A 52,731-nucleotide genomic window follows, 5' to 3' on the forward strand; every position below is an offset into this window, starting at 1 on the left:
GTTTTCATCTAATTTTCGAGTCTTCTTCATAGCTGCAATTTAAGCGCTTTCCTATGCGTTCACCTATTCCAAAGGCAGTCTCCCAGTTTTCTGCGGCTTTTGTTTCTGACATTGACACGTGTTTGGCGTGTGCTATGTCGTTTCGAAAATTCGAATTCGTTCGATATCATCTCCAATCGTTTTGTTTTCTTTATCCGGCATATTCCCCCAACCTTTTGTCGGTTCTTTTAAATTTTTTTAAAAATTTCTAGACACGTATATAAAACAGGTATGTCAAAATCTGTATATCCATTTGTAGCCGCTTTTTTATCTTATTTAAACTGCTGAAAAAATCTAAAACAGACGTTTTTGATGGAACGGAGTACCATTTGAAACTACCAAATATCTTTTGGTTTGATTTTTTTTTTTTTTTTTTTTTTTTTTTTTTTATTAAACTTGAAACTTTTACACATATTACAAACATTCAAACTTCTGTATGGAAATTTACAATAAAAATCAAACAGGACTAATTAGGGTTTGGGAAACATACAAAATTAGTGTAAAAGTTTATGAAGAGAGAGAGAGAAAAAAGAGAGAGAGGGGGGGAGAGGCAGCTAAGCATTACATATTATGCCCTAAAACATAATCATTTTTCTTTAAGTTACCATAAAATAAAAAAAAAAAAAAAGAAAAAAAGAAGAGAGAAAAAGGGGAAGCTAAAGAAAGACTAGTGCAGTGCAGTTTTGAGGGATTTTTCTAAAAAATTGAAAAAAGAACTGATGATAATAATTACAGAGAAGGTAAATTAATTAAAGTATAACAACCCATTTCTGCCAGAAAGTATTAAAATCTGTCATTTTTATCCTCTATTATGGTGTGTTTTAAAGTTTTAAAATATGAATTAAATAAATTTAAAAGACCTTGGATAGATGGACAGGTATTCTGACAACGAACTTTATAAATATAATGCTTCATTAATATCAACATAGTGTTGAAGTATTCTGAATTTTCATTTTTGTCATTTTCACCAAAAATAAATGATTTTGCATTAAGATTCAATTCAATGTCTTTGGCTTGACATAAACTATAATTTTTTTAAGAATTGCTGAACAACATTACATTCCCAGATTAAATGATAAATTGTTTCCTCTTCATCTTCACAAAAAGTATACAATACTTAGTGTCGGCTTTACCCATTTTATACATCAGACTATTTGTAGTTAGAATATGATGTTTAAAGTTGTTTTAAACCATTGTAATTTACAATCCCTTTTACAAATGGAAAATTTTTTGTTTTCCATTGTATATCAGTTATTTCAAAATATCTAGCCCACTTATTTTTACCAGAAGGTTTGATAACTGGTTTTTTAAAATATCATACATAGGTTTTGATCCTTTCCTGGTATTGAAAAATATTTTGATATTAAAAAATATTGGTCTTTGCATTAATCCATTTCTATAAAAATTGTATTTCTTTAAGTCTTAGTATTGTCTGTCTAATACCATTATATGTCACATAATTTATTTTAATTTTAAATTTATTTTGTAGATCCTCTAATGATAGAAAATTGTTATGTTCATCTAGGAGTTAACACTGGTAATCCATTTTCATACCACAATTTATAAAAGACAGATTGTTTTCCAATTTTGAAATTTTTATTCAACCATAAAGGTTGGTTAACATATTCATTCCAGTCTGTAATTTCAGAATTATCTTGGATTTCCCGAAAAGCATTGAATGTATCCTTCCAAAACTGATTGTGTAAACACTTATTAAAGTTTGATAGACATACTGATCCTGTATTTATTAGTTTGTTAGTATCAATTATATTTTCAAGCAAAATTTTCCATTTGGAGTTTTTGTCATTAATAATTCTCCTTATCCATGTTGATTTCAAAGCTTTTATATAAGAGCCAATATCAATCATTTTTAAACCACCATGTTTATATTGCTGTGTAACAACATTTCTTTTAATTTTATCAACATTTGATTTCCATAGAAAATTGAAAAGTATATTGCTCAAGTTTTTCAGAAAATTAATTTGTGGGGTTGGTAAGGATATAAATAAATGGTTAAGTTTAGATACAAGAAGTGATTTGATTAGAGTTATCCTCCCAATCGGTGTTAAGTTTCTTTTATTCCACTGATCTATAATTGATTTGATTTTAACAAGTTTTTTGTCATAATTTAATCTAGTAATCTTTGCAAGATCTACATCATAATAAATTCCAAGAAGTTTGAAATTGGTTGTCCAGATAAATTCCATCTCTGGACAAACTCTGTCATTAGAATATTTCTTACTACCTATCCATACCACTTGGGTTTTTGACCGATTTATCCTTAGTCCTGACATATTATAAAATTCTATTATTTCCTTTATTAAAGCCTGAAGTGATTTTTCTGACCCATCTAAAATTATCATTGTGTCATCAGCATACTGTGACATTAAAAATTCAGTATTTCCTATTTCAATTCCCTTAATATCTTTATTGTTTTTAATCTTTATTGATAATATCTCTGCACAAAGGAGAAATATATATGGTGAAATTGGGTCCCCTTGTCGACAGCCACGTCCTAATTTGAAAAAATTGGATAAAAAACCAGCCTGGGTCACACATGAATTTGAATTACATTGAAAAGTTTTTATCCATTTACAAAAAGATTGTCCAAAATTGAAAAAATTTAGGGTTTTTTCTATAAATTTCCATGACACTGTGTCAAAAGCTTTTTCAAAGTCTATCATAACTAACATTCCAGGGATTTGCTTTAATTCAGTATAATCCATCAGATCGTATATAAGCCGCGTATTTTCTCCAATGTATCTCCCAGGTATGAATCCTGTCTGATCTGAACTTATTATTTTAGGTAAAACTTGTTTTATTCTTTGTGCTATACAACCTGATCCAATTTTATAAATCACATTCAACAATGATATTGGTCTCCAGTTACTAAGCTGAAATTTACTTTTGCCCTCTTTGGGTATACATGTAATTATTCCCTGTTTTTGTGTGGAGGAGAGTTCCCCATTTTCATAACCAAAGTTTAATGATCGAACAATAAAATGACCCAGATTTTTCCAAAATACTTTAAAAAATTCTGCAGTAAATCCATCACTACCCGGGCTTTTATTATTAGACATTTGTTTTAACACATTTGATGCCTCTCTATAAGAAATCTTTCCTTCTAATAGAAAACTTTCATGTTCATTTAACTTTGGGACATTATACTCTTCTAAAGACTCTCTAAGATTTAAATTATGATCCTCTTCTTGAGGCATGTATAATCTTTTATAAAAATTTTCCACTTCTAAGAGAATTTTACATTGTTCTGTTATCTCCACTTGTTCATTATTTTCTGTTTTAATAAGTTTAGGAATTACTTTGTTTGTAAAATTTCTATTCTCAAGATTTAGAAAATAATTTGTTGGTTTTTCACCATCACTGATCCATCTGGCTCTAGACCTTATCACATTTCCCATTAATTTATGTTGTCTTATTTGTTCTAATTCTCTTTTTTTCTCAGTTAATTTTTCTGTAGAAGACGCATATTCCTCTTCTAGTTTCGATATATCCTGGATTAAAACTTTCTCTCTCTGTACATTCTTTTTTTTAACATAACTTCCATAAGATATTGTTTTAGCTCTTAATTCCATTAATAGCGTCTCAAGAAATAATTGATCGTTAATAATTAAATGAATTTCAGATTTTGGTTTGATTTCTTCGTGTAAAACACCTCGGAGCATATGTGTCATAACGTCTACTACCACGCACATCCATCCAAAAAATCGAGCTCTGTTCTGAGAATCAATTTCTGTTTCCATCAGAATGGTGGAGCTTGATAGAACAAACGAACTGCGATATTATTTACTGTATATACTCCCTATTCAAACAAAATAATAAGCTTTGAAATTTAATAGGAAATTCAGATAAATTTGAAGATTCATTTATATTTGTTTTCAAATATTATTTGTAATAGTATTTAAAGTTTCTAAACTGCATATCAACTTAATGATCCTAAATATGATAAAAATCTTCTGTAACAAAAACAGTAGCGAGCTGCCCTTAAAATAGCTACATGTTCAATACAATGTACTGCAGTGTATGAAGTCTTCATGTAGGGGGGGGGTTTATACTTTATAATTATGGTGTACTGTAATGATTGGAAAGATTTAACAATGCCTTGAATAAGGATATTAAAACATATTAAACTGGTTTTTCATAAGTCGATACAAAATATACTATATAAACGCGACGCCAACGGGCCTTAGGTCACCTGAGCATCATGTAACAACTTTCCAACAATTGAATTCGGTTTGTGTTTTAAACCAATAAGCAGTAGAGCCCCTACCCCAATAGAAAAAAAACCCTGATCCTGGGGCCACACATATCACAATTTAGGAAAAACACTTGTTCATCATCATCATTGATTAATACAAAGTAGCAGATTTCAAAGCATAAATTCATTTCAGTATAAATCCATTTCAGCCCTCCCCCGGTCTATAGTACACCTGACTAAGGAGCTTTGAAAATCACAATTCTGGAAGAAGGATCCTTGCTTATCAATATTATATAGGAAGTTTCTAGTATTTGCTCAATTTCCTGTAGCAGAGAAAATTTTCAAAGAATTAATGCATTTTTACTATACAATCAATAGAGCTAAGCCTAAAACCTGAATACCTGACCCTGGGGCCAGGAATTGTTCAATTTTGGAAGATTGATTGATTGATTGTATACTGTTTTACGTCCCTCTTCAGAATATTTCACTGATATGGAGACGTCACCATTGCCGGTGAAGGGCTGCAAATTTAGGCCTATGCTCGGCACTTACGGCCTTTGAGCAGGGAGGGATTTTTATCGTGCCACACCTGCTGTGACACGGGGCCTCGGTTTATACGGTCTCATCCAAAGGACCGCCCCATTTAGTTGCCTTTTACGACAAGCAAGGGGGTACTGAGGACCTATTCTAACCCGGATCCCCACGGGTCAATTTTGGAAGAGGAAGCCTTGCTCATCATAACTAGGTAGGTAGGTAGTTTGTTTAATACATAAGAGCAGAGAAGAAGATTTTCAAAGAAATCATGCAATTCACTATACAATCTATATACCCCCACCCTAGCACTAGAAACCCTCCCCTTGGAACCATGACTTTTTGCAACTTAGTAGAGGACTCAATGTTTATTACAATCATGCTTACGGTTTCACTGCTTGATGTCCAGGAGAAAAGAAGATACTGTGTATACAGATTCTACTAATTTTGATGGTTTGGTCCAACCCCCAGGCCCCAGCGACCATGAATTTTTTTTGTTCCTCTTCACTCATAGATATTCTACACCCAGATTGGTTGAAATTGGACCAGCAGTTGCAGAGATGAAAATAATCAAATATTAAAGCACAACAACAGATAGCTATAGGTTATCTGAATTTACCCAGGTGACCTAAAAATGCAGTTACTAAATTCCCTAACTCACTCTTTCAAATACAAAGGAAACAAAACTGCATTAAACAGCTTAATTGTTTTCCTATCTCTAGTTTGTTATAAATGAGGTAATTATGGCTAATGGCTTGTTCCCAATATTTTTTTTATTTTGTTCTGTCAATCTCTGTAAAAAATAATATACCAAATATAGACCTTTAATCCTGTCAACCCATAGATAAATCGACTTTTTAAAAGCATATCATATCAAGTTGAAAGCATAATTGCTTACCCAAATTGCATTCACCGAGAAGCAAAAACAATCTGACAACGGACGTTATGTATATACGTTATGTATATGCAACATACCTTCAATTTGTTATGTGAAAATATGTTATGCGCATGTTTGTAACAGAATATGAGATAAGAATTGAAAGATCTTTTGAATGTACATTGGGCTTGTCATTAGATATGTATAACACCAAATATCTTGGTCAATATTCATAGTGTGGTATACCTTTCAATCTTATAAAATCGATACAACGTGTCTGTCATGTACACGTGTACCTAAAAATTATCTGTATATCTGTTTTTATTTTTAGTATTAATGATTTTGGGAATATCTCTTTCCATTCTACTGATTACATAAGTTGGTTTAAAAGGCAGACGAACGAGCGTACCTGGTATAGGCTTTTCTAAAAAGCTGACGAGTGACATACCTTAATGGCTTTGTCACCATGAAACATGCTTAAAAAGATTAACAAGACAACGACGACGACAGACAACGGACAGATTTTGATCAGGAAAGCTCACTTTAGCCTTCAGCTCAGGCGAGCTAAAAAAAAGCTATTGTTGTTTTGTAAAGAAAATGCGATACAACAAAGGAAGTACTCTCCTTTATTCCATCCTACTGTGCTGCCACTAGAAGCCATCAAAAAAAGACTGCATATTCCTTTTGCCAGAACAGACACTAACAAAGGTATCTTCTTTCCATCTGGGGGTTCGTCTGTGGAACGCTTTACATCTATTGTCACAGAAGCCCAATCCCTTGACCTATTCAATGGGAATGGGCAACGTAGGTGAAAATTAGGTAACAGTAGTTTTTTTCTATCAAAATTTTAAATTGTAAATAGAGAACCTGCGAAGAAGAAGAAAGACGGTCTCCACTTCATTCAGTGAACTCGCAACTGCGGCGTTTTAAAGGATTCCAGATCCTTACACCGCAACTCTAGATCAGACGCTCTAACCACTGCGCTACATGGCTGACATCAGTGAATGTAACGGAATAACATTACAAAAGAATAAGAAAACATATTTTACATTACTATTCTTTTAATGGTTAGTGGTTTTTATCCAAACCTTTGGATTTTTTGGCTTTCACACTTCACATATTTAATCCATAAGACAAGAACTTTCATTAGATACCAAGAACCTTGACCCTTTGACTTTGGAGTTTGACCTACTTTTAAAAAACTTAATCCTTGGTCATAACTTTTGAACAGTAATGGATAGGGCTTTCATGCTTCATATGTGTAATCCTTGTGACAAGATTTTCATTGGATAAATACATATACCAGCAACTTTATCCTTTGACTTTGGAGTTTGACCTACCTTTCAAAAACGTTAACCTTGGTCATTTCGTTTGAACATGTGATGCTAGTTCTTTCATATTTCTAATTTTTTTTGTGATAAGACCTTACTTTGGGCACCAACATTTTTAATTTCCATTTTAAAAAAGTGTAATCTTCGCTATGATTCCATATGGGAGAATCATAGTTTCACAAACACATCTTGTTTGTCTGTAAGATGTACATGTATGTTGCTTAACGTCCCTCTCGAGAATTTATCACTCATATGGAGACGCCATCTCTTGCCGGTGGAGGGCTACAAATTTTGTCCTATGCTCGGCACTCAAGGCCTTTGAGCAGTGAGAGATCCTTTTCGTGTCAGTACCTACTGCGACACGGGGCCTCGGTTTATACGGTCTCATCCGAAGGACCGGTCTCAACGTCCCACAGTGGGATTCGAACCCGCGACGTAAGGTGTTGATGTAATATGATTGGGCTCGGGATGCTTGTAATTTGTAGTTATGTTTAGACGCCATGCTTGAATAAACGTTGTGTTCATGTAAGAAATGTTTCATCTATGATTAGCCCTGATAGGCATATCAGCACGGTGGCAGCGGTGCAGACTTGTTGTTAGTGTTACCGGTCGTCTCCGAAAGTGATGCTCCGCGAACTATTGTAAGTTTATAGTGAGAAACTTTGAATTTATTTTTCAACACGTGCTCTGTGTACAACCGCCATATTGGATCCAGACTCCATTCTCAGTAGCCTGAAATTTTTATTTGGAATGGGTGAGCAAGAACAAGCTGCAGGACCTGTACAGGTGTACAATTATTCGTTCAGATTACCTCCTCAACTTGATTTATCCTCTGGAAATGTATCCGAGAACTACAAAAAGTGGAAAAGACAAGTTGAAGTTTACATGTCTGCGTCAGGAGGAATCGACAAAAGTAAAGAGGTACAAGTAGCAATTATTTTGAGTTGTGGTGGACCTCATGTAGTCGAGATATATGACCAGTTTCAGTGGGAAGACGAATCCCATGAGAATGACCCTGCTAAGTTATATGAGAAGCTACAGGCCTATTGTAATCCTCGTTCCAACGAAGTGTTAGAGTCTCACAGATTCTGGAAGTTACCTTATCAGGAAGCCTTCGACAAATTTCTTACAGAATTAAGAACACGTGCAGCGTCATGTAATTTCCTTGAACAGGAGAGGATGATGCGTGTATTTACAGCTACTGGTAAGCTACAAGAACTATTGTTACGAGAAGACAAATTGACTTTGAACAGAGCAATTCAGATATGTAGGGCTTTTGAACAGTCAAACATACATGTGAAAGAGCTGCGAGAAAACATCACTTCATCTAACAAAGTGAATAAACTATCTACAAACAAACGACAGAAAAACTTCACAAAGCAGAAAGTGACACACAAACAGAAAAGTGATTCACAGCCTTCGAGCAAGGAGAAGAAAGAGTGTGATTTCTGTGGTTATAAACATGAACATGGCAAATCAAATTGTCCGGCATTGGGCAAAAGATGTGACAAGTGCAACAGGAGAAATCAATTTAAGTCCAAATGTAAGAAAATACATGCAGTGGGTGAAGATAGTGAAGACAGTCCAGAGTTAGAAGACAGTTGGCTTCTCGCGTTGAAAAGCAAAGACAAACAGAGCAAAGACATCACTGCGATTATGAACGTAAATGATTGCGACGTATGTTTTCAGTTGGACAGTGCAGCTGACGTAAATACCATTTGTCAGAAATATGTGAAGAAGGAACAGTGTCGTCCGTCAAACATTCGTCTTAGCATGTGGAACAACACTCATATGAAACCCCTCGGTGAAGCTGATCTTGATGTAATCAATATGCGTTCCATTGTCGTCCAGAAACTTAGATTTGTAGTAGTGCAAAACAATCTTACCTGTCTACTTGGCAAGATGCATTTCAAGACATGGGACTTGTGACTGTGAACAGTGAAAAGTTCATATCTAAAGTTGGATTAGAACAGCCTTTTGGTGACTTGGGAATAGCAACTCTGAAAGTTGACCCCAGTATTCAACCCAAAGTACTTCCGTGCAGGAAAATACCGATTGCTATCCAGGACTCAGTTAAGCAAGAAATTGACAGACTTGTTGATCGAGGTGTTTTGATACCAATGACAGAACCAACATTGTGGGTTAGTCAGGTGGCCGTGGCTCACAAGTCAGACGGAAAGTTGCGAGTTTGTAAGATCCACAACCTCTGAACACAGCTCTGATACGAGAGTACTACAGATTACCTGTATTAGATGACGTACTTCCAAAACTAACGAATGCTAAGGTATTTAGCAAACTTGACGTTAAAGAAGCGTTTTGGCACGTTCGCCTTGATGAGAAATCGAGCAAACTTACTACTATGATAACGCCATTCGGGGGATACAGGTGGGCTCGTTTACCTTTTGGATTGAAAGTATCCAGTGAAATCTTCCAGCGACGGCTAGACGAAGCATTATCAGGACTGGAAGGTGTGTTTAGCATTGTTGATGACATTATTATTGCTGGATGTTGTGACAGTAAAGAAGCAGCAAAGGATGTCACATTGCAAGTCGACAGTAGCAAAGAAGGAATTGGTGCCGCACTACTCAAAGATGGAAAGCCGGTCGAGTACGCATCAAGAGCTCTTACACAAGCAGAGAGAAAATGGGCTCAGATAGAAAAGGAAACTTTATCCGTTCTCTATGGACTTGAACGCTTTTATCAGTACACTTATGGAAGGAAAGTCTTCATCCATAATGATCACAAACCATTATCTGCTATATTGCGCAAACCATTAGGACTAGCACCTAAAAGACTGCAAGACATTATGATGCGTTACTTCAGATATGATGTAGAATTCGTATTTGAGAAAGGAGTAAACCTTGTGATAGCGGACACGCTAAGCCGAGCTTTTCTCATGACAACGGAAGGAAGTGTAGATGAGCGTCATAGGATTCTATCTGTCCCGAGGCTACGAGAAAATGATGTACCAGATATCAGAATTCAAGAAATTAAGGACATGACTGCTAAAGATTCAGAGATGCAAATATTGGCCGACACCATAGCCAATGGATGGCCTGACAGTAAACAAGATCTTCCAACGAGTGTGCGTCATTACTTTGATTTTCGTGACACACTAAGCTTTGAAGATGGACTCATCTTGAAAGGTGAAGCAATCGTGATTCCAAAGGCACTCAGATCAGAAATGAAGATGCGATTACACAAAGCACATCTAGGATATGACAGTATGATTAGGAGAGCTCGTGGTGTTATTTTTTGGCCTGGGATGAAATCCGACATTAAACAGATTGCAGATTATTGTGGAATTTGTGAGGAAAGAAAACCGAGAAACTGTAAGGAACCTTTACTTCAGCATTCAACATGTGAATTTCCTTGGCAGAAAATTGGACTAGATTTATTCGAGATACAAGGAAAACACTACATGGTCTCGGTAGACTACTTTTCCAGTTTTATTGAGGTAGATTACCTACCAACAACGACAAGCACAAGAGTGATTTCATTGCTTAAGAAACAGTTCTCTAGATTTGGCATACCAAACGTTATAATACCGGATGGTGGACCACAATTTCGATGTCAAGAATTTCAGGATTTTGTGAAGACCTGGAAGATCGATCACAAATTCTCATCTCTGATGCATCAGCAAGCAAACGGAAAGGCTGAATCTGCGGTGAAGATCATCAAAACACTGATGATAAAAGCACAGGAGGATGGAACAGACCCGTATGAAGCGTTACTTAAACAACATCGTACTCCAAGGCAGGATACCGGTCTAAGTCCAGCACAGATGATGTTCAACAGAGAGATACGTGCTACACTCCCTATGAGATCTGGAGTGAGCAATGATTTTGGAATAGTGAAGTCCAAACACAGATCCAGACAGATTGCCGTGAAGAAATCTTACGACAAAAAAGCACGTAACTTACCTGAAGTCGATATTGGACAGTCCGTTTATTTCCAACAACGGGAAGGACAAAATTGGAAGCTTGGGAAAGTGATTCAAATACTTGGACAGAGAACATACGTTATTGCGGACCAACAAGGAGTCGAATATCGAAGGAACCGAATTCATATTAGACCAACTAAAATACAGACCCATATTCATGATCAATCTCCAGTTCGTGATGAACCAATCAGCAAACGTGAACTCTGTGAATTTCCAAAACCGTTTAGTGGACCAAACGAGTGTATGTCTAGCAAACAGATACCGGTGATTACAGACTCGAACGAACAACATTGCGTACCAAACTCGATTTCAGAAACTGCCGTCAGCAAGCCTCAGAAGGATATTACACCAGATACTCGTGCAATGCCAATATCGCGTGAACCGTCATCAAGGATCCGTAGGAAACCAGCATGCTTGAAAGACTATGTCCAAAATTGATTGAGATACTGTTTGATTCTATTTGATTATTTTGTTAGAAAGTTAATTAACAGTTAATGATCATTTATTTGGGAAATGTTCAGTTTAATTGTTTATACAATGTACATCTTTCGTAGAAGGGGGATGTTGATGTATTATGATTGGGCTCGGGATGCTTGTAATTTGTTGTTATGTTTAGACGCCATGCTTGAATAAACGTTGTGTTCATGTAAGAAATGTTTCATCTATGATTAGCCCTGATAGGCATATCAACAGAAGGACTGACTCCTTACTTCGCGACTCTATAGCAAACGCTCTAACCACTGCGCCACGCGGGTCTGTTAGATTGATTGATTGTATATTGTTTAACGTCCCTCTCGAGAATTTTTCGCTCATATGGAGACGCCACCACTTGCCGGTGGAGAGCTGCAGATTTTGTCCTATACTCGGCACTTAGGGCCATTGAGCATGGAGGGATCTTTTTCGTGCCAGCACCTACTGCGACACGGGACCTCGGTTTATACGGTCTCATCCGAAGGACCGGTTTCCACGTCCCACAGTGGGATTCGAACCCGCGACGTAAGGATGTTAGATTGATTGATTGATTGTATATTGTTTAACGTCCCTCTCGAGATTTTTTCACTCATATGGAGACGCAAGGATGTTAGAAGGCATGCCGCTAATTTTGTTTAGTTGACTTGTAGAAGAAAAACCTCCAAGAATCAATAACTGAAACAAATTCTGATCCAAGTGTTTTACAAAATTTATACAAAATACAACGATTTGCCGACGGTTTCATCCATGTAATCAGTATAATATATATACCCTGTATATGAAAATTCATGTTAACTTTGAGATGGTTCTTTTAAACAATAGAGTAAATCCATATAATTGCTTTCTCACAGTTCTTTTTTTGAGATACTAGTAGTTAATAAAAAAGACTATTTTCAAATCAAAAATTCAAAGAGGACAGATGTGATTAAAAATCGGTCTATGAAAGAAATCTCTTTGCTTTGTTCTACATGAAGAATTTAATATTCAAGTGTTTCACAATTTTTTTTTTTACAAAATACAACAATCTACCTACGGGTTTATACATGAAATCAGTATAATATATTTGTGTAAATACTGTACATTCAAGAACTCTTTTTCATAAACTTGAGGATTTTTTAAAAAGTCAATAAACAAGAGACGTATTCTTTCGAATGGTAAATGGTATAGGCAGAAAATATATCCAAAACTACAACAAAGACAAATCTAAAACACAAAAATTCACAATTTTTCTATTTACTGGGTCTTTAAATCTATCATTGATATCTTCTGTAGCAGATTACAATATATTGAAGCACTTACCTGATAATTTGATAAAAAAAGTTTTTGCCGGTATGATTTATTTAGCCATTTTTTAAATATACAGTACACTACTTAAAGAACATAATATTTTCAGAACTTCTACATATATATTCTTATACATAGATATATGGCACATGGTTGGACTAACTTATGCTCTGACGCCTTTTTAGGGACAGGCGATAAAATCCTTTATCTAAAAAAATGAATCACACAGAAGACAGCTAGTAGGACAGAAAGACAGATGTACGGAAAGATGTAAAGGAAACCTATAGCCCTCTCGGTTTCATCGGTGTTATAAAACAGTAAAAGAACACTTCATGTTATTAATGATACTCACTCCCAACCCTACACTTTGTTAAACTCTCGACCTACGTAAACAGTCTAGCAGAGCAGGAACAGTGCGCTAAGCTGCATTTTTATCTGTACAATAATTGAATAGCAAAGAACCGAGAATTTTGAACGTCAAAAAATTACAATCCCTAAAATATCGAATAGATATGATCCTTAGAAATAATATAACTCACAACCTTTTTAAATGATGGTTCAAGCAGATGATATAGAAAGAAAATGAAAAACAAAACATGCCACAAAGATCAGTTAATGTATTTGAGCATCTGACGAAATAGCTTCTTGGATCCAGTTTGCCTGGTATAATTAGTCTTACAGAAAAAAATATTCTTATCATTCATGTGCAACATAATGCTTAAAATCCCTTCCTTTATTCATTTTTAAAAAAATTATTTTCCATGTCTTTCTCTATAATCTTTAATGGCGGCCAAACACGATCTGCGATGTCCCAAAGATAGAGATAGCTCTTTTAGATCTTCTTCGCTTAATCCTAGAAACACTTTCAAGCCGGTGATATCATTTTTTATAAACGTCTCAATTAAGTTTCCGAGCTCATAGTGATGAAGAAAACTCTTGAATTCCTCTAGGGCAAAACCTGGAAAAAAATGTATCTCATAGTTTAAAAAAACAAATTATAAATGCTTTCTACTGTAGACGACATAACAACTTCATAAACTGTAATGAAAAAATTAATAGATAAAATGCTACCATTTTCTGTTTCACAATACACGAGTGTTGTTAAAAAAGTTTTCGGACAAGCTCTATTGTGAGCGCGTTATTTCCATGAAACCGGTTAAGCTCTCTATATAAAATTATTACCTATTTTCCAACAAATATACAAAAATTTGGTGTTTTCCGGTGATCCTTAAAAATATACAGCTATGTTATCTTGATAAAACATGCTTAACGTGTATGCTACTTTATCGCACGTTTACATTACATAGACTTCCTAATGAAATTAAATTACATTTAATGAGATTAAATGTAATTTAATGAAAAGAAATTACATTTAATGAAATTAAATTACATTTAATGAAATTAAATTACGTTTAATGAAATTAAATTACGTTTAATGAAATTATATTACATTTAATGAAATTATATTACATTTAATAAAATTAAATTACATTTAATGAAATTATATTACATTTAATGAAATTAAATTACATTTGATCTAAATTTGATTTATATATAATCATATTGTATTATAGACGTATACTGTATGTCATTTTATGCACATGCAACTGATGAAACTATGGTGATATCACCTATTCGAAATGGTGATATCACCTATTCAAATTGAAAAGGTGATATCACCTATTCGAATAGCTAATATCACTTATTCGAATAGGTGATATCACCTATTCATCACGAATAGGTGATATCACTTATTAGAATAGGTGATATCGCCTATTCATTTCTAATATGTGATATCACCTATTCGAATAGGTGAGATCATCTATTTATTTCCATTAGGTGATATCACCAATTTGAATAGGTGATATGACCTATTCGAATAAGTGATATCACCTATTGAAACAGGTGATATCACTTTTTGCAAGTAAATACCAAAACGGCACATCATATGAAACAGTCATTGTTTGTTTAATGCCGTTTATGTAAGGGATAAATAACGAGATGGTGTTGAATGGTTTAGAAAAAGCACTCTCTCCGAGGGTCGAAGGCCCGAGGAAGGGAAGGGATATTTTCTCTAAACTATTCAACACTATCGAGTTACTTATCTTACTTTAAAAAATTCCTACATTTGGCTCCACAAAAACATTCACACATTCAAATATCAAACTTGACTGTAATACAATAGTGATGTAGCACATTCAAATATCCAACCGTGACAGAAAACAATAGCCTAATCGAACACTCCGTTTATTCGTGGATTAGTGAGCATGAAACTACATGGTGCTGATTTCATTTCAACCCTTTTCATTGTACTGAACAGACATGAAATCAGACGAGGAATATTTTAAAATCCAAAGTAAATTAGAGTGGTTTACAAACGGTGTCGAAAAATAGATTGACCGTCAATTAATTAAGTAATTTGGGGAAGTACGCCGGAAAAGTATGAAACAGAGATGAATCTCGGATAATCTGAAGCATGTGAAGGGATTTACTGATAACGGGCCCTGAAATAATATTCAGCAGTAAGTGATGTAGTTTAAGATTCAAGGTTAAAATGTATTTAAGTGTCAAAAAGTGATGTGAGGTCGAAAACATTTCTAAAAGGGAGTAAAATTTGGAGGAATTTTTTCTGTGAGCAGTGGAAGTGCATTTGAAACATGATTAATGCGACGTAATTACGATAAATCCGTGTGCACTGGAAATTAATTCTAATAGTGTGGCAAATTTGGAGTAATAATTATTTTTCATATGCATTGGAAATACATTTTAAAATTGATTTATCTCTTTTGTTCATTGTTTTTTTTTTGTTTGCTTTATGCACCTCAGTTGGATATTTAAATATCCAAACAAAAGGCAGTTGGATATTTTAAATATTCAACTGATGGCCATTTGGATCTTTTAAATATCCAACTAGTGCTGATTGAATTGGTAATATATACGCAGACTTATAACAATGATGTCATAGAGTTTTTTAAGGACAGATAAAAGGCAATGTTTTTTAAAGAGATAAATGAAAATAATATTCATTTAATGAAAATATATTTATGTATTGAACAAAATATTAAATTTATACATGTACCTTCCCTTGTGCGTTGTCTTTGAAGAGATTTCACGGCTGCTGTTTTTATTATCTCGATATTTACGGACATCTGCCACAAGTATTTATCTTTTCCAATGCATTTTTCATACGAAATTTTGGAGTTTATCTCCCTGCCCGTTTTTTCCAAGGGTAAAATGATATGATTGTCTGTTGAAACATTGAATCTAATGATATTATACAGTTTTTGTTTACTATTGTTAAATAATCCAGTAACGTTAACACGTATACGGTCGTCCTCTTTCAGAAAAAAGTCATTGGACTCTTTCAATTCCATGAACTCTGAATTTTTTATTTTCATCATCGTTCTTCTTTCATCTATGTTATCTACTAAAACAACTTCACACCATAATTGGGCAAAGTCTTCTCTTTCTTTGGAAACATATGTCAGTGATTTGCATTTGAATTCCATTTTTCTGTTCTGCTTATATTCATGAGATGGAAGGATAAAACTTCCACTTTGCTGGGAATAGCTTTTAGGAACAGCAACGATGCCAGTCCTGAAAGAACAACAGAGCAGCTTGTATCTTTATCATTGCATTCATTTAAAGGTTTTTCGTACAGAATATCAAAGGAAAGATCATCATAGAATAATTATTTATCATCTTTGAATGAAAATATCATTTTTCAAAAATTCGATTTCATTACTCGCTAAATTCCGAGACAAGGGCAATGAAACATCCCCCTTCTTGTTTGATGGTGTGAGTGAAATCAATCGTCAACTTCTCATGGATAATGTCGAAGTGGAAAGAGGCTAAATTACTATCAGTGGATTGAATTGTTTCAGGAAAGTGGACGGTAACTGGTTTCAAAAAGTGTGCAGAGGTTCGAACTATCTTTGAAATCATTGTAAATCCCAAGAAAGACGGTGTTTCCATCAAGACAACCTGTAACAACATGTACACATTTTACAAAATTTATCATTTGTGTAATTAGAAACTAATTTTTTTTTAAAAATACATAGACATAAAAAAAATAGGAATTTCGTTGAACTCCCAAAAAGAACTACCAGTATTTTGGATTTGTCACAGGTGATGACTGTCTCTACCCTTTTAATTACTCATTGGTTGTAAAAAGAACCCAAACAGAGGACTGTCGTAGGGTAAATTAAAATTATTTTATTTATATTTTTTAATCTTATTATATCATCCATTTAAAAAGAGGTGTGATTGGGGGTTTCTGTTGTCCTTTCCTGCGTCTGTACGTCCGTCCGTTAAGCTTTGGGGTCCCATCATTTATCTATAGTTCCTCTTAAACCACTGAATAAAATTTAATGAGGCTTACAATGAATCTTTGTTGCAAATTGCCATTGTGCACCTTTTTACTACATTTACCATTATACTATTTGATTGGATATACTGGGTATATTTCGGGTTCTCCAAAACAAAAAATAGACACTTCTAATCTTTCCATATGATTGGGGGTACCCATCTCTTATTCGCAGTTCCTCTGTTAAACCGAATTTTTTATGAAACTTTCAAGGAGTCATTATAAAATCATTTTGTAAGCTTCATATTGTGTATAAAATCTGATGATCCTTTGGCCAAACATTGTAGAAATGGTAACTCAGAAATTAAAGGGAGATATTTCACATCCACCAACGGAGCAAGGGTCTAGTTAGCGTAACCAGCTTGGATGTAAGTCAACCACCTCCAACTAACAATGCTGTAGCAACAGTCTATCAAGAAGAGCCTAGTCAACAGAGTACAAGCAGTGCAGCAACTTTGGTAATGTTATAAATGCAACCATTCCATTATCTTCAGGTCGTCCCTTAGGATTGTGCACAAGAAATTGAAGGCAAAAATTTGGGCAGAAGAATATATCCAACTTGGTGCTCTGCTGTTCAAAAATCCATACTCAAAATTGCAGGAAGGGCAAGGTCCAAACAATGAAATAACTCTTCAGCACAAGAGCATAGAATCTTTCAATCAACTGATAAACACATTTCTGTGTCAATGTATTGAGAGAATTTTCGAATCATGATTAAGTACATGGCAATTGTACAGAAATTTAATGCAAATGGTAGAGAAAAGGCAGCTTCTTTGCATGATGACAAAATTTTGTCTGTGCAAAGCTGATAACACAAGCCATATACCCTGGCAGCAGATCAACCAGGAACTCCATTCTGAGGCACTGCAACTTGGCCTAAAAACAATTTCAGCCTCGGAGAAATTTTTAAACGCTAACAGCTCCTATACTCAACAGATAGGTGACACACATCTGCATTCCGAAAGGGTCGTCAATCAATAATGGAATTGATAGAGAACATTCAGCAGTATCTTTTTGCAGCCCGGGACACCCGGCTTCTCTATACATATAAGTTTAAGTGTTGGTGTATGGGGATTGGGGTGGGAGTAGTTATTTAGAATTAAAGGTTTTTTAAACATTGAAAAAATTGTAAAGCAGAATGTTCTTTTCGTTTATAAATTACGAGATACATAATACATTTACTTCCATAAAGTGAATCTGTAAAAATATATATGTTTTTCATATTTAATATATCAAGTTGCTTTCATATACATGTACTATCAAAAAATGACAGGTTCCTTTTTTTTTCTTTAGAACATCGACTTTTACTTCTCGCATAAAACGTACTCTGCACAGTTCGTATTTTATATTCTAAAATTGAAAATTGATACATTTTTGAATATAGGTCAGGGACGTAGCAACAGGGGGGGGGGGGGGCAGGGGGGCCTTTTTTCCCAACATTACCTTTACCATAGTAAATGTTCATTGAAAGGATGGTTGGCCCCCCCACTTTCTACTATAGTATAGTGATATCAAGGAATTGTACGAAAAAATTGGAAGTGAAAGTTACTTGGCCTTAAAAAAAACTTGGCCACTAACCCCCCCCCCCCCCCCCCGACGAAATAGGATTTTCGAGTTTCGGCAAATGATATTTTGCGGTTTTTTTTTTGCTTGTCAACTTTTTCAGGTAAGTAAACAAAAAAAAATTTTTCTCTGGTGGATGGCACCCCCACTTTCAAAAACGATGCTACGTGCCTGTAGGTGATGCATGTGTCTAACTTCAATTTATATTTTATGAAGCCAACATTTACTTGAGGAATTGATCTAGTTTAAAATAGTATAGTTTTTGTTTGATTTTTATCCGACATATAAGTTTTCAAAATATTCGCGACACTATCGTCACCATCAATAACACACATATCGAAGCAGTATCAAACTAGATCAAGACTCATTTTCATTGTTTACTTTATAAATTTCCCGGGCGTCAATTGATGGTTATATCAATGTTTTCTTGTCAGAATATTGATGATTATAAATAAAATAATTCGCCTGCGTGGCGCAGTGGTTAGAGCGTCTGCTCTAGAGTCACGAAGTAAGGAGTCGATCCTTACGTCGCGGGTTCGAATCCCACGTGAGACCGGTCCTTCGGATGAGACTGTATAAACCGAGGTCCCGTATCGCAAAAGGTGCTTGCTCGAAAAAGAAGAACCCTTACAGCTCAATGGTCGCTTGTGCCGAGTAAAGGTCAAATTAGTTATTTGTTAGAAAAATTAGTAAATTTCTTCGAACGATTTAGATATTTGTTCAAACGAATTAGAAATTCCTTCGGACGAACTAGATCTCTTGTCTAGAGAGATTTACAATTTTTTTTTTATTCAGGAGGATTCACCCTTTGATATAGGCCTTTTAATATAAACTAATTTAATTTTAGTTGTTATATGTAATTTTATTAGGTAAAAGATTTTATCCATTTTGTATAAAATAATTTGCGTACGTCACAGCGAGTTACGTCAAAAACATATTACTCAGCTTCGCGGTTTCTAAAGCGTAAACTGCACCAAATTATGTTATATGGTATAACAAAAGTTGAAATAAGCTTCATTCCTAAAATATATATATATATATATATATATATATATATATATATATATATATATATATATATATATATATATATATATACAGAAGTCCATGAATTCACAGTGGTCGGTATAGTAGTATAGTAAAAAATAATTAAAAAGAAAACACGAAGACAACAAAGTAAAGCATTAGCGCTTTCATTTAAAAATCTTCAGATGCTTTACAATCAAGTTATATATATATATATACAAAAACACACCGAAACGTTTGCTATTTGACGTTCAACTGTCGCATCCTTCGGTATCTCAATCTGAGCTTTAGGGTCTGAAACATGCATATACACTCCTCCTTTAGGGTCAATCGTCATTGGCATTTCTTCAGCAGATTCTATGATAAAGAATGATTCCAAGGCCTCTATCCCAAAAAATATCCAATCATCCTGCAAAATTAAAATTCTTTCACTCGAATATATTGTGAGGTAAAATGTCAAATTAGAATTTCTCAAATGTAAATTACAGAAAAAATGTCAAACCTGGGTCTGTGTTTCAATGGTGGTCCAGATGTCTCTATGACATACTTTAGAAAGCCACTGTCTACCATTTGGTTTCTTTAAGTTTATCATCTGAATGCGAACCAATATGACATCCTCATTTTTGCTATGAACTGTGTAAGGTTTCCCTTGCAATGTAAATCTAAAGACTTCAGTGACACTGGTTTGAAAAAGAGACCTGTCTAGATTAGGCATGTGTTCATTTCTATCATTGTTGTCCCACATTTGCAAAGACAGCCCTTGGATCGGTGATGATAAAATTGTTCCTCTAGAATCAATATCTATGGTGATTCTGTAAATATGAAAATATAATTGATTGAACCTAACTCTCCAGAGTGGTTGTCATATTACCAATCTTGAACTTAAAATTGTGCATGAAGGTTTTAAGCTCAAAGCATCACGCTAGCTGAGTTTTTATGTGACTCGTTCTTCGGTATATCTCTGTATATTTTCATTCTAAAATAAACAAGATGTGTTTGTGAAGTATGACAAGACTTCTCACAAGGATTACACCTGTGAAATATAAATGCATTAGTAGACACTGTTCAAAAGCTATGGTCTCGTTTTTTTTTTAAAGTGGGATAATCTCCAAGGTCAAGGTCTAAAGCCAAATTATTAGTATACAAAGGAAGGTCTTGCCACAAGACATACGCCTTTGAAATTTATAGCCCTAGTACTTATGGTTCAAAAGTTATGGCCAAAGGTTATAGTTTTTTTGAAAAGTGGGTCAAACTCCAAGGTCAATGTAACGAGGTCAAATATTTTCATACCCAGTAAAGGATCTTGTCAAAAGGATCCAGGGCTCTCCTATTCCACGCGTGTTTTTCTTGTGATAAGACCTTTATTAGGTATACCGTCCGACAACTTTACCCTTTGACGTTGACCTTCAAATTTGACCTACTTTTGCAAAATTTGACCTTGGTCATTATACCTTTCATAAGTGTTTTTATGCACCCGTAATAGAAGAATCGGGGTATATATATTTTTCGTAGTCCATCCGTCAGCCTAGCTGTCTGTGTGTCCACAAAAACTATAACATTGTCTATAACATTTGATAGGTTAGAGCTATGGTTTTCAAATTTTTTGAAATCCCTCGGGACAAGGCCTTTCTTTAGGTCCAAAATATGTTACCTCTTGACCTCGGTGTTTGACATACCTTTTCGAGAAATTATCAAACTTTACCTTGGTCATCACTTTTGAACAGTTGTTCCCAGGGCTTTCATACTTTAAAAGTTCATGAACTATGACGTTCCCATTGATACCAATATTTTTACTTTTTGACCTTGACCTGTGGGTTTGACCTCTTTAAAAAAAACAAAAACTTGAGTTTAATCATAAATTTTGAACAGTTAATACGAAAGCTTTCATAGTTCATTGTGACAAAGATGCTTGTGAGAGAGTTAGATACAGCAACCCTGATGAACACATCGAGAACAGCTATTAAATTAATTAAATGTTATGTTTTTGAATTGATTTTGGAAAAAAGATTTTAAATCTAAGAAAATATATTAATTTAATCCAAAGATAATACAAACAGCATAAATAAATAGTTGTGGGGGATAAAAAAAAACAAACATGATTATGTTGACACATATTTTCATTGATGCATACATGTATATTTAACAGTTTATGTCTTACCTTTCCTCTTTGTTTGATATGCACTCATTGAATAACTTTACTTTAGAGTACACGGCCCGGAGTTTCTTCTTTATGCTTTCCATTTCTGATGGCACTTGGTCCATAACAGAGGAAACATAACGTAGCAGCCCATCCATTTCAGACCGAAGTGCATCAAATCCCTGAAAAAGTTATCATTTCGAAGTTTCATTTTTATCCCCGGCTGAAGAGGATATAAAGACCTTTTCCAAAATTGTGAAATGTGTCGATCCAGGGTCAGGTGTTCATGTGGAGTGGGGGCTCAACTGATTATTGTCAAATATTACTAATTAATTGAAATGCATGTTCTTATCTTAAAGTATATATAAACCAAACAAAGTATTTACGAGGGTCGTTCAAAAATTACGCGGACTCTGCCCTGATTTACTCTTACAGACGTCATATAGTTATGAAAATTCACAGAAATATGTATCTCAAAGATTCCAATACAATTTGAGCATAATTTTTGTATTTTAAAAAAATTCTCCTAAAATTATCTCTGCGTTGATATCGCTGATGGAGAGGTACGGCGCACGACAAAACATTTGAAACAAAAACTTGCGGAATCCAAAATTTAACTCATTAATTTTCCATAATTCGCAATATTTTTCGACAATTTTCTCAATTGTATCTTTATATTGTTTTATTATTATGTATTTAAATTTCTGACATGATATTTGAGGTATTTACAGAAATAAAGTGATTTTTCTCCGATGCAATTCCTGTGAAAATGACTGTGAAAATGACGTCTCCTGAATTTATGGAGCACCACCTTTCTGATCAATTATGTGTTATGCTCAAGGTGTCGTCAACATAAATCCAAAACATGCATAATAAAACATGTAGTAAACTAGGGTATTCGTGTCATTTGCCTACAAATAGCAAATTTGAATTTTAGACCGTTAAACCTCTGTAAAAGGGCTATTCGGGAGGATGGGATGAAGATTATCGACGGAAACTTTATCCGGACTGTAAACAAGAGGCCCATGGGCCACATCGCTCACCTGAGCACTGTGGCTAGGAAAAAGTAGAAATTGGTTTATTATTAAAAAGTTTAAATCTTATAGTAGTCCCATGACCAATCATGGCTTTGCTATTCTTAAGAAGAAGATTTTTAAAGAATTTTCCTATATATTTCTATGTAAAACTTTGGTTGGCCATTCTGGCCCCGCCCTAACCCCGGGGGTCATAATTTGAACAAACTTGAATCTACACTACCTGAGAATGCTTCCATATAAATATGATCAATTATAGCTTTGATTTTCTTGAGATGAAGATTTTTAAAGAATTTTCCTATATAGTTCTATGTAAAACTTTGGTTGGCCATTTTGCCCCCCCCCCCACCATCCCCACCCCGGGGCATGATTTCAACAAACTTGAATCAACACTATCTGAGGATGCTTCCATATAAATATGATCAATTATAGCTTTTCTATTTTGGAGAAGAAGATTTTTTGAAGAATTCTACTATATATTTCTATGTAAAACTTTAGTCGTCCACTGTGGCCCCGCCCTACCCCCGGGGGTCATGATTTGAGCAAACATAAATCTACACAACCTGAGGATGCTTCCATATAAATATGATCAATTTTGGCTTTACTATTCTTGAGAAGAAGATTTTTAAAGAATTTTCCTTTATTTCTATGTAAAACTTTGATTGGCCATTGTGGACCCGCCCTACCCCGAGGGGTCATGCTTTGAACAAACTTGAATGTACACTACCTGAGGATGTTTCCATATAGGTTTCATCTTTCCTGGCACAGTGGTTCTTGAGAAAAAGATTTTTAAAGAATTTTCTTTATATTTCTATGTAAAACTTTGGTCGGCCATTGTGGCCCCGCCCTACCCCCGGGGGTCATGATTTGAACAAACTTGAATGTACACTACCTGAGGATGCTTCCATATAAGTTTCATCTTTCCTGGCACAGTGATTCTTGAGAAGATTTTTAAAGAATTTTCCTATATATTTCATTGTAAAACTTTGGTCAGCCATCGTGGCCCCGCCCTACCCCCGGGGGTCATGATTTGAACAAACTTGAATGTACACTACCTGAGGATGCTTCCATATAACTTTCATCTTTCCTGGCACAGTGGTTCTTGAGAAGAATATTTTTAAAGAATTTCCTGTATATTTCTATGTAAAACTTTGGTCGGCCATTGTGGCCCCGCCCTACCTCCGGGGGTCATAATTTGAACAAATTTGAATGTACACTACCTGAGGATGCTTCCATATAAGTTTCATTTTTCCTGGCACAGTGGTTCTTGAGAAGATGATTTTTAAAACATGCCACCAAATTTTTATTAATTCCTAATTATCTCCCCATTGAGTGAAGGCGTGGCCCTTCATTTGAACAATCTTGAATCCCCTTTACCCAAGAATGCTTTGTAGCAAGTTTGGTTGAAATTGGCCCAGCGGTTCTTGAGAAGAAGTTGAAAATGTGAAAAGTTTACAGACAGACAGAAGGACGCCGGACAAAATGTGATCAGAAAAGCTCACTTGAGCCTTCGGCCCAGGTGAGCTAAAAAAGTGATTGAGAGTGACCAATGTCACACTATATCTCATATATACCTGCGATTTTCGGCTTTAAAACAGAAAAGAATATGTTTTACTTGTTTTATAGATTATAAGCTTGACAAGAAATGGTGTATGGATGTTGAATAGATAAGGTAACTCAAACTGTACTGGAACTCTTGGAAAATGTTGATAAAATGAAAGCTCAGATTTGTTTTATAATGCCCGTGACGTCGAAGATTTTGCTGCTCCGTGACTTACTGATATGTCCAGATAAATCACCCAAAACTGATACCAATTTACAACATTTTGATATGAAATTTTGAAGACCATATAAGTAAAGATTCTTTTATATTATGTGTGACATTTGTCAAATATTTTTCCTGTGCAACAAGTCCGCGTAATTTTTTAACAGCCCTCGTTTAAACCAAACTAAGCATGCTAAATGTATAGTTATGATGTGCAATAGTACTTCTTTCAAAATAGTGAATGCCATGGCCTCTGGTTTAAAACATAGACCAAATTCAATGGTTAAAAAGATGACCTATAAAGCCCATGGACCTCTTGTTAAATATGCTTTTCAAATTTCCCAAAGTATTATAAGAATTGTATCTGAATCTGAGCAATTAACGTACCGGGTATTACTAAAATTGTGGGTCTTTTTTTCAACTTTATCTTTATCGTTGAAGACAAATTTCCAGTTTACCTTCAGTTTTTCTATAGCTTCTACTTCAAGCAGTTTTTCTGTTTCCTGGATCCAAATCAGAGCTCTTTCTGCACTTCCATATAATTTAATCTCCAAATCTTGCCTTCGATACAGAAATTAATATGACCTATATTATTTAATACATTTAAACATCAATGAAAAACTTAATTATAATGTGGTACATGTATCTTCATCTTCATGTTTTTTTTATTTATTTAATTCTTCATTTGAATCTATTGTTCTAGTTGCAAAAAGAGTTCTCTATTTCATATGGATCAATTTCATTGAAAACAGTAAAATTGAAATTAAAATTTAGAGGGGAAGGAATACAATATCGATGATGTCAAGAGATGGAAATAAAAACAAATATTTGTTTTTCAATTAATATTTTACATTCCTTGGTAAATAAATTAAGAATCAAATTTATATTTTATTTAAAAAAACACCATTCAATAAGCCAGTAGCAACGATTTTAAAGAATGATGGTGGCAACCTTAAAAAAAAAGGTTGACAAAAGAAAGAAAACCTAAACTGTGCAAACTCGAAAATCCTATGTCGTGGGGGGGGGGGGGGGGGGTGAGTGTGCCTTTATAACCATTATGTACTTATTTTGATAAAGCAAGAATGTGCCAATATTAATGAAATAACTTCTATTCTGGAATTAAAGAATTTAATGAAACATGGAATTTGTTAAAAGAGGTGTAAAAAGTTTATTTGGTACCCATGCCTCCTATAGATGAAAAATAAAAATTCAGAAACGTTACTGCACATCTACAGAAAACTTTTAGTTCCAAAGTGATTGGACTACTACGGAAGATGTAATTAAGAGGGAATTCCTTAAAAAATAATGGTTTTTGATTTTTAGCTGGGCTTATTGCTCAAAGAGCAATTGCCGGTGTAAAGACGAATAATGACCCCCATCGAATAATGACCGGGGGTCATTTTTCGACAGCGAAAAATGACCCCCGGTCATTATTCGACGTAGAAAAATGACCCTTCTGCCCGTAGAAAAAGTGTCACTTCCCTAAAAATTTGCAGAACCCACGTGAAGAAAAATGACCCCGGTAGAAAAATGACCCCCTGTAGATTAAAGCTAAAATTTTTAGGGGGCAAAAAAAAAAAAAATTGGATAAAGAAGCATATTGGCCAAAATGCTCACCTGAGCTTATTGGGAATAAACTGATGATATGTTGATCTCATAACATTATACAATTATAGCTATATTTTAAGGTAAATGCAATGATTCAGAATCAAAAGGAGTAAAAGATTTATCAAGCCTTAAGGGTTAGGTAAACATTGTTTTTGATGGTGGAATTCATCGAACTGACAGAAAAAATCAGCAGTATTATATATTATTATATCCTCCGCTTGAAAAGCGGGAGGGTACATGTATATAGTGATTGGGATGTCCGTCCGTCCGTCTGTTACGCTTTGAGGTATCCATCTCTTATCCGCAAATCCTCATATATAAAAAGATGTGTTTGTGAAATAGCTATGCCCCTGTATGGCAACATAGCGAAGATTAAACTTTTCTTAAATGCAATTTAAATATATTGTTACCCAAAGTAGGGTCTTCTCACAAGAAATACAACTGCAAAATAGGAAAGCCCTAGCACCACTTGTTCAAAAGTAATGGCTAAGGATAAGTTTTTGAAAGGTATGTCAAACTCAAAGGTCAAAGTTGACGATTTCTTAAGAAAATGTTTAATGTAACAAGGATTACATATGTGAAGTATGAATACCCTAGCCCTTACCGTTCAAAAGTTATGGCCAAGGTAAAAAAAAATTCATAACTACGGAAAACTCCATGGTCAAAAGGTCAAGGTTTTTAGTATCCAATGAAAGGTAATGCCAAAAAACTACATATTTGAAGTATGAGAGTACTAGTATCTACCGTTTAAAAGTTATGGCCAAAGTAAAAATTTGGCATTTTTGTGTAAAATGGGACAAACTCCAAGGTAATGGTCAAAAGGTCAAATTTGGTGGTACCCAAAGTAAGGTCTTGTCACAAGGAATATACATATTAAATATGAAAGTCATAGCTCCAATAAATGAAAAGTTATGGTGAAGGTTAAGGTTTTTGCGGACAAACAAACCGCCAGATAGACAGACGGACATACAGACGAACACGATAAAACTATATACCCCCGAATCTTCGATTACGGGGACATAAAGAAATGGTCTTCAATTAACTTTTCATATTAATATACATTATAAAGAAGACGTTACAACTGTTACAATGAACATGTTTGTTCTGATTTTCATATTAAATTCTCTGAAAAATATACTCAGAACTGAGTAAAAGGGTGGAGTATAACAAGAATTAAGGTAGAACCTATGTCGGAAAAGTCTTTGTCTCAAGATTTTCAAACTTTTCAAGATGAGAAATTAGTACTTGCTCATCAATCAGTTAAGATATCATGATATGTTTTCTTGTTTTTTAATCTAGAACAGGCTGTGAAACTTGGTATGGTATTTACATACTGCGACGTCACATTTTCAAATATTTTTAGGGGTACTTGTCATAAAGGGAATATGAAAAATCACAAAAATACTTCTTCAAACATCGTCGTTTATAAACTTTTTTAACTGAATAATATTAAACAATATTTTATCAAGAATAATTTCTTTTTTATTCAATTAATATAAAAGATAAGTCCACCATTAAAAAAAATAGTCAAATGAACTCTATTATTTTTAGTCAATTATTCACCCTATATTTGTAAATATTTTTTAGACGTCTTTGTCACAATGTTTTCAATCTTCAATATGATGAAGAACATAGCCAAATGATTACAAAAAATGATTAAAATATATACCTTTCCCCTCTAACTAATGAAAGATAGGCTATTTACCGATACTCATATTCTTGACCTTTTTGCATTTACACGGGATTTAATAATTAAATGACTGTTTGGGGTTACTTTCAGATTAAATATTTATCAGAAATTGTACTTTTTCTTTAAAAAGATCATATTTGATAGAAAAATTGTAATCAAACACCAAGAATATGAATAGGTAACAAATAATTGTTAAAAGGAATGCACATCATTTCATTATAGATATCACAAAAATGTACACACGATCAAACGATCTACAACACGTACATCTTTGACTTAGACACATTTCATCAAGATATTACACTATATAGCTGGCAACTAAAGATTTCTTACGATTTTTGCATTCCTTCAAAATGGTTACATACCATTCAAATTATTACGAAAGTTGTATGTACATTGTAATTTCATTACACTAGATAGTCTTGGGTTTGTCAACTTCAGGTCTAGATCTAGTAAATAAAAGGTGCCTACATGTTTTCTCTTATTCCAGAAATATATTGCCATTAAGCATTATAAACCAAAAAATATATGAATTGAATCAAGATTATGTTGGCATGATTGAATTCTGTGAATTTCAAAATGCAGTATTTTCTACCATTTTTATTGAAGCTGTCAAGTACGGGAAAAAGTGGCATTGAATTAATTATGACGTCTTAATGGGTTAGCACAGGTTTAACACATTTACAAGTTATGATGTCATACGAAGTAGGTTCTACGTTAAAAGAAATGTAATGAATACTGTGTGCTAAATCAAAAGTTTATGTCTACATGTATAGTTTTTGCATTAGAATGACTGTGTATTTTACACTAGCCCATAGCTTTACAGAGCATATTTTTAGGTCTTATACTTACCCCACCCCCTTTCTTATTTAGGAGGAAGTCGATATTGAAGAAAAGCAAAAAAAAAACCACCCTATCTTTATTTTCTATAAGAAGGAATTAAAAAAAAGCTAAAAATAATCTTCTATTCTACTAATTTTTAACTGTTACTTTGGCAAAATACTTTCAAGTATACCTCCACCAACATTTAAAGTATGCTTTAATCATGGCGAAGTAAATTATGATATGATAGTACTTGTGTGAAGGCTTAACTTCATTTCAATATTTTATCTAGAGCCTCTTTCAGAATTATTGAAAGGTATAGAGTTTTATTTATATTTTTGCTTTTCATTTATTATTATTTTCTTGTTTTGATTTAACGTTATGTTCTTTTTTGGGGGGGGGGATAAAAATTTCTTCCTCTTTCAATGTCAAATAGGATTTGCCAAACTTAAACAAACTAAAAGTTGAAATGACGGAAAATTTAATTTTTCCTATTAAAGAGTATTTAAACCTGATTTTTGCATGGTTTGATTTCAAAAACAAGTGGAATATCATTCTTTAAGCAAACATTATAAGGAGGAATATTAAAAAGAAATTTTATTTACTTGACAATTAAAGAATCTCTTTTCAAACACAATTTTAGCATTGAAAGACTACGTGAATCTCTTAATTATTTCATACGACTTTTTGTATTTTTCTGGTTACAGAAAATGTAAAAATTAGTTTCGCTGTAAAAAAGATATCAAAGAGTGTATATTTTGTATCACTTTGAAGGGGGTAATTTTTCAATGGGGTCATTATTTTATAGGACTAACATATAAAATAATGACCCCCTAGGACCCTTTTTCTACAAAAAATGATTTTTTTTTACGGGTGGGGGTCATTTTTTGTTGAAAAATGACCCCTTGGTCATTATTCGATGGGGGTCATTATTCGTCTTTACACCGGCTTATGTGATCCTGTTCAAGGCAGGATGTTAACCCCATAGTCGCCATTTCAAAGTTACGTGCAAAAACAGTTCTTACTCTCAACCGCTTTTGAGATAATACAAACGCTTAATAAAGCAACAAAAATAAAACGAAGTTTTATCTATATAAAATAAACATTAGTAGTATTGACTTTGAAAACTTCATAAGTCGAAGAACATAGTTCATTAGCGTAAGGATTATTGATAATCAGTGTTACCGTAGTTCTCTACACATACGAGTTAAAGCAGGAGAGGGAACCAGACTGGCCTGTTTGTTTACATTCAGCTGCGGTACCAGATTAATTCTGATTCTGACAAAATCGGACCGTGGTATTAGGATTGAAAAACTTACTGTCAGTGCTTGTCATTTATATTGATAGTTTTAAAATAATTTTTTCATCAGAATATAAACGTAATTCATGTAAGAAATCAATTCTACTCTGTAAATGAGCCCGGCTCTCTGTACTTCTGAGTACTTTGATTTTTAAGGTTTCGTCCATAGTAATATAATTTCCAGGATGAAAATTTCAATCAAAACATTGCTGCACATCCATGGGGCACAAGTAATCAATTCAAAAAGATGATTTGGCTACTCTGTGAAATGAAAGAAGAGATTTCGGAAGATGGTTTTATTAGAAAAAAACGTTCTTCAGCGGCTTATCTTGATGACACTAAATTCAGAACACAAATCGTCTCGTTCAAAATTATGATTTGATTAATGTATGAAATGTAAAATGTCTATTACTTGTCTAGTACTTGCTGAATTAATTTTAAATCAATTGTCCATTTACTTTGAACATCTAAAATGCTCCTGAAAGCAAGACCCAAGTGTTGGGCGTGCCATAAAGTAACTCAGATTTCAGATACAATAATAAATATGAACTTCGGTATCTCGAACTCCGATATCCCAAATACCATGGATATGTCGAAGACGAAGTGATTGGGAAGTCTCAACTCACTTATTCTTTAAGTATTTTACCTTCGATATCTCGAATTCTCGGCTTATCTTGATGACACTAAATTCAGAACACAAATCGTCTCGTTCAAAATTATGATTTGATTAATGTATGAAATGTAAAATGTCTATTACTTGTCTAGTACTTGCTGAATTAATTTTAAATCAATTGTCCATTTACTTTGAACATCTAAAATGCTCCCGAAAGCAAGACCCAAGTGTTGGGCGTGCCATAAAGTAACTCAGATTTCAGATACAATAATAAATATGAACTTCAGTATCTCGAACTCCGATATCCCAAATACCATGGATATGTCGAAGACGAAGTGATTGGGAAGTCCCAACTCCTTATTCTTTAAGTATTTTACCTTCGATATCTCGAATTCTCGGATATCTCGAGGTTTTTCCTCAGTCCCATCAGGTTTGAGATAAGGAAGTTTGGCTTCTATATGATATTTGAAAGAAATTCAAAAAGTATCACACGACTAAATCAGTAAGATGGTAGAAAACCCTAAGTTACGTCCGAGGTTATATGCAATGTACTAGCCATCCAAGGAACTCCGAGTAATCAATTATCGATACAACATACGTTAAGAAATTTTACAGGCCATGGGCCTATCTATGCACGCGCGCGTTAAACTGCCTAAAGTAGCTAAATTTACCGTTTCACGTGCTCAAGAGCTTGTTTCATAGGCATCATATAGTTTTGAAGAAGTTCTGCATTGCATGCTCGAAACGTTTTGTGGCGAAGGTCTTGAAGAGTCTGCAAAAAAAAAATGATGCAAGAAGAAAATAATACACAACTCTCTTCTCGCTATCATCACTTATCACTTGATAGACTATTTAAGAAACTGAACAGAGAAATTTCTTTGACAATGAAAGAAAACGCACGCCAACATACTGTACCTCTTTGAAAGAAATTAGATCGTTAGTATCTTCTAGGTCCTGATTCTCGAAAAACTCTTTGTATTTCCTCATATCTTCTCTGAAAAGATAAGGGAAAATAAATCAGAATTTTATACTATTAATAAAAATACATAAATCCAAACTTGTAATAGGTTTATTTTTAAACGTAGGAAATGTCATTTAAGAGTGCCATAATATTACTTTTCACCGAAGTCCTTTACGCTGGTTTCGTCAGTTTTCTTCAATTCTTCAGAGATGGAGGCGTCGTCTTCAAATTTCAACAAACAAATTTTTGAATTTAATTGATTTTACTAAGTTTTCTCTAGAGATATAGAAGAAGTCCACATTTAAAACATTACATTCTAGACGCCAATATTCCTAAAACACTGAGGAGGCGAAGTTTACCTGTAAGAGCAGCCACTTTATTTTGGAGATCAACACCCAAATCTCCATAAATTCTTGCCATTCTTTCAGCTATTTCTTGTAGTACAAAGACAACATCTGCCATCTTTGCTTTTGATATTTTCATGTCCTTCTTAGAACGTACTTCTTCCCAGTAAAAGAACAGCCGTAAAATATCGTCTGCTACGTTCGTTTGATTACCGCGGGGGAATTCTCTAGACTCCCATCCGAGTTTTGGTTCTGATATAAAATCTTTGTAGACTCCGCTTCGAAATATGCTAAAACATTCCTCTAACGCCAAATTTTCAACCTCCTTTTTTTCTCTTGCTGTATCTTTGCGTGATTTTGTTCTTTGTGATTCCTTTGAGGTCGCAATTCCTAGATCCTCTTCCTGGATGTGTTTCAACAATGCTCGAAGAAATGCTTTGCAATCAATGTGTAAAAATTTATCCAAAGAATTCCAGTTCTTATTTTCCTGGAAATTCCTTCTTTCATTGAATAAATTTTCCTCCGACTTTTCATCTTGATCCTCCTGAAATTAAATTAAAATTTATTCAAAAGACTTCAGTATTTTCTTGAATGAAACAGTATTTCTTGAGGTTTTTGTTTTATAAAAAAAATATGAAGATAACGAACACTGATCAAGCTCAAAAATACACATATTGGGAACACAACAATCAGGGTCCTCTAAAAACATCAAAGGTAGGAACAAGTGCAACGGAGGAGCAAACATAACCTGTCAACATTCGGCTTAATTTTTTTAATTGAAACTTTCACACATATTACAAGCATGTGTACAAACTTCTGCATGAATGTATGAACAAAATAAATCAGAATAAACTAATTATATATAGTTGAAACATATTCAAAATCAGTGTAAAAGTTTATTATGAAAGAGAGAGAGGGAAAGAGTAAGCTCTATATTTACATATTGTGTCCTAAAACATATTCAGTGTTGTTTAAGCTCGCCATAAGACAGAAAGAAGGGAGAGGAAGAAAGAATATAGAACAGTGCAGTTTTTAGGGATTTACTAATAACACTTTAAAGTGATTGCCAAAAAAATTTTTATGAAAATAATAATAATGAAGTAAAATAATTAAAATATAACAACCCATTTCTGTCAGAAAGTACTAAAATCTGTCAGTTTTTTAAATTATCTTTTACAGTATATTTCAAAGCTTTAGAATAGGAATTAAATAAATTCAAAAAACTTTGGATAGGTGAACAGGTATTCTGACAACGAACTTTATAAATATAATGCTTCATTAATATCTATTCAGCATAGTGTTGAAATATTCTGAAATTTCATCTTCATTTTTTTCACCAAAAACAAATGATTTTGCATTCATATTCAATTCAAACATAATGATAAATTGTATTTGCAGAAAAGGAAATTTTATCGACCAAAGAATTTGCGAAATGTTAACATAAATAAGATGTTGATATCCTTGTTTCAGCAACTTATTTGTCAATAGATTGTCTCGTTTTAGAAATTGATCTTAGGTAGAGCATACTGAAAAACACTTTTTATTCGCGAGAACTTTATTTGCATAATTACGCGAGACTGTCCGTTTGTAAAATATTTATTCTCGCGTTTATTTATATTGTTAAAGATTATATACCATAGAAACCACATCGAAAAAATAGAAAATTTAGTCTCGCTTATAAATACTGAATATCTATCTCGCGAAAATATGGTGTCGCGACAATATAGTGATCTACAGTATAGAAAGTCTTAAGTTCGTCAGTAATTTTTTTCTTAACTGAAAACAGAAAGCAAGGCTAACAGGTCTGCCATAGGATTTCACTTTTCATGTAATTACATTTTTCGATGAAAATCGAAGTGTGTGCTATATTTTCAAAGGGAGAAAGAATTTCGTCAGACATGAAGAATTTCATATCAGCATCCTTGTGAGACATTTGTGAATTATTCAACAAACTTAATTACTGGTTTTGGTGCAGTGTCATTTCAGGATAAGCGTTCTTTTCGGCTTAATGTTTTCATCATTAAAACCAATATTTTTAAAGAATCTCAAAATATCAATTGTGTAATTTAAAAGTTAAAATTTACATTGTCTTATTCTTGAAAAATTATTGCTATATACAATTTTTATACATAATTAACTTTTCATGAATAAAGTTTCTGGTGATATTTCCTACCTCTAGAATTGTAATGCGGAAGTCCAAATCTCCTTCCTGGAGATCAAATAAGGACAATAACGGTGGATAAAGAAGTACTTCTTGGAGATCTAATGAAATATTTCCATTCTCAAAATCCGACAAAAATAAATCCATTTCCGCGATTGAAAGGAAATTCACAGCAAGTGAGATGCATCCGGGGCTACAAATAATTGAACAGGAATATTTTCGTTCCCATTCACAGAGAAACTTCAAATAAATTGCAAAAATCTTATGTTCGTTTTTCTTTTCCTTCGCACACATCAATATTTTTCCAGTCAGGTTATTGAGAAGATCTTGAAATTCGGGTGTCTCTGTCAATTGATTCAAAACGTCGTCGTGCTTTTTAAATCTACGAAGAACTTTCTTTATCTTTGATTTTTTCGATTTCTCTCTGATAGAATTCGATGTCTCATTTAAAATTAGAACAATATGATGTTGTAGTATGCTAAGATTTTGTCTTTTCCTTTCGGCCTGACTTGATGCTTCTTAATAAAAAGATAAACAAATGAATAAATTATAGTTAATGAATCAATTAATAGCAACTTGACCATTATTAAATTTACAATGAATTAAGTCTTCTTCACGTGTGAATGCTCGTGTAATGGTCCATTGAACATGGATTCCAGAAATCTAATCTATCGATTAACAAATATATGGCATATAATTAAAATTTTTACATCAATATTTAGAAAACAAAACTGTCTATCAAGAGGTGAAATTACAACTTACCTGATCGTAATTTCCAACTTTCTGTCACTTTAAGTTTCAAAAGGCATACTTCATTTTCCAGTCTTTCTAGTTTTTCTGTGACCTCTGTTTTCATTGCAGGAGTAATTGAATTATTTTGGCATCGTTTGATTTCCTCCTCATAGTTAACGTTCCTACCTACATATTCTCCTAAACGTCTGCCAATATCGACAGCAGTTGCCCAGTTTTCTTCCGACTCCATTGCTGACATAAATACTTTTGAAGCATGCACCAAATCATTTCTAAAATGTCGAATTCGTTCGACGTCGTCTCCTATGGTTGTATCACTGTCTTTTGGTTTTTGTTCCCAACCCTTTTTTGGTTTGATTTTGGGACATGTGTTTCTTAGGCAAACGTACAGCAAAGAAATGTCAAAGTCTTCATAAGGCTTTTGTGAATCTTTAGCTTTTATTATCTTATCCAAAGCATTCAATTTCTTAAAACGTTTCTTTAAAGGCTTAGAATTCATCACAGCATCAGCTAATCTGTCTGGACGGATTTCTTTCCATAAAACATCTTGGAGCATACATGTCATAACCTCAAATACTACCCAAAACCATTTTAATTGGCGATTTGTCCCGTCCGCATCATTCCCTGTGTCCATCTTAAACTTGTGATTTGAAATATAAACAATACGTGCGATTCATTATTTCTTTAATTGCCCTATATTGCAATTTTACAATTCCTGAAGAAAAGAGAGAACCTGCTGCTTAGAAACACAAAAGTTATTTAATTAAAAAAATCAAATTGTTTGTTTGTTTGTATCTATGTTATTACGTCCCTCTCGTGAATTTTTCACTCATATGGAGACGCCACTACTTGTTAACAGTGAGCTTTCAGCTCAGGTGAGCTAACAATTATTAATTAAAGGGTGTTTCTTTTCGGAAGGTAAATTACACGAACACGTGTGATAGTGACATTTAATAATCAATATTTACATTTCCAATGTCTTTGTCCGAGATAAAATTACCAATTGTAAATGTAATTAATTTCCTCATGAATGTTTTGGCGCGGTTCCAAAAAAAACCACGTGCAGGGCGGGACAACACCTAGAGAGAAGCAGGCTTGGAGCCCGTGGATTGGCGGAATCAAAGCATGTAAATATAAGGAATAACTGTCTTATTTTTCGAATTCATGAAGATGATCAATGGATTGGCTTGTGTGATAATTTTATGCATAAACGCCTTCGGCGTTTATGCAAATTATCACACAAGCCAATCCATTGATCACTTCATGAATTCGAAAAATAAGACAGTTATTCCTTAAATCATGACTGACCTTTGCTCTTAAATATACCCTTCTTATCAATTAATTTTAACTTTACACGTAGGTGAGGCCATAAAAATATTCTATGGTTTACATTCTAGTAAATAACACTGTACATCTAAATATATGATACAAATAAGCAAATATACCTTGAAAATTTCATCTAGTCAGAAACCGAACTAGAATCCCTTAGCTTACACGAAGAATAATAAAAGAATCACATTTGCATTAAGGCAGACAGTTAAAAAATCTATATATGAGCAATGAATCATTGTTTTTAAATACAAATTTTCATACCACGCTAACGCGTATTGGACATACGCAATTCATATAATTGCAAATGACGAATGATAAATATACATAGGTATACCCCTCTTTACTATAAAATCAACCTTGTATATAGGGATATTTTTATATATAATAGTACTTGTCATTCGTCATTTACAGAATTACATGGGAAGCGCCTACGGTTATAAGAAAATAACTTTATTAAAAAAATATTCATTGCTATATATATATTTTTGCTTTTTGTAGTGCGCGTTTTGCGTTCATTCGCAAAAGAAACGCGTTATGATGTGAATTTCTTTTAACCCTACAAAAACGAGCTCAATGGGTTTTTAACTTTATAACAATTGAAAGCAGTAATAAATGAATCTAATGAACATATACACATGTATACTTACCGAAAATACTCTTACCAAAATACAAAGTGAATGTAATCTGAAAGCGTATATATTTTTAAGAAGAGGTTGACTGTATAATTTATGAATATGCAGTAAGTAACTGGAAATCCTAATATTAAATTGGAGGAAAAATCGCGTGCAAAGGTTTTAGTTTATGTATGTTAAAACAAAAAGATACCATCACTAAAATTGATTGGTCAGAAACGAACAAACCATTAACAATTGCATTGGACTCGTTTTAAGAAATCTGATATACTCAACATCAGATATGATATTGAGCATAATATGGTTTAGTTTATCGATACTAGATCGGAAAACTATTACGTTTTGTTCAATGTTATCAAAATAAATGTTCCCGTCATAGATCAAGTTGCATGGTGATTGATATGCATTGGTTTACATTGATTTATGATAATGAAAAAATATATAGTGCACTTAAGAGAGGTAAAACAAAAACCTCGAATTAATTTTACAGTTCTTCACTTCCTTCTCCCCTAAAAATTATGGAATTTTAATTAGATGGAAATTAGAGAAAAGAGAAAGATAAAAAAAAGCTATATTGATGTTTTCAAGTAGGATTTCCCCAAAATCCCCTTTCGGAACCTGTGCCCTACATAAGAATAATATTACCCCTAGGGGAAATCTCACATCAGAGAATACTGTGAAATCACAAATTTTCGTTGGGTTTAATTTTCGTTTTTTTTTTTTACGTATGAAGAAACCCAACATGAAATGGAAAATGTTTCACACACAACTACTCAAAAATTTTTCATCCGCGAATTCAAATCCCCACGAACCAAGAGTTGTGTGATTTTACAGTATTGCTCAGTCTTTTTATTTTTCAGAGTAGAATTCCTTACTTTTATCAATGCTTAAAACATGTGGGCAATATTTGGCTTAAAGCTTATATGAAAATCAAATCATTTCTCAAATGAAAAATGTAAGTTTTTTTAACTCCAAAATGGTCTAATTTTTAATAATATGAGTTTTAATCCTACGAAAGCCTATTAGGATCAATCTAGAGAGAAAAAAAAATTTAAAAGGCGTTATAACTCCTTTCGAAAAGGCGTAATAACGCGAAAAAAGGCATTATAACGCCTTTTGAAAAGGCGTTATTACGCCTTTCCATTCCAAAAGGCGTTATTACGCCTTTTCAAAAGGCGTTATAACGCCTTTCTAAATGGCGTTATTACGCCTTTCCATTCTAGAAGGCGTTATTACGCCTTTCTAAAAGGCGTTACTATACCGTTCTAAAAGCGTTATTACGCCTTTCCAAAAGGTGTTATTACGCCTTTCTAAAAGGCGTTATTATGCCTTTCCAAAAGGCGTTACTACGCCATTCTAAAAGGGTTATTACGCCTTTCCAAAAGGTGTTATTACGCCTTTCTAAAAGGCGTTATTACGCCTTTTACTTTCAATACATAACTAAACATATTTAGCCCAACCGAGGGGGGAGGGGGGGGTATGCAGAAATCGTACCTTTGGGACATGAATTCCACAATTAGATATAGGACTAATTTCTCAAAAAATAATTTAAACAGATAGCAATTAGATTTCCATGAAAAAAGATTTTTAAATGCGTCATATATTTTCAATGTTGAACCAACTAAGTCCTTCTTTCATATCAGACACACCTCTGCCAAGGGTCATTGATTTCAATTGCTCATTATACCCATGCAAATAGTTGCCTGCTTTTTCCAAGAAGAGAGAAAAATATCTTCAAATGACATAAATTTTAATACACTGTACATGGCAAACAAAGCTCCAAGATATGTCTGCCTATATTCTAGATCTTCACGAGTAGAGTGTTGCCTTCTCTTAATACGAATGCAAACAGGTGTCAGTGAGATGTGCAGGAATATAGAGAATTGCATAAATAAAGATGGTTTTAATTAAATCTTTCTATATTTATTAACATAAGATAACGCATTTTCCTTTTCATGTAGGCCAGTAATACGAGTGCGAATGGGGTAAACCCCCTCCAAACATACACACTTTTGAGGAAAAGTCTTGCTACAGTTTAAATATTATAATTAACTATTGGTTTCTTGGTTCTTGAACATTTTGTTGCAGTATGTAAAGCTGTGACAAATTATTGCATTTTAAAAAAATTTTACCGAGTATTTCCCCCACGAATTTGGCCAGTGGAGTGTGTGTGTGGGCGGGGGGGGGGGGGGGCTATAAAAAGCACGGGCCTGTTAAATGCAAAATATTGGTTATTCAAAATAGCATATCTTTTTTGGAAAGGCATAATAACGCCATTTAGAAAGGCGTAATAACGCTTTTTAGAAAGGCGTAATAACACCTTTTAGAAAGGCGTAATAACGCCTTTTAGGAAGGCGTAATAACGCCTTTTAGAAAGGCGTAATAACGCCGTTTGGAAAGGCGTAATAACGCCTTTTGGAAAGGCGTAATAACGCCTTCTAGAATAGAAAGGCGTAATAACGCCTTCTAGAATAGAAAGGCGTAATAACGCCTTTTGGAAAGGCGTAATAACGCCTTCTAGAATGGAAAGGCGTAATAACGCCTTTTAGAAAGGCGTAATAACGCCTTTTGGAAAGGCGTAATAACGCCTTCTAGAATGGAAAGGCGTAATAACGCCTTTCTAAAAGACACTATACCTTAAAAATATAATTTTATGACATAACTTTCGTATCTTTTCAAGAAATACTTGAAGTCCCTTAAGTCAATGGTCATATCACAAACATGATTTAAATGCCACACTTCATCGGGACTTGTGTAGCGTAGTATAGTTAGCGTGCTAGTCTCAATAGAGAATGCAAATCAGGATTTTTATTGCCAGGGTTCGAACCCAATGGATACCACATTATTTTTTGTTTATAAAGGAATAAATTTTAATTACAAAAATTTCATGATTTCATAAAAAACAATGATAAGAACTTTACTCTAAATATTAAATTCACAATTTGAATATGATTTTTATATATCTGAAGCTTGTGGGTTTTCTGCACGCTAAGTTCACCCATCTCCTTTATTTTAAAGCTACTCCAACAGTTGTAGTATTATTGCAATCTTGCCATTTATTGTTGTTGTAAAGTTTCAAGTCCCAACTGCTACTTTTCTATTGCTCTGTGTACAAGTCAGTAGAGCTACAGTCTCGACAGAGACTTTTGATTTGTTTTTTCAAGGAATGAAAAGTAGCTATAGAGGAAATCGAAGTAGAGTTAAATCCCTCCATGGAAAACTGAATAGGTTATGTAAGATTTCAAATCTTACATTAACGTATTCAGTTTTCCGTTTTTCTGTAGGGGAAATCCTACTCAAGAGTCATTTTCCGTAGGGAAAATCCCATTTTAAAGCCAATTTCCAAGGGAGAAGATTTTAGAGAGGAAAGCCTACTCTATAAGACTGGTAGCATAGATCGATTGATTAAATATTGGCAATATTTCAGCTACATTTTGGCGTTTGCATAGACTATTAATGATAAATAAACTAACATTCATAATGTAACAAAAATATTCTTTGAGATTTAATGACAACACTAATCATGTATGTTGTAACTTTAAAAAAATTCTGGTTGCTTATATCTGACTGATATCTTGACCTTGTACAATTCAATGACAATATCAAATGTTTCCAGACGACAGACATGCAAATGATCGCAGAATGATATGATTCTGTTAATATATGCTGTTTCTGGACAAGGGCCATATTAGGGTTTCAAAATTCACCAATCATTGCAAAGAGATAAGCATGTTTCAAACTTCCCTGTTACATGACCCATTGCATGTGTTCCGAGGCTAAATCTATCAAATTTAAATTAAAAAGAACTTAATTTAAAAAAAATACATAACCACACTACATCTATTTCACGATCTTTACTCTTTGTTGAGCTTTAAAAATAGGTTAACCAGAATGTTTTAAAAATTATATCTATGATTGAAGCAAAGAGTCTTTGTATGGATCTTTACTGTGTTTCCTCATTATATTATATTTACCTTCATTATGTTTATCCTAACATGGATTAATCATACCCTTTATAAGAAGACAACAAACATATATATATAGATGGGAAACCGTTAGAATGTCTATCAATAAACTATATAAGCGCAAAACATGATCTTATGACGTGTTATACGACTACTAGTATACACTTATCCACTGGTTGTGAGTGGGATAGCTCTTTTATCAAACCCGCAACAGGAACTATTCCCCGAGGGCTGGCCCGAGGGGAATACATGTAGTTCCTGTCAAGGGTTTGATGAAAGAGCTATCCCAATTATAACCAGTGGATAAGCGTTTTATTATACTGATGTACATTATAATTTCTGAGTCTATTGATTTATCGCTGGAAATCAAAATTGGCGTCAAAAATTGCATGAAAATCTCAGGGGGTGGATAGCAAAAACTATACCCAGGGGTATAGCTTTCTATGCGTGGACATTTTCAGACTATGAAAAATAGTCATTTTACCTTCTTAACTTTATATAGGAAACATTTTAACAGAAGTATAATAATCTCAATTATTGATTTCCACTCCTGACCATTCGATTCTATGTTCTGATTGTGGAAAAGGGACACTGGTATATTCTCCTATTGCACTGAGTTGGAAGGGATATACTTACACAGTTGTTTGCGTTTGTGGGTTTGTTATCTCCTGTGTGAAACGAAACTGATGTACTTTGCATCGGGAAGAAAGCTCACGCTGCCTTGATTTATAGATATTCTCTTTCCGGAGGATGCTCCGCAATGCCCTTGTTTATATGGCCATAAAAAATTGCCATACTGTCAATGCAGCAGAAAAACAAGGGCCCAAGGACCTTGAATCTTATGTATTGTACTATCTTTCTGAAGCCTCTTAGTATCCTGAATATTTGAATAAGTAGTTAATCGTGACTTTTTTTTTGATAAAAACACACTGCGAGCCTATGATCATCAATTGACAAAGTGTGATGATTCTAATCCCCTTATTATTTTAAATAATAAGATATAGCCATGAGACTTCAAATGTAGGTCACAGAGACATACGTTTTGGTATACATACTAGTACTCTGAGACCCCAAGATGCCTCAAACGACAAAGTCTGATTATTTGAAGACACTTATTATTTAAATATTTAATTAAATTAAATGCCTCGAAATTCCAAAAGTAGGTCACCATGACCTACTTTTTATTTATCTCAATCTGAGGACCCAAGATGCATCAACTGACAGACTTTTGTGATTCTTAGCTTATAAGTACCCGAAATATTTTAGTTCCAGACAAAAATCAAAAGTAGGTCACTGTGACATTGTCCGAGGACCCAAGATGCATCAACTGACAAAGTTTAATGATTCTAAGCCAATAACTACCTGAGATATCTAATATAGCTATAGAATTTCAAAAGAAGGTCACCATGACCTACTTTATGGTTGACGTTCTCATAAGATCCGTGATGCATCAACTGACAAGTTTTGATGATTTTAAGCCAAAAATTACCTCAGATATTTAAATATAGCCATAAACTTCAAAAGTAGGTCACTATAACCTACTTTTTAATTAGTTGACATTGTCTGATGACACAAGATGTATCAAATGACAAAGTTTGATGATCATAGGTCTGAAAGTGTCCATGATTTGCCCTTTAAACAAATTGAGAACAAATGCCTACAAAATTTTAAAAGTAGGTCATTGTGACCTACTTTTCAATAAATATGTTTTAAGGTCCCAAGATCAATTAACTTATAAGGTTTGATGATTATAAACATCTAAGTATCTGAAATTATGGCCTTAAATGTTTTAGAAAAAATAAGACATAAAATTCAAAAAGTGGGTCAAGATGACCTACATTTAAGTTGACATTGTTCAAGGATTAAGGTGCATCAGCTGACAAAGTGTGATGATCATAGGCCTTAAAGTGTCAAAAATATGCCTCCTAATCAATTTGAAAATAAATACCCGCAAAATTCTAACAGTAGGTCACAGTGACCTACTTTTAATTAAACATGATGTGAAGTCCTAAGATGCATCAACTTACAAGAATTGATGGTCCTAGTCAGTAAACAAAATATCTTTTTTATGAAGTGTAATTTTTAGTGAACTTTGAAGTGACTTTGAGACGACAACCTTTGCTCTGGGGTAATGCTTTGAACAATTTTTAATCCTCAACATATCCTCATCCTGGTACATTATCTGCCCAGGGGTTCTAGAGAAGAAGATTTTTAAGGAACCAGTACTTTTGGCTTTATTTACCTTATTATCTCCTCTTGAATAAGGGTCTCAACCCTAGTTTGAGTATAAATGGTAGCAACTTGGCCAAAGATACCCTGTGACAAATTTGACAATGATTGGCCAAGGGATTCTTGAGTTATGGCCCATATTCTAAAATGTTTACGCACATTGCACAAATGGCCATATCAAAAAGAGTTCATCCATTTCATAGACTTTTCTTAGATACATTTATTTAAATGAGACACAACAATATTCATCATCTCATAATTTATTACAACAACAGTCTAACAGAAGCAGGATTAAGTACATGTACAACTATAAAACAGCCGGGGTCATTTGGCAGGAATAGTTCCCTTCAGCATCCAGTCATGTAAAGTATATGTACAGGTGAGGATCCAAAGGGGCGTATAACTATATCACTAAATACCCAAGTTAGTAAAGAATGAAAAGAATAAAGCTTTCCGTGTCACACTGTCACGATTTATGCTACGATTACCCACGAATTAATAAAAGTTGAAAATCGCCAAATCGCCGTTCATCGCTAGGTTTGTCTTGCGATTTTTCTACAGCGTGTGGAATATTTTGCTGATAGAATGGTGTGTCTGCGATGTCTGTGCAACAAAGTACGAGGTTTGTACGATTTAAGTACGAAATGAGGCGACAGCGTTACGAACTGGTTACGACATTTCTACGATTATGAAGGATTAAACGCGGTTACATACCATACTCGTACGAAGGACTTCAATATGCCACGTTACATACACGATATTTCCACGACTAATGGCGATTTATTACGAATATACATGTAATGGAATGCATATATAGAGTAAAGGGAGATTTGTCTGAAATCATTAAACATCATATTTATGTTATTTGATCATGGTAAAAACTACAGTGTGGAACTTTTGATTATGTTCAATCTCTTCAAGTGTTTATTATGCATGGTGTTTATAGTTTCTGTTACACATGTATTTTCAGTTTATTTCACTTTTCTAGGCTTCTTTCTTTTTATTTTAGGGTGTATTTTGATTTCGACAGTGTAAACATCAGACACCGTACAAGTCTGCCTACATCGTATTACCTCGTAGTTCAATCGCACATTTTTCGTACAGCACTTGCCATCAATCGTCCTTATTCGTCTCATATTCGCGGGAAAGTCGTAGTATGTTCTTATCAATTCAAAGAACACTCACAGTATCTCGTTCGTAGGACACTCGCAGTAACTCGAGAGACACTCGCACAAACTCGAAGGACACTCGAAGTAACTCGTAGGACTCTCGTAGTGTCGCGAGTACTATGAAGTTCCGCGAATGTCGCACAAACTTGGAAGATTTGCTACGAATATGAGTACGAGTGCAGTGCGGATGCTGTGCGATTGTCTAGAATAATTACAAATCGTGCTGTGTCCACGATTGTTTGGAACATGCTCAAAACAATCGCCAAGTTTAGCGATTTGCTGCCATCCAACACGATTAAGGGAAATATCCTACGAGTACGTCTGCGATAAATCCCGATTTGCTGCGATTTTTGAATTCGTAATGAATCGTAGCTATAAATCGTGACAGTGTGACACGGGCTAACAGAAAACTTATCATTTATAACATATTTAGTGCCATAATTATGGTTTTTTAAAACATATTCTTGAATGATTCAAAAGGATCAGAAACAAGTTCTTACAACTTACTGGACCATCACCTTACGTATCACAATATTTCATGCAAAAGATACACAAAGATATCTTTTATTTCAAGTGATTTAAGTGAATAACACGTTAACTTATAATCTACTACATATGTTTCAATGGTAAAGAAGATGGGGGGATAAGGCGTGCAGAATGCCTTTAGCGCGACAGATAAGAAGTGAAAAATTTAATCTCAATTATATCCAAATTTTATGTCAAGTTTCATCTAATATCAAAGTATACTTAATGTAAAATATCTATAATTTACAAAAATCTCACAAAGACTGAAAATATTTGCCTATGAAAAAGCAAACACAGACTTAAAAGAACAAAGACGATCATTTTTTCATACTTTAACAAACTTTTTCAATATGAGTGGGTCTTCGCTCCATTTTTTTTTTTTTTGAAAGATAATTCTAAAAGTTTGCGATAAAATAATATTTTTTGGTAATCAAAAAAATGGACCGAAGACCCACTTTACTTAAAGGTATTTGGACACATATTTGAAGTTAATATTTTCTTTATAATATCACGAAGTATACATTTTAATAGCATTTCACACAAAAATTAATTAAAAATCTTATTTCATTTAAAAGTTTTTAAAAATTTTAAAAATCTTTTGGCGGGTCTGATTGACACATCCTTGCACATTCACAAATTTTAACTTTATTCTTAATCTTGAAAGTAAAAAGAAAATGTAAAAAAAAATGTAAGTAAAATCGGACAGAAATATTTAATTTAGCAGTAAGTTACGAATTACTGTATTAGATATAATCGTTTGAGGTACATGTAGTCAGGTCTTATTGTATGTTTTACATTTTCTATTTTCTTGGTAGCTAAATCCGGTGTTGATCTTTTTGGTTGATTTCAATATTTACATTTACTTTGTTTGACCATAATAAAAAGCATTATAAAATTACAAGTGATAAATACACATAACACACAAGACTTAATCACCAACGTCTGTCTGGCGTATGAATACAGGGACTACGTCATTACTGTTTAAACAAAGTGAAAAAAAAATATGTCTGTTATACGATTTATTTGTATTTCTGTTAAAAAAATATAATTTATCATTTTAGATTGAAAAAATAAATCAAACTTCTCTTATTGCTAACTCTTATCATTGTGCACTATTTTTGTTTACGGACTAAGCTGTTCCAAAGGCTGTTCTTTCAATTACAACTTACATAAAGAGGCAGGAATTTTAAATAGAAAAATCAAAATTGCAGGAAAATAAAGGGATAAAAAATGTAGATATAAGCATTGAATTATCATTTTTGTAAACAACAAATTTTCATAACGCGCTAACGCGCGTTACTCAATTTGTTTGCACACACCATTGCAGTTATGTACGAAAGCCTATTAGGATCAATCTAGAGAGAAAAAAAAAATTTAAAAGGCGTTATAACGCCTTTCGAAAAGGCGTAATAACTCGAAAAAAGGCATTATAACGCCTTTTGAAAAGGCGTTATTACGCCTTTCCATTCCAAAAGGCGTTATAACACCTTTTTAAAAGGCGTTTTAACGCCTTTCTAAAAGGCCTTATTACGCCTTTCCATTCTAAAGGCGTTATTACGCCTTTCCAAAAGGCGTTATTATGCCTTTCCAAAAGGCGTTATTACGCCTTTCTAAAAGGCATTATTACGCCTTTCTAAAAGGCGTTATTACGCCTTTCCAAAGGGCGTTATTACGCCTTTCCAAAAGGCGTTATTTCGCCTTTCTAAAAGGCGTTATTATGTCTTTTTAAAATGCGTTATTACGCCTTTCCAAAAGGCGTTATTACGCCTTTCCAAAAGGCGTTATTACGCCTTTCTAAAAGGCGTTATTACGCCTCTCCAAAGGGCGTTATTACGCCTTTCTAAAAGGCGTTATTACGCCTTTTACTTTCAATACATAACTAAACATATTTAGACCAACCGAGGGGGGGGGTGCAGAAATCGTACCTTTGGGACATGAATTTCACAATTAGATATAGGACTAATTTCTCAAAAAATAATTTAAACAGATAGCAATTAGATTTCCAGGAAAAAAAGATTTTTAAATGCGTCATATATTTTCAATGTTGAACCAACTAAGTCCTTCTTTCATACCAGACACACCTCTACCAAGGGTCATTGATTTCAATTGCTCATTATACCCATGCAAATAGTTGCCTGCTTTTTTCCAAGAAGAGAGAAAAATATCTTCAAATGACATAGATTTTAATACATGGCAATCAAAGCTCCAAGATAAATCTGCCTATATTCTAGATCTTCACAAGTAGCTAGAGTGTTGCCTTCTCTTAATACAAATGCAAACAGTTGTCAGTGAGAAGTCCAGGAATATAGAGAATTGCATAAATAAAGATGGTTTTAGTTAAATTTTATATATTTATTAACATAAGATAACGCCCTTTCGTTTTCCTTTTCATGTAGGCCAGTAATACGAGTGCGAATGGGGTAAACCCCCCTCCAAACATACACACTTTTGAGGAAAAGTCTTGCTACAGTTTAAATACTATAATTAACTATTGGTTGTGGCAAATTATTGCATTTAAATAAAGTTTTACCGAGTATTTCCCCCACGAATTTGGCCAGTGGAGTGTGTGTGTGTGGGGGGGGGGGGGGGCTATTAAAAGCACGGGCCTGTTAAATGCAAAATAATGGTTATTCAAAAGGCATAATCACTTTTTTGGAAAGGCATAATAAGGCCTTTTAGAAAGGCGTAATAACGCTTTTTAGAAAGGCGTAATAACACCTTTTAGAAAGGCGTAATAACGCCTTTTAGGAAGGCGTAATAACGCCTTTTAGAAAGGCGTAATAACGCCTTTTAGGAAGGCGTAATAACGCCTTTTGGAAAGGCGAAATAACGCCTTTTGGAAAGGCGTTATAACGCCTTTTAAAAAGGCATTATAACGCCTTTTGGAATGGAAAGGCGTAATAACGCCTTTTTTCGCGTTATTACGCCTTTTCAAAAGGCGTTTTAACGCCCTTTAAAAAAAAAAAGCTCTTTGGAGTGATCCTAATAGGCTTTCGTAGTTATGAGACTGCATCTTTCAAATCTTTCAAAAAATGATGATTTTATTTTTTGAACAGGTACTGTTTGATTTTCATGTGATGCGGCATATTTTTTTTAAATATTCAATTGAAAATTGGGAATCTGTTTATCCTCTGTTTACTCTTAATGAGATTAGATTTTTTAAAAAATGAATAAAGATTCAAAAATGAATAAAACGTATTTTAAAAAATGAATAAAGATTTTAAAATGAATAAAACATGTAAAATACGATAAAGTTTCATGTAAATTTGGTGCTGATTGTAAACAAATATACTACTTTTTGAAGCTTTTACATTACAATCTTTATAATAAAAAAATGAAACAAAACATAATAATGCAAAATTATACAATACAGATAACAAAATACAAGTTATCAACGCAACATTATCATAGGTAGTTTTTAGACTTTTTAATAAAAAAAAACATATTTTACAACGAAATTTGGAGTAATAACTAATAAACATCAAATACATCCTCAAAGACATATGTTGAATTTCTTTAAGATGTCCACGATTCCTTGCCTGATTTTCTGGTTGACCACACTGTATACAATGGGATTTGTTGCGTGTCCAAGAAAAAAGAAGTATCGAAACACCAAACTGTCATATATATTAAAAATTGCAAAGAAAAAAGGAATCCAGCAAATTAGATAAATAAATGTACACACGAACATCATGGTCCAGGTTTTGGTTTGAACATAAGATGTACTTTTAGAGAAATGAAGTACATGTATTTTCTTTCGCTTTTGAACTTTATTTTTCCTTGTTTGTCTGACTTGTAGGCCGTCCTCTTGAGATGACGTCACTCCTTCAACAGGTGATTCTGTCCTCGAGTGTGCAGTCGACCCCTCCGTGTTTGGTTGTAGATAGGTTCCTGGTTTTGATGAATAAGTTTCAATACTGTCGCCATTAGTTTTTATGTACAATATCTCCTGTCTTTCCTCGGGTTTTTGTGAATTTTCTGATGGCTGTCCAGAAGAATCCGAAGCTGAACGCCGAAAACGTTCCTCGTTGAGTGTGTAAAGAATTACGTAGACTATGACGTAAATTATTATCAGGAGCAGAAGTTCAGCTGATATCATGGTGGACAGGAAGTCCCTGTATATCTTACTACCATTATCGCCTTAAGTAGTCGTAGTATACCCACAAAACAGTTCCAATGTATCGGTGCTAAGATTGTTGAAGACCTTTGGTTGGTTTGTCTCATTTTTGGCTGCTTTGTTACTATAAGGTGTCACTTCCATAATAAGTGCTGCAGGAACAGAACAAATTACCGATATCATCAGCACATCCAGAATTTTCATTTTTGTGGAAACATAATTTTTTGTTGGCTTCCAGACGCGTAATAAACGTTCAACGGCGATCAAAATCAAAATTAGGTTTGAGAATGCGACTGAACTATGTCGCACAACCTCCATTCCATGGCACATGACGTCATTGGTCACCATATTGAATTCAAAAAAGACGGTATAGGGGACAATAATGACATTGATAACCAAGTCTGCTACCGACAGAGTTAGTATATACTTCCGTACAGGAAAGGAAAGTTTCTTGATAAAGTGTACACTGATAATAAGAATATTCCCTATGATTCCGCAGGTAGCAAAAATTGACATCAACAATATAAACAAAATCTGATCGAAATCCATTACCTTTCTTTGTTTTCACAGGGGATTGTAATCGCAAGATTGAAAATATTTTTTTTCTCTGGTTTATATATTAAGAAATCTGTTAGACCTTTTGATTTGCTGAGATTTTTCTTATAAAAAATTCTTATGATGCTGACAATGTGTGGTCAGCTAAGTCTTACGGGGTGGTAAGTCAGCGTCATATATAACTCGTAGGTGATCTTTTCATCACTGACAGGGGTTTAAATTGATCAAATCCTGTCTTAAAATAGATACTAAAGTAGCATATTACGTTTATCGCGTAAACAGTCATAAAGTAACAAAACAATGCGTTCATTTATACAACAACTTAATGTGTAATTTGATACATACTAAATATATGATTAAGTTAAATATTTCGTAAAAACTATTTTTTTTTGTTTTATTACGTTTTTATTTGATTCTGAAGTAGAACAGTTGACTATATCATTATCTGTTAAACTGATCTGACCTCTCGAGTTATGAATGAGATACTAGACATATATAACGAGCAGTTATATGCACATTCAAAAGAAACTCTATGTTGCTTGAGTAAATAAAGTATATATAAATTATACTGACAATATACGAACGAATAGTATTCAAATGAATTTTTTTATTCTCAGGAGAATAAGATGGAGCATCAATGGACGATCAAAGTTTTACAATGGAATACAATGGGTGAAATCTGTTAAAGAAATATAGAATAGAAGGACCATAAGTGACTCGGGTGAGCGATATGGTCCATAAGACTTTTGTTTGAATCGTGTACTTATTTTTCATATTCATTTTAATTACGATGTAATAAATATAAATTGATGAGGATAATTATTTAGATACACATATAAGAAAAGCCTATATATGACGTTTCCTGTAAGTGTGTCAGCGAGGTGGTTTTCCTCAATCATTCTGCTCTGGGTATAAATGGGATTTATAAATAAATTTTAATTTAAAACATACTTGATGAACACCCCCGCAAGCGAGGGAAATTGAATTTATATATATAATATAGTTACCATTAACAAGAAAATATATTGTGCTTGCATGCAATTTGTACTTTTTACTGACTTATAGAAGGAAGAAATACTTCATTCAAAATCCTGCATGAAGTAGATGTACGTCACCAACACACCCACTTTTTGTTAAAAATGAAAAATAAATATTTCTTTAATTGGTGCTTATTGACGTTTATGTGAAACCTCTTAAAATGTTACGGATATTGTACATCAGATATTCTGATTTTATTTCCATGAAGGATAAAAGCAGTGAATATACATAATTTACAAATAAATTGATTGTTTGGGGTTGGGGAAGGGGTAGAAATTCACAGGTACTTGGGTCTTGGTTTATAATTATATATGTACCGTTATCGGTAGGTAAAAAGGTTTTTTTTACCATATCAATAAGGTACATATTGTGTACACATTTATAAACCAAAACCCAAGTACACTTTGTACCATCATCTCAGGCCACGGTCCGGAGTCCGCATATAGCTTCTCTCCAGTATGGGAGAGGATCGTACATTTTGGACGTGGTTTGCGACGATGATTTTTTACCTGTGTAAAAATTAGCTTTATTATTTATTTATTAGCACCCGAGCGATCTACTTGGGCTCGTACTTGGTTAATGCCCAAGTCTTATGTGGACAATTATGAATGCAAAATATACAGATCAAAAGCAAAAATAAATTAGGGTACAAATGCTTAGTGTAAAGGTTAAGCAATATATCATGTAAATAGTTCATAAAGAAATTCCTGCCACTTGGCTATATGTACATGAATATTTTAGCACACCTGAACCAAAAGCTGAAGTGAGCTTTTCTGATCACATTATGTCCGTCTTCCGTCTATTTGTCCGTCTGTAAACTTGTCACATTTTCAACTTCTTCTCAGGAACCACTGGACCAATTTTAACCAAACTTGGTACAAAGCATCCTTGGGTAAAGAAGAGTTTAATTTGTTAAAGTGAAAGGTCAAGTCCCTTCACAAGGGGGGATAATCAAGAAAACACAAAAGTAGGTGGGGTCATAAAAAATCTTCTCAAGAACCACTGGGCCAGAAAAGCTGACAAATGTGTGTTTGTGTATATTTTAAATTGTTCAAATCATGACACCAGGGTTTGGGGGGCGGGGCCATAATAGGAATCTAAGTTTTACATACTTAGTAAAAATACATAGGAAAAAATTTTAAAAATCTATTCAAGAACCTGGGTAGTGTAGATTCTAAATTGTTCAAATCGTGACCCCCAGGGTAGGCATGCCACAATTTGGAACCCAAAGGGGACAATCTGTAAAATCTTCTTCTTAAGAACCACTTGGTCAGAAAAGCTGAAATTATGTGAAAGCATCCTGGAGTAGTTATCTTAATTGTTCAAATCATGACCCCCGGGTTTGGAAGGGGCCACGATAGGGAATCTAAGTTTTACATTGAAATATATAGGATTTTTAAAAAACTTTCTCAAAAACTACTGGGCCAGAAAAGCTGAAAATGATTTAAATACATCCTTGGGTAGTTTAGATATTAAATTGCTCAAATCATGACCCCCAGGGGTAGGACAGCTAAGGGCACAATTTGGAATCCAAGTTTTACATCGAATTTCAAAGGAAAACAAGAAGCCCATGGGCCTTATAGGTCACCTGAGTATCATGTAACAACTTTCCAACAATTGAATGATTCGTGTTTTAAACCAGAGGCCATGAAATTCACAATTTTGAAAGAGGCGCCATATTGCTTATCATAACTTTACACTTAGCATGCTTACTTCGGTTACTTAATACCCAGAGGTAGATCAGAGTAACAAAGAAAAAATGCATTTCCACTTTTTCAGTTGTGCACCCTATCTCACAGGAACCACTGACCCTGGGGCCACATCCTTTAAAATTTTGGAAATTTTATAAAATTTGTTTCATCATGTTGTTGATTAATACCAAAGTGCAGATTTCAATTTGGAAGGAGTAGCTTTTTTCGTCATAAATATGTAATAAGATCATTGGCATAATACCCAGGAGCAAAGGAAATATATAAACATTAGAGCCCCGCCCTAACACAAGAAGCCCTGACTCAGGTGCCCTGAAATTCACAAATCTCAAGAGGCATCCTTCCTCCTCATAACTATGTACATAGTTCATTGGTTTAACACCCAGGTGCATTTTTTTAAAAAAAAAAATTTTTAAAAAAATTTATGAATTTTCACAATATAATCAATAGAGCCCTACTCTAACCCCAGAACCCGAAACCCAGAGGCCATGAAATTCACAGTTTTGGAAGAGGCAGTCTTGTTCAACATAACTATATGTACTTGGTTGGTTTATTTAATTATCAGGAGCAGAGAAGAAATTTTTCAAAGAAATAATTCATTTTCACTATATAATCTATATAGCCCCGC

The 52,731-nt window shown here is 33.8% G+C and overlaps 2 protein-coding genes across 2 annotated transcripts; one reads left to right on the forward strand and one right to left on the reverse strand.

The window, feature by feature from the left end:
* Positions 1–9,353: 9,353 nt before the first annotated feature.
* Positions 9,354–11,375, forward strand: LOC134235237 (uncharacterized protein K02A2.6-like). Its single transcript, XM_062717371.1, has one exon. It carries the CDS (start codon positions 9,354–9,356, stop codon positions 11,373–11,375), a length of 2,022 nt encoding a protein of 673 aa, XP_062573355.1.
* Positions 11,376–12,888: 1,513 nt separating this feature from the next.
* On the reverse strand, positions 12,889–35,466 carry LOC134235239 (uncharacterized). Its single transcript, XM_062717372.1, has 13 exons — positions 34,845–35,466; positions 34,095–34,600; positions 31,937–32,465; positions 31,733–31,799; positions 31,532–31,610; positions 31,288–31,388; positions 25,042–25,144; positions 21,806–21,966; positions 20,150–20,459; positions 19,877–20,056; positions 16,438–16,676; positions 15,772–16,289; positions 12,889–13,650 (listed from the first exon to the last, which is right to left on the reverse strand). Exons 1-13 carry the CDS (start codon positions 35,464–35,466, stop codon positions 13,445–13,447), a joined length of 3,621 nt encoding a protein of 1,206 aa, XP_062573356.1. The 3' UTR covers positions 12,889–13,444.
* Positions 35,467–52,731: the final 17,265 nt, after the last annotated feature.

This window comes from Saccostrea cucullata, unplaced genomic scaffold, assembly GCF_032062105.1.
Source record: "Saccostrea cucullata isolate Sc308-1 unplaced genomic scaffold, CSIRO_AGI_Scuc_v1 ctg3568, whole genome shotgun sequence".
In the NCBI taxonomy this organism is placed as follows: domain Eukaryota; kingdom Metazoa; phylum Mollusca; class Bivalvia; order Ostreida; family Ostreidae; genus Saccostrea; species Saccostrea cuccullata.

Bases quoted from the DNA above. Each gene is read 5' to 3' on its own strand.
- LOC134235237 (XM_062717371.1), top strand. From the start codon at position 9,354: ATGATAACGCCATTCGGGGGATACAGGTGGGCTCGTTTACCTTTTGGA.
- LOC134235239 (XM_062717372.1), bottom strand. From the start codon at position 35,466: ATGGACACAGGGAATGATGCGGACGGGACAAATCGCCAATTAAAATGG. The intron at 31,800-31,936 runs GTAAACTTCGCC...TGAAATTTGAAG, and splicing joins TAAAGTGGCTGCTCTTACAG to ACGACGCCTCCATCTCTGAA. The intron at 16,677-19,876 runs GTGTGTTTTTGT...ATGTTGTTACAG, and splicing joins GTCAAATAGCAAACGTTTCG to GTTGTCTTGATGGAAACACC.